Below are 66,139 nucleotides of genomic sequence, written 5' to 3'. Positions count from 1 at the left end.
CTCGGTGAAGGGGTTGCTGTCCCGCCGCGGCGCCAGCGGGCTGGGCTGCCGGTGCCGCCCGGCCGCGGGGCCCGGCGAGGGGCCGCCCGGCGGCTCGCTCAGGTTCAGCTGGCTGCCCGGGCGGGAGGCGGGCGGCGCGCCGGGCGAGGCGTGCAGCAGGGCCCCGGCCCCGGCCCGCGGGGGCTCCTCGGGGGCCCCCGGCGGCGGCGGCGCCTCCATGCTGCGGGGGGGCGGGGGGGCCGCCTCAGCGCGCGCCCCGCGGCGGCCCGTGCCCGGCGGCCTCCCTCCCGCGCGCGGGCATGTGCGGGGCGGCGGCGGGGGCGCGGGGCGGCTGGGCGCCTTCGCCGGGGCTGCGCTGCGGGCGCCTTGTGCTCGCCGGCCCCGCCCACGCGCCGGGCCCCGCCCCCCGGCGGCGCAGCCTATTGGCCGCCCCGCCCCGCCCCGCCCCGCCCCTCCCCTCCCCGGCCGCGGGGCGGTGCCGCGCCTGCGCGGAGCCGGCTGGGAAAGGGGGGCACGACGGGAGTTGTAGTTGGCCGCCTGCCCGGGCGGGGCGGGGCCCGGCCTCGGAGGGGCGGGGCCTAGGGCGGGGCGGGGCTGTTCTGTGGGGCTGTGCTCGTCGGCTGGGGCGCCCCGAAGGGGAAGGGAGGGGCGAGGCGAGGCGAGGGGGTGCATGCTGGGGATGGGGTGGGGGCAGGGTCCATAGGTTGGGTGCATGATGGATCCGGGGCTCCATGGTGGGTGTGGGGGAGTGCAAGGGTGGAAGTTGAGGTCGGGGCAGGGTGCATAGGTTGGGTGCATAATGGATCCAGGGGGGCCCATGGGTGGGTTGGGTGGGGGTGGGGGAGTGCATGGAAGTTGAGGTGGGGGCAGGAGGTGCATGGGGCAGTGAGGGGTGCTCAGTATAGCGGGGACTGAATTCCTTTCCTGAGTGCCCCAGAAGCAGGAATTGGGCAATTCCTGCACAGAGAGTTGTGGAGGGGGGTGACCAGACCCCCCATTTTCTCTTTGTTCTGCCCTTCTCCTCCCACTGTGGGATCTGTTTGAAACTGGCCCTGGGGGTTGGGATGGTGATGGAGGGTGACTCACTAACCTCCCCCACCCAAAATCTACTCAGCCCCTTGCTCCAGTTGCGGCCGCCCCAGGGTGACAGAGAGGCACTAAGTGTGAAGTGGCATGGATGTGACCACACTCACGCCAGTCATTACACAGCAAAGACTCGTTAGTCTGAGGTGAGGCAGCCGTCTGGTCTGTGAGAGCCCTGGGGATGCCCGCCCCCTGAATCCATCTATCTCCCGTCTGATCTGTCAGAGGCCAGCATGACCCCCAGGGACTGTGAAATTGGAACAATGCTCTTAGGACTTAACAGATGCAATTGTTTGATATTTGGAATGAAACTATAGACGGGGATCACGTTGCAGTAGGGCTAGGGGCAGGTCCATCGGCTCAGAGACCCATTAGAACATCCCATCCAGCCCCCTCTCATTTACAAATGCAGATTATAAAGTTATACTGGAAATTTCATCACAGTGGGTCCCTCACTAGTCTTCTATAGGGCATGCCTTTCCCCACGCTTGCAATGCAGTCACTTCTGGGGAGGGGTATGGCAGCAGTTTAACAGCATACAGCAAGGCTACACAGCAGTTGAAAGACATCAGCTGAACCTGCAGGGGGATTTTGATTGACACAGTGGGATTAGCAGAGTTAGAACTTGGCTGGGACAAGAGATTTCACAACCTGCCTTCTGGGGAAAGTGCCATGGGATCCCTGTTCGCGGTAGCTGCACCCTGGATACTGCTTCAGCTGGAAAGAGCACCCCCTACTGAATCACCAGCACCGTTTTCTCCAGCAGTGCAGGCTGGGTGTGAGTTGGCCCTGTGCTGCTCAGTTTGGAGAGATCACAGCCTGAGTCGAAATGGCTGCTGTGCTTCAGAAGTAAGCTTGCTCTGGCTTCATGCTGTTGGTACCAGGAAATCTGCCCCCTGCCTTTCTCACCTGGAGCCAGTCACGTGCAGGTAAGTGAAGCATCCATCATGGTCACTCCAACCAGCAGCAGCGTACTGGATTTGCTTTTGCTCAGTGTAAAGGGCAAGAGGACAGAGCAGCGGGTTGGAGAGAGGACACCGTTAGCAAGGGGGCATTGCCTCAGACACATCTACAGTCCCTTTCTGTATGTGACATGCTTCCTGCTTGCCTTTGCAACGCTCAGACCTCGGTTGCTGGGATCTCATGTGCTCTCCTGTGGCTTCTTCAGTGGCCCTGCTGGACTGTTGGTGTGTTTTCTACATGCGTCTCATGGGCGATACCAGGCATGTTTGGGTTGATCTAGCCGCCACGTGTAACTCTCATCCATCTGCTCAGGTACAATGGGTGCAGATGCCCCAGCCCCTGTCCGTCCACGCAAGGTGCAGAGGAGAGGCAGAGGGCTGCTTTAGTTAAATGCAGCGTTTAACATCCTCGGAGGCCTCCATCCCCTGCTAGTGATTTGGCTTCAGACACGAGCCCACTATAATTACATTTTCCATGGCATTAAATATGAATGGTTCAGGTTCTGCTGTTTCCACTCCAGACCAAGCAGCAGTCCCCAGCCACCGGCATCTTTGTCTCGTTCTTGGAGGAATTTCATTTAAAAAATGGCTTTTAATTGCACCTATTAGTTGGCAGCACCAAGTGAACGGCCGCACCCGTCTCCAGGCTGGCACTGGGATGGCAAACTCATTCCTCACGGGGGGGGGCTCAATAAACAGGGGCTAATTCTGGGTGGGGGCAGCTGGCTTATCCAAAAACCAGGTGGGTACCCTAAGCACCGCCTCTCTCCAGGGCTGACGAACAGGTGGCTCTTCGATGACCATCCAATCAGATAAAAGAAACACGGTTCATCATGAGCAAAGTCTGGCTGGGAGGGAGAGGAGCATCCTAGCAGCAAACACCCGAGCTGCCAACTTCCCAGGTTCTCCAGAGAAGAAAGGATAAGGGATTGATAACATCACAGAGCCCCCCGTTCCTGCGATGAGCCCCTGCGCAGCTCATCACAGGACGGGGCCTTCGTTTCCTGGAGGTTAGTAACAATTCAAGGGAGCTTAAGAATCACATTGTCATGACTAGCTGGTGGCCTGTGTGTGCGCATGCTTGTACAAGCCCTGCCCTTTGCTGGGTAACCTTGTGTCATAGGCACTATACTGTCTCCAGCTGAACGAGAATCTCCTTCAGGCCAAGCAGCAGGTGAGCTGGGATCTAGAGCAGGAGGATCCACGTTCTAACCCCAGTAGCTGCAGCAAGTTGCCTGGGGCCAGCTGTGATGGCCCAGAGAGCCATGGCTTTGTTATGCTCTTTTAAGACCCACACTTCTTTATCTGCAGATTAAACTCCTGATTCAGGCCCCGCTCTTGCAGGCTCTTAGGAACATGCCTGTCTGTCTGCGCTGAGGTCAGCAGAGTGCAGCTCATGTGCTCGTATCTGCAGGATCAAGCCCTCTCTTTACTGCCCGAGTGCTGTTTGGCTCTGGCACTGCATGTGCCATGGGCAGCGAGCCGGGACCCGCTAGCCCATCTCACTCTCGCTTCCAGTCCACCTCTCTCCCTGCCTGCGCTGCACGGCACAACAGGGGGGTCACCGCAAACAGAGAGCCGTTTCCACTGGGGTTCACAAAATCCCACAGCTGCAGCATCACTGGGCCTCTTGTAAAGCCTCCTCTTTATGCCTAAATCAACCCTGCGGCACCCCCTGGAACATGGCAGTCAGGGCCAAGGCCGGGCTCCGAGCGCAAGAGCAGGCCCTGTTGGCACCGAGCGTGGCAACGCTGTGCCCTGTCTGAGGAGCTGGACTCTGCCTTGAGAGGTGCCCCTTACCACACGGAAGCGAAGAACGTAAGGAAGGAGAAGGGGGACAAGATGCTGATGGCTGAGCTCCATGTCCCTCCGTCTGCCTTGCGCACACGTGCAGGGCGTGGAGGGCCAGCTGGGGCCAAGGTGCTGCCCCACAGTGGTGCTACCCTAAAGCTCCAGTTTTAGCGCAGAAGCTGCCCCTATCCGATGGTGGGGGGGGGGGGGTCTCCCCTCAGGGCATCTCACTCCCAAACTATCCGTCCTAGAGGAGCCCTGGTGCTGGCTGCTCTCGGAGACTGGGCTATCTGCACCCTTGGGCTGGCCCACTACCGCAGCTCATAACCACGGTCTGTACCTGCCTGCCTCTGCCCCATGCCCGGGAATGGGCCCCTCCTGGGGCGCTTACTGAGGGGTGTGGCAATCCCTGCAGGCACAGCTGTGCGGAGAGAGACTCCCCGCAAGTGGGGAGCCCTGCCCTCCGCCCTCGCTTTCCCTGCTCTGTGTCCATTGCTTGCCCCAGCTGCCAGGCTAGGCAGCTGCTTGTGTGCAGTGGTTCCCTCTTTGCTCCACCTGCATGGCAGGTGCTGTTCCCAGGGTTCCTGCAGGGATGGGGGTGGAGATTTAGGGGGCTGTGCCAGGCCCCCCACTGCCTGCTGGTGCACCCCGCCATTGCTTTATGGGGTTCTTTGCAGCTCGAGCCCCGTGCCACGCCCCCTCCCCCACCCCAGGCTCCCTCCTGCCCGTGCTGCACCTGGGCAGCTCTGCACGGGGATGCAAAGGCTGTTAGCATCAAGCTCTGCCTCTTTCCGCCGCTGCCAGCACCCGTCCCACTACCTGTCCCCTCCACCCTGCCCTGCTTGAAGCAGCCGCAGATGCTGGGGCTTCCCATTCCCCAGACCGGGGATGCAGGGGGCAGCCTCCCCCTCTGGGATGGGGCACATGCCTCCCCAACAGCACTGTACGGCCTCAGGGTGCTGAATGCGAGCCCCAGCCGATGCTTCCACAAAGGTGAGAGTTAAAGGGTTGCCATGGACACGGCCTCCTGCTGCGCTCGATCGCTGGTGGGGACTCAGCCGTGGTCTGCGGGAGGCTCCACGGGGCTGGCACTGGCAGAAGGGCCGGGCTGAGGACAGAGGGAGCGCATGCCAATGCAGCAATCACTAACAAGCCAATACCCCGCGTCCCCAGCGGGCCGTTAATCTGGTGTCCAGGGAGGGGGTCCCTGCATGGGCAGGGAGGGCTCTGTAGCTTGGCACACACCACGCCAGCACATCGTGTCCCAGCCTAGTGGAGCCTAAGCCTCTGGGAGAGGAAATCGAGCAGGAGGGTTAGCTGCAGGGCGGTTAGCGGCCATCCCCCATCTGCCCCCTGCCAGGCTGTCCCAGCACAGTGTGCAGGGTGTGGGGGGGGGGTTACCCCACCCAGAGATGGGGCCCAAACCTCTCCACAGAGGATGACCCTGCCCCATGAGGTCCCCGCTCAGTGCAAGGGGATGCTGCCCCTTTAAAGAGTCTCCCCTGGCTGCTGCGATTATATAACGTCTCCTCTAATCGCCTTAGATATGACTTTTGACTTGGCTGATAGTAGCAGACAGAGGGTGGGGATTACAGGCAGCAGCTGGAGATAGGAGTTAATGGAGCCCCTCAAGGCCAGCTCGGACCAGGGGGCTTGGTCCCCCAGCGCTCCTGCCTGCCCTGACACAGGTCCCACAACCAAGCTCCATGCTGCTGAACAAAGGTTGGCTCCTAGGGTGGTCTGTGGAGGTAGCACGGCTGCCAGGAGTGGGGCCTGTCTCCATCCTCCCAGGGTGGGGAGCGCTCATGTTTACTGCAAGCAAACAGAAGCCAGATCAAAGTAGCAAACACTTGCTGCAAGGTTGCATTGAATTGACTTGATTTCTTAGTCCCCAGAGTAGTAACACCCAAGAACCCAAAACCAGAGAGAGACAAAGCAGGCTGCTCCCAGGACAGACACACAACTGACCCCACCCTGGCTGGCTGGCTCTGGTCGGCCCAGATCCCACGCTTCCCTGCAGAATGCCATAGGCTGCACGCAGGAACAGGAATCCCCTAAAATGTAAAGCGACAGCTTACAGTGTCCATATGCCACAGGAGCCACCCCACATTGGGGTTCTCTCCCCTCAGGCCGCTACATCACTGGTTGTTTGTGTCGGCCTCAGGGACTCACCCACGAAGCTGGGCGTTGAACCCAACTCTCCCCTGCCCCAGCTCAGCCCTGAGACCCGGCCCAGCCCGTCTTCACCATGTTGAGAGGGGCTGGCAAACGCAGTTGCCTTGCCCAAGTCCCTGCTGCTTTCCCCTCCTGGGCCTCCAGGCTGCCGCGGTGGGCTGCCCCACCCAGGCTGCTGCAGGTGCATGGGTGGGCTGGCCCAGGGGATGTAGCTGAACGTGGCCCCCGCAGCTCCCCCTGCCGTTGGGTGCAGGGACCTTGAGCGACCCCACCACTCTCCAGCCGACTGGCTTGGCTGGACACCCCCAGACCCAGCTGCCTGGTCAGTCCTCCCTCCCCCAGGCTGGGAAGGGGCACGATTGGCCAAGTGGGGTGTGCAGGACCCAAAGCTCAGCCCAGCCCTGCAGTAACCGTACGCCCCTCCGTGGCGCTGAGTGGCGGGTGGGCTGTCCTATGCCACTCAGCACCCCCCAGCCCAGGGCTCCCCAGCAATGCAGCGAGCCTGGGGGCAGCGAGTGACAGCACTTCAGCTCCCACAGAGAGAGGGGCTGCAGGCCCCCCTCCCCAGACCCCCAGCTAGTCCAGCCCGGGGTCTCAGGGCAGCCCTGCTCCTAGACCCTGCAGCGGTGCTGGCCCAGGTCTCCGGGAGCTCCCGCTCTCACAGGGTCCCGCTGCAGCAACTCCCCCCAGCAAGAGCATGCGAGCCACAGCTCCTGCCAGCCCCAGAATGTGACCTGGTGTGAAATGAACTGCGGTGGGGGAAAGAGGTCTGCACAGCCCCGGCACTCACCCCCTCTCCAGGGCAGTATGTAGGTCTAGGCGTAGGGCTGCTGGGGTCCAGCACAGAACCCCCGGTCCCCCTCGGAGCAGCCCACGAGGCAGTGTCCTCCAGCCCCGCCCTGGCCCAGCCAGCTGCTCCACAGGGAAACAGGATTGCAGTTAAGTGATTAGACTGGCTCCTTCTGCTTAGGACATGGCTAATCCACAGGGAATTGGCTGCAGCGAACCTATTAACCGCAGCACCAGGCGCCCAGCTGCCATGCCGGCCCCAGGAGTTAAACCGCTTACTCACGCATGCAGGGCGGGGGGCTCCTGGCGCTCGGAGAGGCGCAGGCTCAGCGGGGGGGTGGGGGAGTTGGGTTGGAGGGGCTGTGGCTCCAGCCTTTGATTTTCCTCCCGACAGATCCAAACAAACCTGCCTCCGAAACCCAAACAGGAGCGCCCGCCCCCCAACCTGCAGCAAGGGCTCAAACTTACTTTAACTTTTGTCTGGGCTGGTACCTCCCTAGATCCAGGATGGCTCCTAGTCTCAGCCCCCTGTTAGCCCAGCCCTGAACCCCCCCCCCTTTGCTAGTGCCCCTCAGTGCCAACCCACAGTCCTCCTTGCCCCTCCACCCCCATTATCCCAGCTCAGGCTTTTCCTTGAGCCAAGTGGGTGAGATGTGGACAAATATTCACCATGGACTAGGGACCAACAGGCTCTGGCCTCGAACTCAGCGCTGGAGACCAAGAGGCTGGTGCAGGACACTCTGACATGCCCTCAGGCTGGGGGGCTGGAGCTCCGGGACCTAGAGTGTCCCCCCTCCTCTTAGACAAATGGGGAACCATCAAGTCCAGTCACGCCCCGAGCCAGTCATTCCCTTCCCCAGGGCTGGCTTGGAGCCTGACCCCCGCAGAGGGGAAAGGCCCCGTGTCCCCTGCCTCACCCCGAGCCAGCCAATCCAGGCCTGGAGCCACATAGGAGCTGGTCCCCCCTAATCTCCCAACTACTGCGCCAAGGCGGCTATTCCTGCTTGGAGAAAGCCGAGGCCCAATGGCTGCACCATTGACATGAGGCCACTAGAGGGAGCTGCAGATTCAGCCAGGACGCACCTGGTCCCAGCACCAGCGCCGGCCTGCAGGTAACTGGGCCAAGGGGCAGGATGGGGCCCAGCAGGGACCGGCACCGCTCCACGAACCCCCCACCCCACCATCTCACTAGGGCTGTCCCCAGTTCCTGCCCAGCAAGGCTCCTTCCTGCCATGCTGTGGGCCCCAGGCCTTCAGCCCACAGGGGAGAGCCCCCCATTGGTGAGCCCCATAAGCACAGGGCTCTCAGCCCAGCTGGGATGGAGCTGGAACAATTCATGGGCTAGTGGAAGGAGACATCCTGGCTGCAGCTGAGAGCCCCGGGGGTTGTAACAGGCCTGGCACTGCCCCGCTTCCCTTCCAACCAGAGGCACCCCACCCTCGCACCTACCTCCGCATTGGGGAGCAGCGCGCCCCCCCCTCCCCCCGGTCAGAGTGCAGCTCACTCACCAGCCTCACAAAATCGTAGGGCTGGAAGGGACCTCGAGAGGTCCCTAGCCCAGCCCCCAGGACTCCTGGCAGGACTATTATCTAGACCATCCCTGACAGGGGTTTGTCCAACCTGCTCTTACAAACCTCCAGTGACGGAGATTCCACCACCTCCCTGGGCAATTTATTCCAGTGCTTAACCGCCCTGAGAGTCAGGAAGTTTTTCCTAACGTCCAACCTAAACCGCCCTTGCTGCAATTTAAGCCCATTGCTTCTTGTCCTGTACTGAGAGGACAAAAGAACCATTTACCTCCTGCGCCAGAGAGCCAGCCGCCGGACGTCCTGGGGCCGGGCCAGGGAACAGGCTGCTCGCCTCACCCCCCAAGCTGCCTCTGGGGAGGGGGTGTGAATGGCTGAGCTCCATCACCCAGGCAGCCCCTCCCCCACAACCCGGCACCAGAGGGGCTGGGATTTCACCCCATTTCCACGCGGTAAATAACAGGCGCACACGGGTCGGCGTTTCTCACCTGCCAGCTTTATTCCAGGTGCAGCGACACCCCATCGCTCTGGCTCCCTTGTGGGAGAGGGCTCAGGCGAGCAGCAGAGACACAGCCCTAGGATGCCAGCCCGGCACCGGTGCTGCACGACCCGGCTTGGCCCAGGCAAAGCGCTCAGCAATACCTTCTGTGGTAGCTCTGACCCTCAGGGCCAAGCGGCTGGGTGAAGCGACAGGGCCTGTCCCCGGCAGGGCCGCACGCAGCCAGGTACGTGGCCGCAGGGCCACGAGCTCCGCTTGTATCGACATCTGTCCCTGGAGCTGTGGGCAGCGATCAGCGTGCCCAGCCGGGCAGCCAATGGCGAGGAGCTACGTTCCCAGCAGGCAAGATGGGTCCCCGTGACCCAGAAAGCAGTGCAGGGTGGAGCAGGCTGGTATATGGGCACCCATTACAGCCTCCCACCCCGCCCGTCAGCAAGGCACAGATAACCGCCGCCACGTGGGGCGCGATGGTGCAGGGAGGCTGGCAGCTAAGCAAGGGGCAGCGGTGCTGGGCATTCATGGCACAGGCGATGGCAGCCCCAGGCCATGCTGCCAACGAGCCGGGATGCAAAGGGACCCGGTGAGCCGGGACAGAGCGGCCTGGGCCGAAGCCAGGGGTTCTCAACCTGGGGGTCGCGAGGGGTCAGCCCCGCACACAGGGTCACCACTACAAAGCGTTTGAGAACCCCTGGCCTGAGCGGTGGGGCAGGCAGGGCAGCTACAGCTCGTTATACAGCCCCATGAGGGAAGCCGCCATTCCTGCCGCCGCAAGGACCTGTCCTCCACCCCAGAGGTGCGGAAACCCTGCTCTGGGTCCCAGCCAGGGGAGAGGGATCGCCCTGGAGGCTCAGGACAGGGCAAGGGGCCAGGGACCTGCTCTGGGGCCCCGTTTGGTCTCAGTGCAGGGGGGTCCCGCAGGGCGAGAGGCTGAATGGCACCTGCAGCAGGGCATTGTGCAACCCCCTGGAACGGGCTCTGAAAAGAACCCTGGAATTGGCCTTCTGCCCCCATGGAACGGAGGCTGGGCGCAGCCCCACTCAGCGGGCCTGGCCCTCCACCTGCAGCGCCTCCCACAGCGGGGTCCCAGCCCGGACGGGGCTTGCTGGACCCCGCCCCTGTCTTTGGTCTGAGCCCTGGGCTGCGCCCGGCCTCTCCGCCCGCTGCAGGACGCTATAATTTGCTGTAGATGAAGTGCAGCAGCTTCTCCAGCTGGCCGTCCAGGGACAGCTCGTCCCCGTCGTTGGTGATGACCCAGTCGAAGGTCACGCCCTGGTCCAGGCCACACTCGGACTCCGCATTGTCCACCCCTGGGGAGGAGCAAACCCAGAGATGTGAGCTCCATGCAGATCGACTGGGGCAATGGACAGCCACTGTCCCCCCGCTGGCCCCAGCACTCCCGATCCTGGCTGGATGGCCACGTGCTGCAGCCACACGGGCGAGGTCCCAAAGCCCTGGAAAATGGCCCTCCCCTAGCGCTCCTCCTCCAGCCTTGCCTGCTCCACCCAGCTTAGCTGGAGGGAGGAACCAGGGGGCAGCGGCAGCTGGGGGTGCAATATGGCCAACCCCAGGAGTCTGGGAGAATCTCCACTCTCCCTTAGTGCCCCAACCTCACGGTGTGCAGGGCAACGGGACCCGGGTGTGACTGAAAGCTCAGAAGCGGCAAAGCAAAGACCCGAACCCCCTGCACCTCAGCATTTGCTGAGGCCTGGCTTGTGATGGCTGAACACGGGGCAGAACCTGGCCGTTCTCAGCCATTGTCATTACCCCAAGCCAGTGCCACTCACCCACTATGAACACCCAGTTCCTCCTCTTCCTCGTCTCCTCCGTCGCCACCACCCGCACCAGCTGCACCGTGGACCCGTACACGTCCTGGAACCACTCCACGTCCGACAGGCGCCGGGTGTCACTCACCACCTGCGCGGGGAAGGAGCTGTCACGGGGGAGCTGCGGCAAGGGGGGTGGCTCCTGGTTGCCCCTCCCCCCGGCTGGCCCCCTTCTTACCCAGACGGGCTGCGTTACGCCCTCCACCACGATCCTGCAGAAGAAGCCCGGGTCTGTGTTGCGTTTCTCCTCCCCCCAGCGGATCATGTCCTGCCGGTAGGTCTCTTTGTAATTGCTGGCGTCCAGCAGCCGCTGGAAATCCAGCCCATGCTCCTGCAGAGAGAGAAGAGGTGGCCCTGAGCACACACTCAACCACTCCTGGCGCCACCTGGGCCGCAGGGGGGGGTAGCAGGGCAGTACCTTGGCATACTGCTCCTTGAGGGGTCCCGACAGCTGGAGGATGGCGCAGACATCCGGCCCCAACCTGCCAGAGGGAGGCACAAGTGGTTGGAGGGTGACGGGCAGCGGCCCCGATTCCTGCCAGGCCCACGGGAAGAGAGAGATGCATTTCCCCCCACCCCAGCGGGTCTCAGACCCCTTACCCACGCCTGAGTGCCACCCCCCTTAGACATTTAAAGCACTATTATAAATGCTGGAGGCAACGTGGGGTTTGGGGTGGAGGCTGACAGCTCATGACCCCCCATGTAATAACCTTGCGACCCCCCGAGGGGTCACGACCCCCAGTTTGAGAACCCCTGACCTACCCGCACCCTGGTGGTGGGGCAGCTGCCAAGTCGGAGCCCTACCCTGGTCCAGGGGGTGCCCCGCCCCTGGGGGCTTCCCTTGCTGCAGTTGGGGAGGGGCCCAACCCAATCCCCCCGGCCCTTCCCCAGGCCTTAGGCCGCTCCCCCCACTACCACACCCATGGGGGTCCCCATACAGGCACCTTGGCTTGGGGCCCCGCCCCGCACTGCCCCATATCCCCGCCCCGGGCTCCTCCCTCCTCTCCTGAACTGCGTCACGCCACCAAGGCCTCCCCTGGCCTGGATCGCCGCGAACTGAGCCACCCCCGGCTCCCCCCCTAGTCTTGTCTCGGTTCTGAATGCCCGGACCCGGCTCCCCCGTCCGGTCCCGCTTCTGGAGCCCCCGGTCCGGTCCGGTCCGTATTCTCCCCAGCCCGGACCCGGCTCCCCCGTCCGGTCCCGCTTCTGGAGCCCCCGGTCCGGTCCGGTCCGTATTCTCCCCAGCCCAGACCCGGCTCCCCCGTCCGGTCCCGCTTCTGGAGCCCCAGCCCCAGATCCCCCCAGGCCCTGCTCCCCCGGTCCGGTCCCTGCTCCCCCCGGTCCGGTCCCTGTTCCCAGCTGGTCCGGTCCCTGCTCCCCCCGGTCCGGTACCGGTTCTGTATTTCCTCCGCCACGAAGTCCTTGCCCGACTTCCTCTTGCCGCTCAACAGCAGCACCAGCCGCGGTAGCCCGGCCATGGGACTACTGACACCCCCGCACGCCCAGCGCACGTGGGCCCGCCCGGGACAGACCATCCGGGCCGGGGGGGTCCGAAGACCTGGCTCCCCTGCGCGGATTCGAGCAGCCGGAAGGCCCGCCCCCTCGGGCCCGACATGGTACAGTCCGTATTCACTTTGCCGCCCACGTGGTGAAACCCGCTTCCCCCCCTCTGCTTGACATGGGCCGGCCCATCCTAGGCGCTGCTGCCCACAGAGGGAGCGCTACCACTGCACGCAAGAGGGGGGGACAGTGGTGCATCCCGGAAAGGGGCGGAGTCAAGCGTGATGAGGGAGGAGCCTCCATAGCTTCCCCCCACCGGTATGAGGCGCCCCCCACTGAGCCCCGTCCGCAGCAGCACAGCGCCCCCTCCTGAGCCCCGTCCCCTGCAGCACAGCGCCCCCCACTGAGCCCCGCCCCCTGCAGCACAGCGCCCCCTCCTGAGCCCCGCCCCCTGCAGCACAGCGCCCCCTCCTGAGCCCCGCCCCCAGCAGCACAGCGCCCCCTCCTGAGCCCCGTCCCCAGCAGCACAGCGCCCCCTCCTGAGCCCCGCCCCCAGCAGCACAGCGCCCCCTCCTGAGCCCCGCCCCCAGCAGCACAGCGCCCCCTCCTGAGCCCCGCCCCCAGCAGCACAGCGCCCCCTCCTGAGCCCCGTCCCCAGCAGCACAGCGCCCCCTCCTGAGCCCCGCCCCCAGCAGCACAGCGCCCCCTCCTGAGCCCCGCCCCCAGCACAGCGCCCCACACTGAGCCCCGCCCCCAGCAGCACAGCGCCCCACACTGAGCCCCGCCCCCAGCAGCACAGCGCGCCCTCCTGAGCCCCGTCCCCTGCAGCACAGCGCCCCCCACTGAGCCCCGCCCCCTGCAGCACAGCGCCCCCCACTGAGCCCCGCCCCCTGCAGCACAGCGCCCCCTCCTGAGCCCCGCCCCCAGCAGCACAGCGCCCCCCACTGAGCCCCGCCCCCCAGCACAGGCCCCCGGCACCCGTGTGACATTGGGCCAGCACTGACTGCCCGGGGAGAGCGGGCCCCGCTGAGCCCCCCCCGCTGTGCCCCTCACAAGGGGCTCCAGATTCTCAGCCAGTTGAGCCCCCCGTTCCCGTCTCTGATGGTGCCTGATCTCCGTAAGGCAGCCAGGCGTCCCATCCCCATCACCCCCGCCCCGGCGGCCAGCACGTGGGGCAGACCCATCTGCCCTGTTACCCCAGGCCAGGCATCGCTCCCCGCGGCTTGGCTGGGGGCTGAACTCAGAGTCCTCCTGGCTCCTCGCACTAACTGGTCAGCGTTTCTGACAGTGGCATTTGGCTAGTTTGCGAGAGCCAGGGCTTGAGGGCGACAGGACAGCACCCCGGGAGACAGAGCGAGGCGTTGTGGGGCTCAGTGCAGGCAGAAAACCCCACTCCTCTGAGCCTGCCGGGCAGGTGCCCCCTCCCAGCACAGGTTGCAGGAGTCTGGTCCACCCCTGTGCAAACCTGCAGGACTACCATCCCCGACGTTCAGGAGTCAGGCTCCCCAACAAGCCTGCCATGGTGTACAAAGAAGAGCTTTGGAGTTCCTGTGCCTGGCCTAGTTGTGAGCCGTTAGGGTGCACGGGGGTCACAGCTGGAAGCTTTCTCCACAGCCACGAGGGCTAGAAACTTACTTTTTCTTTACGACGGAAGGCTGAAGCCGTGGGTCTTTCACGGCAGTGCAGCCAGATGCTAAGGGCCCCTGCCAGGGCTGGGCCATGATGCTCTGGTCCTCCTGTGCCGGGGGCACCGGAGTGGCTGCAGCTCCCTCCCCGTCTCAGTCCCAGCCTGGCCTAGCTCCAGCTCCGAGGGCCCTACCCCCTGCCGAGGCAGCGGAGCCATGGGGCAGCTTTTGTCAAGGTGAGATCTGGCCCTTGAGCCCTTTAAAACCAGCCACAGCTGTGGAGTGTCCAGCTGCAGCCCAGGGCAACCAGCCCGACCCCCACGGCTCCAGCCAGGTGCCAAAAGCAGCCCCCACGTACAGCCCGGAGAGCAGGGGCAGGCGCTGGGGCCACAGGCTGGGAGCTGATCGAGGGCAGCAGAGACGAGGTTTCCCCACGCTAAGGGCCCCTGGTGGTGAGAAGCTTGACCCCGGGGCGTGTCCAGGGAACCCCCAACCCCAGGGAGCTGGGAGGAGCCAGCTGTCCCTACACCCCAGAGGAGAACAGGGCTGGGGAGCTGGAGCAAAGGGCCCAGTTTACAGGGAGAGGGGGGCCAGGCTGGACGCAGGAATCCCTGGCTGGGTTCTCTGGCCTGGGCTGGATGGTGGGGGGCGGGATGGAAGACCACAATGGGCTCTGCTGGGCTGACGTGGGGCGGGCTGGCCTGGGGGCCCCAGGAGGGGAGGGGCTGGGAATGGCAAAGGAGGCATCTCACCGGGCGTTGCCTGAGCCAGGACTCTGGCATCATTTGCTGGGCTCCATCCCCAGTCCCCCAACGAAACGGGCACCACGGCAGCGCTTCCCAGGGAGCCGGGCAGGCAGGGGGCACGGTGCTGCCGACCCTGGGAAGCTGTGTCCCCCCCCCAGCGCCGCACGGAGCCCCGCCCCACTCAACAGTGGCCGACCTCAGGAGCTTCCCAACAGCGAGTTTATTTGTTTCTAGCAAAGTGCAACATCACACGCGGGGCAGTTAGTGCCGAGGGAGCCTGGGTGGGGAGCAGAGAGGGGGCCCCACGTGGCCCTCCAGAGGGCGTGGGGGGGATCCGGCATGACTCGGTGCTGGGGATGGCAGTGGAGTGGGCACGAAGCCAGGCCGCAGCAGGGGGACACCGTTACCAACCAGCGGGTGGGTGCACGTGGGAGCCCTGGCCCCATGCCAGGGAAATCAGGCCCCTTGGCACCTGGAAGGGACAGAGCAGGTGGCAGGGTGGAGGGTGCCATGGGGAGGAACTGCAGGCTGTGGGCAAAGCATTCAGGGCCCCTGCTGTCCCAAGGAAACCCACCAATGCCCCCCATCCCTTTGTCACGGCTCAGCCCCCCACTCAGCCATGGGAAGGGGCCTCTGCCTGACGACAGGTGCATTGGCATCTCTCTGGGGTGTGCCGCGTGCAGGGCTGGCGTGCTGGGCAGGGGCGGACGGCTGTGGGCTCGGATCGAACTCTGGCCATACGGATTTAGAGGGGGCATCACCTTCCCCCAGGGGTCGCTCCCTCCCAGCCCCCCTAGCCTGGGACACGGCCCATCAGAACAAGCATTGCGTCCCTATGGGGCACTGGCCGCTGTCCCCTACAAACTACAGGGCTGGGTGGGGCCCGGCTGGGCTGGCACCGCCTCCCCGGCTCTAGCCTTTGTCTGGCGGGCTGTTCTCCTTCCCACGGTGGCCGTCCCTGTCCCGCAGGGGCCCGTGCCCACGGAGCTCCTTGCTCTGCTGCTTTGCACGGCGCCGCTCTCTCTCCTTCTTGGTGAAGCTGCAAGTCCAAACGCACGGGGCGGGTTACGTGGGGAGCAGAAAGGGCAACGCACCCCCAGCCCCCCCCCACACGCTGGGCAGCCCCGACTCCCCTTCCCTGCACGCACAGAGCCACCTCCGCTGCCCCTGCTGCCTGGCCTGACCCCGCTGCAGGCCCCCACATCAAGACCCCCACCCGCGGACACGGCACCCACGCTCTGCTGTGCCTCGGGGGAAGGGGGCGGGCTCACCCCTCCTGTCATAGGGCCCGGGGGGGGAAGGGGGCGGGCTCACCCGTCCCCGCCATAGTGCTGCAGCACATATTCCTCGAAGTCATCAGCCGCCTCCTCGTCGCCCTGCTCCTGCTCCGCCAGCTCCTCCAGCAGCTCCTCCACGTCCTCCACGAAGTGGCGGAAGCGCAGGCGGTCATGGGCGAAGGCGCCGTCGCTGGCGAAGGCGCCGTCCAGCCGGGCCGCCAGCCCCGCGTAGTGCTGCCCCCAGCCCAGCCCGGCCATGTAGCCCTGCAGCAGCTGCAGAAACTGTCCCTTCTGCACGGGCGCCAGCTCGGCCCCAAACAGCTCCAGCCCCTCCTGGCGGGCGCAGTCGGCCACGCCCACGCAGCCCTGGGGCGCCCGGTACCGCTGCAGCCGGGGCGGCTCCCAGAAGACGTTGTGCTCATGGGGCCCGCGGAGCACCCCCTTCCCGATGCCCGCCCGACGCTGCCCATTCTGGTCCTTGGCCGGCTTGGTGTCCCGCGGCCCCTGGCGGCTGTGGGGCTCGGGCTGCTCCCGGCGCTTCGGGCGCTTGGCCCCATCCTGTTCCCTGTCCCCCAGGTCCCCGTGCCGGCGCCTACGCTCCTCTCTGGCCTCCGGCCTCTTGTGCCACCCCCCCTCCTTCTTGTCAGCTTTGGGTGGTTCCTGCCGGGGGGGGCGGGACGGCTCCGTGGCCCCTTGGCCTTGCCCACCGCGCCCCTCACTGTAGTTGTGTTCCCAACTCTCCACCCGCTGCAGCTCCTGTGCCAGCCGCTGCTCCACGTCGGCCAGCTCCACCCGCAGCTGCTCCATCCCACCGGAGCCCCGGGCTCGCTGCAGGGCCCCCTCCAGCTCCCGCCGCATGGAGCCCAGCAGCCCACGCTGCTTGGCCAGCTCCTGGTGCAGCAGCTGCTCCTCGTGGGGCCGCTCTGCAGCCAGCCCCTCCCTCGGCCGCGGGGTCTCGGCCGCGCCCTCCCGCTCCAGGCCCCGCAGCTGCTCCCGCAGCACCTGCAGCTCGGCCTGGGCGGAGCGGTGAGCCTCAGCCGCATGCTGCAGCGCCTGGTGGAGCCGCGCGTTCTCCCCTGCCAGGCTCTGCTGCTGGGAGCCGGCCGACGCCTTCTCCCCCTCGCTCTTCTGCAGCAGGGCCTGGAGCTCGTCCTTCTGCGCCTGCGGACACCGGGGGGGGCAGGGTCAGGACAGACGGGTCCAAGCCTGGGGGAGGCAAACAGCCCCCTGGCCGACCCAGGGCACCGGGAAGGGCCAAGTCCCTGCTTGGCCGGGGCAGGCAGAGCGGGCTGGGCCACTTCCCCCAAGGAGGGAGGGGAGTAAACCCCCCCTCCGGTGCCCCCTGCCCATATCTGCGCTGCCTATTCACTAGGGCTCCTCCCACCCAGATACAGCAAAGGGCCCAAGCTGTGTCCACACGTCCCCCAGCGCAGGCTGGAATTGCCCCGGGAGCTCCGTGGAGCTCAGCCGGGGGCAGCGGGTGCTGGCCGGGGGCCGGCCCAGCGCACCGAGCGGGCGAGCCGGTCACAGACACGGCAAGGGGCGACGTGTCCACAGGGCAATACACAGGGCCGGCTCCCGGACCCCACGCAGACCTGCTGCGGCTCACCCTGGGGCAGCTGAGCGCCCTGGCCATGCTACGAGCTGGCTCTGCCCTTGGCCGAGAGCCACAGCAGACAGGATACGATGCCGCCAGTGCCCCCCGTGGGCCTCCCCAAGCACCCACCTGCAGCTCCGCCTGCATGAGCCGGATGTCCTGGTTCTCCTTGGCCAGTTTGTCCAGAAGCAGGCTCATGGAGTGCAGGCTCTGGGAGTCCCCGGCTGGGTCCAGCGGGGGCTGCTGCAGCCAGTCCTGCGAGCGAGGGTAAAAGCTCGGCTCCGTGACTGTACAGGGCATGTGAGAGCCAGGATGCCGGGTTTCCCCTCCCAGCTCTGCCCCAGCCCACCCTGCCTCCCTCTGTGCCTCAGTTTCCCCAGCAGGGTGGGGCCAGCGGGTGGCAGACCGCATTGTGTGGTGCTGGCGGGATCTCACAGCGGTATTGCACAGGCCTGTGTGCCTGGGAAACAAAGGCAGGGATGCCTGGGGCTGCATTTCCAGGGCCCCTGCTCCCCCCAAAGCCAATGCCGGGGACACCCCGCTTGTTCAGCAGTGGGGCGCCGAGCTAGTCTCAGGCCTGGAGACCTTCCCCCCCACCACGTACCTTCACGCCAGCAGCCAGTGGCTGCTGCTGCCCATCTGGGATGTCCCCGGGATCCATGCTCTCCGTGGGGCCTGGTAGGAAGGGAGGAGAGGAGATTTGAACAGCCGGCTGAGCTGCGTCTCAGCAGCTCCACACAGGACGTCGTGGAGGGGTGTCAATGACACTGCCCCCCCCCCCCAGCAGGGAGTCTGGGGGTCGGAGACAGGCGGAGGCCCGGCGAGCGGCATGGCTGGTTAGTGAGGAGGAGGCCGCCCCGGTACTTACCATCCCCAGGGTCGTAGATGGCACCTGGGGAGAGAAACAGACGGTGAAGGAGACGCCGGCGTCAGCCCCATCCGCACCCCAGCAGCCGCAGGGCATCACTCACCGGAGAAGGCCAGGAGCCCGACGCCCAGCAGCGCCAGCACACCCAGCAGGCACGAATTCACACTGAGCCCACTCTCCCCGTCACCGGCTGCCTCGGCCCCACGGCGCTCGGCAGGGCCACACGGGGCCCGGTTTGAGTCCCGCAGCTGCCGCCGGCGCAGACCCTCGGCATCATCCTCGCTGCTGCTCACCTCCTCCAGCGGCTCCCCTGCGGAGCGTGAGGGGAGCCCACTGGGAGCGCCTCATGGAGCCAGGCCCCGCCCCCAGACACTCAGCCCCACTCCTGCTGACCCAGGCCCTGCCCCCAGACACTCAGACCAGCCCCCACTGACCTAGGCCCTTCCCCCAGACACTCAGCCCCATCCCCAGACACTCAGACCAGCCCCCATGGAGCCAGGCACTGCCCCCATGCACATTCAGACCAGCCCCCACTGACCTAGGCCCTTCCCCCAGACACTCAGACCAGCCCCCATGGAGCCAGGCACCGCCCCCATGCACATTCAGACCAGCCCCCTGCTAAGTCAGGCAGTCCCCACCATTGAGCCATGGTTCCCTCCCGCACCCCCCTTCCCCCGAGACAAGCAACTACTGAGCTGGGCACCCCCAGCACTCAGACAGGCTCCTCACTGAGCTCTCTGCAGAGGGGTGGGGGCTGTGCACCTGTGTCTGGGGGTGAGTCCTGCACAACACCCCTGCGGCCCAACCCTGGAGCTGCCCAGTGACTTGGGACCCACCTGCTCTGCCAGTGGGCGCGGAGCCCGGGGTGTTGGTGTCAGAGCCCAGCTCGGCGTCCTCGGAGCCTGGCCCTTCCTGTGCCTGGATCTCTGGCACCTCGCGGCCCGGTGCACCAGGCCTGGGGGAGGCTGCTGGGCTCAGGGTCTCCTGGGGACACTCCTCAGAGTCCTGGGAACAGAGTGACGCTGTCAGGATCCATGCTCCGCCCACCCCCACGTGCTCCCCCTCCCGGGACGCAGGCAGGGCACCCTGAGCCCAGCGGGCAGGAGCTCTGCAGAGGAGACCCGGGGGGGGGGGGGCGGCTGTGTGCCCTGGCTGGGCTGGCTCCTTCCCCCACCACGACCGGGCAGCTTGGGAGCCCAGTTCTAGACTCCGACCCCCCACATCAGGGATTAGTGAATGACCTGTACTGGCCTCGCTACCTAGGCTGCCAAAGCTAACGCCCCCCTTGCTGGGGGACGGATCTGAGCATCTAACGGCTCCCTACAAACCCCAGCTGCAGGTCTATAATTCCACCTGCGTCTGCCGTCGCCCAGTCTTGGTTGGGTGCAGGGATCAGGGGAGCGAGCCTGGGTCCCTGCGTGCAGCTGAGGTCCATGTTCCAAGCACTAGTAGCTCATGCATCAGAAGCACCAACTGGGACTGACGTCCTATCTCCTTGTGACTCTCTCCTGTGGGTGCTGGGTCCTTACAGGCCCAGGCAGCAGCGGAGACGCATGCAGTTGGGCTGGTTGGTCAGTTGTACTGATTGAGCTCTGAGTCTGTCTAGCTGAACAGAGAGTCGGTTCAGGGGTGACTTGATCCCAGTCTGAGGATCTATCTGGGAACAAATATTTAATCGGGCTCGTCCGTCTAGCAGAGGAAGGTCTAACCAGAGCCAATGGCTGGGAGTTGAAGCTAGACCAATTCAGATTGGAAATCCGGTGTAAATATTTAACTGAGGGGAATTAACCGTTGGAACAACTGACCCAGGGGTGTGCTGGGTTCTCCATCACTGTCAACTTTTAAATGGCGAGTGGCTGGTTTTCGAACACCTCTGCTCTAGGGATCACTTGGGGGCAGGTCTCTGGCGTGGGAATCTGTGACCCGCCCCCAGCAAACATACCTTGAACTCAGCCTCCTCGGGGCCAGGGGACATGTTCAGCTGGGAGCCTTCGCTCTTCCTGCCTGGGGAGGCGCTGGCTGGGGAGAGACGGCCTCGTTAGCGTCCAGAGGGCAGCAAGCAGGGAGGTCAGTGCCGGAGGAGGGGGATGGGAGCTAGGGCCCCTCTTGCCCGATGCAGAAGCCCTGATGGGCACCTGAGGAAGCCCCCCCCCTTCCGCCCCCAGCCAAAAAAGGCCCAGGTATCCTCCCCCTCAGCCCAAAGGGGAAGAGAGAGCTGGGAACCCAGCCAGGCGGCCAGAGCAACCCATGGGGCCAGGGATGCACCTGTGTCAGGCAGCAAGCGTGGGCGGGGGGGGGCAGGGAGATGGAGAGCAAGAGGGGCTGGGCAGGGGCAAGCCGGGGGCAAACAGCCTGGGGGGATGGATGGGGGAAGCCGGGGGAAAGCCAGGGGCAGACAGCCCGGGGGCTGGGGGTGGGCTGGATGGGGGAAGCCGGGGGCAGACAGCCCAGGGGGCTGGGGAGGCTGGGCAGAATGGGGGGGGGCGGGGGGAAGCCAGGGACAGACAGCCCAGGGGGCTAGGGGGGCTCATCCCATATCTGCTCCGTTCACGTGCCCGTGTGCACATCCTCGGTGCTGTGCCCCTTGGGGAGGGCGTGTCCTGCTGGTTCCTCGTCCACTGGAGTCTGGGTGACTGTGCCCAGCTCTGGGCCCACGGTTTCCATGGGCAAACCCTGGAGACACAGAGGGCGGGTTACACCAGTCACTACCCGCCCTCCCCGCGCTGCCCGGGCACAGCCCACTCCTCCCCCGCCCTGCCAGGGACAAGGGGCAGCAGAGAAGATCCTCAGAGGCTGAAATGAGCTCTCCTGAGTGTCAGGCCCCCACCCCCGCTGCCCCCCGGGACGTGTTTGGGGCCCAGACCCCATCTCACCAGCAAACCCGAAGGGGGGGGACAGTACGACACCCCTCACCCAAGGTCAGGTGGCTCGGAGTCACCCAAGAACCCTGAACAGGAGGCAGCAGAGGTGGCAAAGGGGGTCGCAGCAGAGGCCAGGGAAAGCCAATTCCCCCACCCCCGAGGAGCTCTGCACCCTGGGCCAGCGGGAGAAGGAGCAAGAACCGAAGAGACCGGCTTGGCCAGGGTCCCCCCTTGGTACATCCCCACCCTGCAGCCCAGGGCCTCGTGCCGCACCTCGGAGCCTGCAATCACCCAGCTGTTATCCGAGTCCCGCGAGTCCGAGTTCTCGGCCATTCCTGCTCCGGTCCCAGGACAGCCCAGATCCCACCTGCAGGGGACCGAGGGGTCAGTCCTGGGGCAGCCGGCAGCGACCTGGGGCCAGGGGAGAGACGCTGCCCAGAGCACAAGGAATGCCTGACGCCCGGGACAAGGACTTTGCACAGCTCCGTGTGCCCAGGCTGAGGCACTGCCCTGGGTGATTTGACTTGCAAAGGGAAATTTGCAAATGAAAACAAAGAGACCTTCAGGCCCCGTTTCCGCGCCGCTTGGCCTCCCAATGGGAGCGGGAACGACGTGTTCCCACCACGGCGCCAGATGGGACGGAAGCCAGGGAGAGACCCCACCCCGCTCTACCGAGCTGGGAATAGAGCCAGGAGCCGGAGCTGCCAACCCCACCTGTCCCCTCTCCCTTGCAGGGGCAGTGGGAGGGGCCCTGGTTTGGCACCGTTGATAACACAGATCCCTGGTCCCCCAGCCAGGCGCGATGTGGGGAGGGCAGGCTCATTCCCCGGGCAGGTTCTGAGGGCTGGAGATCCGGGGACAGGGGAAGGGGGCAGGGAGGAGCCAGCTGCCTCCCGGGATTCAGCGCATTCCCTGCATGGCTGCCGAGGAGCCTGGCCCACCCGGGGGTGGGCGGGCATTCCCAGCTGGCACAGGACCTGGCGTATGAGGCCCCAGGCCTCGAATGGCAGCTGGCTGCCCAGAGAAGGGGAGGGTGTCCAGGTGCCAGGCTGGGACTGGAGCTCCAGGTGCTTGCAGAGAGAGGGGTCACTCCCCATTGCCTGTCTCTGAGCTTCCTGCCCCGGGGGGCTCTTGGGATTTCACCCGGGAGCTTCCTTCCCACCCGGAGCAGACCTCACTCCAACGGCCCCTGCAGTGATGTCACAAAGCCAACTCCATTACATCACAATGTTTCCATGACAATAAGATGAAGTCACACAGTTTTGGTTCACATCAAAGGAAGAACTGGACTGGGAGGGTGCCATTATTGGCTCCCCCTTGGCAAGCAGGGCAGTGGGGGCTGGTAGCCAGGACTCCTGGGTTCTATTCCTGGCTTTGCTGCCACAGACTCACGGTGTGACCTTGCGGGAGTCCCTTCCCCACCATGTGCCTCGGTTTCCCCATTAGTACAATGGGGATAAAGATCCTGCCCCTATCCTGGGACGGCTGTGAGGTCTGGGCTCTCCCACTCCAGCACCAGCCCAGGGGAGCACAGGTCCTCTCCAGCACTCGCTCTCTCAGGGCAGGTCACCAAGCTCTGAGAGAAGCAGGAAGTGCCCCAATGTGAGGAAAGGCAGGAAAGGCTGCAGCGAGGTGAGACGCAGCTGGGCCCTGCAGAACGGGGGCGCTGCCCAAGGGGGCCCACGGCCCAGCCCCCTGGGGTGACACTGAAGAGGGTCTACAGCAGTGGCTCTCAACCAGGGGTCCGAGGCCCCTGGGGAGCTGCAAGCAGGTTTCAGGGGGTCCTCCAAGCATGGGCAGTGTGGGGCCCAGGACAGAGAGCCAAAGCCCCACCGCATGAGCCCTGCCACCCAGGACTGACGCCGAAGCTGACCAATGTAGCTTCGTGGGGGCCCCTGTGGCAAGGGACCCCAGGCAATTGCCCTGCCCTAATGCCAGCCCTGGCTTTTATATGCAGAAAACCAGTGACTGGGGCACAGGTGGAATTTTGATAGCATGTGGTGGGGGCCTCCGAAAGAGAACGGTTGAGAACCCCAGGTCTACAGGCATGAGCCAACCTTCCTGGAGTGCTGCCCGGGGCGCCCGTCTCCCCCCACCTCTGAGCCCCACCGTCCTGTTCCCTGCGCAGCCCCCACCCTGCATTCGCCTCGGCCCAGCCCCTGCCTCCCCTCCCCCTCCCGATCCCCATGCCAATGACACCAGTTGCAACATGGGAAAGCCACACTGGGGAGCTATTTTTAGCTGCTTTTAATGCAGTTTAGCAGGTGGAAGCAGAGGCGGTGACGCTCCGTCTGCCCAGCTCCAGCTCGGCACGGCTTGGGGGGGTGCCATTCTGTCCTCTCCTCCCCGGGGAAGCCATGGCACCGGGAGCCGGTGGCACCGGGAGAGCGATATGGGGCGGCGGGCACAGCCCCGGGCTGGGCACGGACACGGCAGGGAGGAGAGCGGAAGAGCCTGACCCTGCTGTAATGTGAACGGCCCGGCCCGGCCTGGCGAAGGGAGCCCACAGCCGCACCCGTGCCAAGGGCACCGTCGGGCACCTTGGCCCAACGCCTGCCGCAGGGCACTTCCAGGGGCCTCCCTGAGCTAGTGAATCGAGGGGGCCCCAGCTCGACCCTACCCAGACCAGGCGCCCGCTCCCAGCCAGCCAGGGTCCAGCCAGCCCCTCACCCCGCTGGGCAGCATGGGAACAGGACCCCTGGACATCAGGTCGTGGTCCCCAGGCTGAAAGCACCGGGCCTGCAGGCTCAGGTCCCCCAGGCTCACCCCGCTGGGCTGCGTGCCAGGGACCCGGTGCCTCAGGGCAGGCCCCCCCCCCCCAGCCCCTCTCAAGACCACCCTGCAGCTGCCGGTGAAGGCGCCCAACCCCCCTGGGTCCCCAGGAAGCCACCCCCCCGCAGGGCGGGGGCCGGCCCTGGGACCGGCGACACCCCAACATCAGCTCCCCGGGATGGAGGCGCGCCCCGGGCGGGGACTGCAGCCGGGCAAGGGTCTCCGGTCCCCGCGGGCTCACTGACCTGCTCCGGGCTGACGGGGGCGCTGGGCCGGGGGCACCTGGCTCTGTCTCCCGGGGGGGTCCCGGTCCCGGCGCGTCGCAGCAACTTTGTATCAAACTCCGCCAGCAGCTCGCTACATTCCGGACGGGCGGGAGGGCGCACGTGACCCGCGGAGCCAATCGCAGACACCCCCTGCTCCCAGCTGTCGGGCGGGGCTCGGGGGGGGGGGGGAGGCGGATACAGGGAACCCCCAACCCCCCCCCCCCGGGCAGGAGGTGGCATCAGAGCCCGGCCCTGGCAATGCTTGGCCTGGACCCACCCCCTCAGCAGCTCCAGCCTGGCCCCCGTGAGCCACCGCAGACCCAGGGCCTGGAGCCCGGCCCCACAGCGCCCCACACGAAGCTTCGCGGCAGCCAAACAGCACATAGGTCACTTCCCTCCCGCAGCAGGGAGCGGCCCCCCCCCCCCAGGGCTGGGGGAGGAAAGCCCGTCACCCCCCTGACCTCGGGGAGCATCTGCCTCTCGCCTCTGCTTCGCCTGCGCCAGCCTCCGTGCCCGGAGGCAGTTTCGTCTCGCAAAGCCCCCCGGGCAAGGGCCTCAGCCCCGCACACACTGGGCCGAGTCAGCCACAGACACCTGGGCCCCTGCCCCTCCAGTTCCTTTGCATCAACAAAGGGTCCGGGGAAGCCCGGGCCTTGGACTCCTGGGAGCAGGTAGATCAGGGATCGCCAACCTTGGGCACGCGGCTCGCCAGGGTAAGCCCCTGGGGGGCCGGGCCGGTTTGTTTACCTGCCGCATCCAGAGGTTTGGCCGCTCACGGCTCCCACTGGCCGCGGTTCGCCGTCCCAGGCCAATGGGGGCGGCAGGAAGCGGTAGCCAGTACATCCCTCCGCCCGCGCTGCTTCCCGCAGCCCCCATTGGCCTGAGCCGCAATCGGCCGAACCTGCAGACGCGGCAGGTAAACAAACTGGCCCGGCCCGGCAGGGGGCTTTCCCTGGTGAGCCGCGTGCCAAAGGTTGCCGATCCCTGGGCTAGATGCTACCCAGGGTGTGCAGATAACCATCTCGAGTGCCAGCTAATATACCAGGCCAGGGGGTGGGGGGCACTGCTGGCACCCTCATGGGAGAGGCTAACAGAGCAGAATTTCTCAGCAAAACCAACCCAATGCAACGGTGGGTCTCAGACAGACGGACAGACAGGAGTCTGATTTCAAATAGCTTTATAGCTGGACAATACAAAAAGTTTTCCTTTAATGCTCAGACTGTTAAAACGGGGCAAGACCGTGCCCCCTGGTCCTGCAGAAAGCTCTGGGAGGTTAAAAACGATTACAAACCACACCAGCAACCACTTTACAAAAAGGAACAAGTCATCAAAACAGCAAGAAATTAACAAAACCAGGAGATTCCCCCAACCCACCCGAGAGCAGCAGGGCCCAGCACACAGGCCAGCTGCAGTCCAGTCCAGGGTGCCCAGCGAGGGTTGGGATGGCCCATGGCTACTAAACACGAGCAGCTGTTAGCCAGCTAGCAGACCTGCCTCCGGGCGATGTGTGTGCGCAGCAGGGCAAAGTGTGTGCCTACCAATCAGCCCCTGTGCCATGCACCAAGCTGCTCCCAGTGCTGTTCTCAGCTCAGAAACCCCCCCCCCCCGCCCATTCCCCACCCACAGCTCATGTCAGGCCCCTGCCACCAGCCTGCCCACCCCCCTCAGCCATTGGAGCAGGAAGAGACCCAGCCCATCTACCAGGCCAGGCCTCCGGGTTCACACCTCCCCCCATGAGTCTCACTCTCTGCTTAACTGGGTCCAGACAGTCCCCCCACCCCAGCTCGCTAATCTAGGTCTGCGCCACTGGTGGAAAGCAAGCTGCCCCCTGCCCCGCATGCACCGGCTAAGGGGCGCCCCAGCCCCGGGGGCTCCACAGCTCTTGCCGACACCAGAAGCAGGCGCAGGGCCCTGGATCTGGGCATCTGTTCCAGAATCCCCACTTTGCTTTAAAAGTGTGGCAGCTAAGAGACCCTCACAAACATGACCCGAGTGTAGCCGCTGCCTGGAATGACAGCCCCGAGCGGCGTGAACAAACTGCCAGGCAGCCGAGGGAACCCGATGGGCTGGTGAGCCGAGCTGCCCATGGAGCAGCACAGCAGGCTGGGAGCCAGGCCCTGCAGCAGGCTACGTCCCTGGTACAGAGGGAAGGGAGGCAGCTCTGTGCTGGGCTGCTGGCAACCCCAGGAAAACACCTTCACACCCACTGCTGCTTATTGCCTGCTCCGAACCCTAGTCCTGTGCGTGGGGGGCGGGGACAGGAGGGACGCCCGTTCAGAAGCTGCTTCCACGGGCCTGGGTCCTGCTTTGCCAGAGCGTGTGGCCTGGTCACAACATTGGCATTTCCAACCTGTGCGCCCCCCATGCTCCAGGCACAGCGGGACCCTCCACGCCTCCCCGGCCTTGTGCCTGTAGCTGGCCGTGTGACGTAGCTCACGTTGGAAAGGGGCACGTGCAGCTTCTGCTCAGCTGTGTAACTGCCCACTGGCTTTCATGGGCACCCAGGAGGCAACAGGCACCATCCAACCAATGACGAATGGAGCAGCCACGCTCCCCCTAGCACAGACAGGCCCAGCAGTGCAGGGTGTGTCTGGCTCTCCCACCCAGCATGGCATGATGGGGCTTGGAGGCTCCATGGGCCCCAGGCATTCAAAAATCATGAGTCACATCCCAAAGTGCGAGGACGTCTAACGATGGCTGTGGAGCCTCTTGGGCCATGTCTCCCAGCTGCCCTCAGCAGCCCCCAGGGCTGGGGGGTGACTTGTAACGAAATCTGGGTCTCACCTAATCCAGACCCAAGGCTGGAGCTTTACGGAAACCCAGCGTGCAGCATGACCTAGCAGAGCAGCTCCTCCCAGGGGGCAGGGTGCCGAGAGCGCAGCGGCTGGGGGGCTCTCGCCACAGACACTATTTGTGAGTGATCAGGAGAATCCACCTCACACCTGCAGCAGGCCCAGCTCAGCTCCGAGGGGGCTGCGCTCCAGATACTCAGCCGGGATTCCACACACGTCCCGAGCACCGGCTGCGGTCTGGGGAAAGGGAGAGAAAGCCGCCTTCCCTGCTGCTCAGACGCACGCTGGCAGCACCACCCCCCGCCATCATGGTGCAGACCCACTGCCCTCCCCTCCAGCAACAGCACAGAGCAGAGTGCTGCTTGGGAAGTGGCGGCTCAGGGGTGGGACAGACACACACACACCCGTCAAGTGCAAAGGGCTCAGCGTGCTGGTTCCACTACAGGCCCCTGCCAGGAGACTGAGCCCTGGCTGTTCCCAGCCCTGGCTGCGGCCGGGGGTGGGGGAGAAGATCTGTAACGCTGCTCTGGGCTCAACTCCCAGCTCTAGGGGTCACACCACAGCTCCCCCATCACCAGGACACAGCCCTCGCCAGCTCTGTCCCACTTCTATCCAGTAGAGACTGCTCCGAGCATCCGCATTTGCAGGACGCCCCCGGCCCCAGGGCTCTCTGTGAGACAGTCACTTACTCTGCCCCCAGACAGAGATTCTGCTACCACTGGCTGCTCAGCTCGGCCAGTAACAGAGACCTCAGAACCCCGATCCGGACTTCACACTCTGGGCTGGCAGGCGCGGGGGTATCTGGGGGCAGGAACTGGTCTCTCCTCGCCCTCCCATGGACACTCCGAGTATTTTAAAAGGGCATGAGCTGCACCAGGCCCAGCCACACAGATGAGCAAGAACAGAGAGGAAACGTTACCGAAGCCAGACGCCAGCACTCGACATCGTCTCTTGCACGCAGGGAGAGGGGTGGCTACAAAATAAGGGGGGGGATTGGCCCGAAAACCAAGCAGGGATCTGTACGAGGGGAGGGCAGCACGGCCCCTCCCTAGCCGGGCCCAGCGCCCGCTCAGCCGTCATTGGCCGCCACCAGCTGCCCCATGCCCTCCCGGATGTACACCGACTGGATCTCCTTGGTCTTCAGGCAGTAGTCGCAGGCCCAGACGGCCGAGGCCTCGGTGGTGAGCAGCCCGTAGGCATTCTCTGTCATGCCCGTGCACTCCCGGTGGAACCACTTCTGGCAGGAGGCCTCGCACAGGATGGCGTCCTGGTCGTCGTTCACCTCGCTGCGGCAGGCCCCGCAAGGGTACACCAGGCCCGGCGGTGGCTGGTGCCCAGAGTTGCCAGACGCCTTGCTGGAGGGCGGGAGGCTGTTAGCTTCGGGGGTGCTGCTGCTCCGGCTGGCGCTGCTGGGGGCGAAGCTCGGCTGGGCCCCGTTCACCGCGGCCGGTGAGCCTGAGTGCGGCTCCTGGCTGAAGGTGCTGGGAGGGGGGTTGAGGTTCTTCCCCCCGTCATCTCCCCCAGCCGGGAAGCCGGGGTCAGCCCCAGGGAAGGGGCTGGTGTTTGGGGGCAGGTTCTGGCTGGGCCGCTGCATTGAAGACTGTCCAAAGAGACTGGCGGGCTGGCTGAACCTCTGGGCCATGGGGGGGCCGGCAGGGGGATTCAGGGCAGGCCCCGGTGCCATGTCTCCCCGGGGAGGCTGCCCCATGGTGGGGGAGATCATGGGCCCAAAGCCCCCAACTGGCCCCTGCATGAGCTGCCCTGCGGGGGGGCTGAAGTTCTGTCCGAGAGGCTGGTTGAAGGGCTGGCTGGGGAAGCTCATGGCACCAGGCTGCACGTAGTTGGGGTTCTGGGGGGGCATGCTGAAGGCTGGGCCCATCTGGCTCGGGGCGAAGGGCGGGGGCTGCCTCCGCATGGCCTGGGGGCCCCCCCCGTAGCCCGGTGGCACCTGGGATGTCATGCCCCCCTGCATGCGGAAGTTCCCAAAGGGCACCGGGTTGCCGAGGAACGGAGCCGACGAGGCCCCCACTTTAGGCGCCCCAAAGTCATCTTCAAAGGGGTTGGAGGCCACCAAGTGGTCGACCATTGGAGTCGGGGGCGGGGCGAACTCCGAGAGATGGGAATAGGCAGGGCCCTGTGGGGAGAAGGCACAGGAGTTAGTGTGGGGCTCACCCACGCAACAAGCAGACGTGTGGGGCCCAGGTCTACCAGGAGCACAGGGCCCTCAGCTCCCGCTGGTGCCAGGCAGGGCCTGGGCGGAGACACACAGCACTGGCAGGGCTGAGCCCCCTAGTTCCTCTGCATAGCCTGGCAACGGACGGCATTCGGAGCAGCAGGAAGCCGCCCCTCCAGGAGCCTCCTGCTACTGGGAGGGGGGGAAGACGAGCCCTGTCTGGAGCAGGGACCCTGGGCTCCTAGCGCCATCCATGTCAAAGGCACCGGGGACACTGGGATAGTCCCCAGGCCATGGGAACAGCCACCACTGGCTGCTTTCGAGGATGGGCACCGCTGCCCGTACAGCCCCCACTGGCTGCGCGCTGCTCCATGGGGGTGTGGCATGTCTGGCCGGTGGCCCTGATGCAGGACACTCCGAGCAGCCCCAGGGTTTGGCTCCAACCTGCTGTGGGTGGGGCTGTCTGTGCCCACAGGTGCCGTGCATGTGCTCGTGTCATGGTGCTGGTCTGACAGTCTGGCCCCCACACTCCTATCACAGAGTCTGAACGCACAGGGTCCCAGCCGTGCCCCTACCTGAGTGTTGGATTTGCGCCGTTTCTTTTCAGGGCTCTTCATTTGCAGACCTGTGAGGGGAAGCACGGGTGAAGTCAGTGAGCACCGTCAACCCTGGCAGAGCCTGAAGACAGACCATCCCCCCGTCCCCCCTACGCACGGAGGGAAAATAAAGACCAGACACCCCCCAAACTCTCTTCTCCCACAAAGCCTCCCTGTTCTCACACCTGACCTGCTCCCCCAGGGCAGGGCCAGGGCAGACTCCCAGACACAGGCAGCGTTTCCACGCCATTGATGAAGGGACAGAAGAACTTTATGGCCTGATAAGGTCACCGAGAAGTCTGATCCAGGGAGAACAGGAGCCGGCTACGGCCCCAGGACTGAGCCGCACCATGGCCCTGCTCGTGCATCCCCGGTTCTCTGCTGCGTGCAGGGTGGCTGGCGTCCCGGTCCGGCTCCCACAAAGCTCCGTTCCCAGGTGAACGTGTTCCCTTCCCCAGAAAGGGCCAGGCTCCAGTTGTGTTCAGCGCAACTGCTGCCCACGCAAGCTCAACCTGTGCGCAGGAAGGGCCAGCGGGGACGGCTGCTACAGCCCGCCAGGCCTCAGCTCGGCCTCTGCGCTCCGGCCCTTCCTGCGCTGAACAAACGCCTGCCAGGCACGACTCCGCCCTGGGGCAGCTCCAGGTCACCCCGGCCTGCAGTCAGGCGGCTTGTGCTGGCAGAGCCAAGGAACAGCCATACCCCTTGGAAGCGCCATGGGGCAGGGACCCATGGCCCAGGCTCTCCGTGCAGAGCGCCAGGCATGCGGCCCCCATGGCCCTGCCCCCTGCAAGCCCTGTCCAGGGGAGGGGGGTGCCGTGCAGACCCCACCGCCCCTGGCCCCGGGCTACAGCCCAGCACGTACCAGTCACGCAAGAGCCAGGACAGCCCTGCCAGTGTCACTGCCCCAGAGGGATGTGGGGCGCTAAGCCCCCCCCCCGCCACCAACCCCACCACCCCCTGGCCCCTCCGCAACCCTGCCAATCCGCCTCGCCCTCCCCATCCCCCCCAGCACAATTCCCTCATCCCCCCAGCCCCCATCGCCCCCCGAACCCCCAACCACCCCCTGCCCCAGGGCCGCCCCCCGGTTCCCCTCCACGTGCCCCCTCGCCCAGCCCCACGGCCGCCCCCCAGCTACATCCCCACGCCGGCTACACCCCCCACGTGCCCCCCCGCTCTCACCTGCCTTCCCCTGCTTCCTGCCGGGCCCGCCGGGGGGGCCGCTGCCCGGCGGGTTGGGGGGCCCCGGGGGGGGCGGCGGGGCCGGGACTCCTCCCTCCAGCTTCTCGGGGTGCGGAGCCGCCATGGGGGGCCCGGGGCTCAGAGCCGGGGGGGCCCGGGCTGCGCCATGGCTCCGCGCTGCGGCTCCGGCCCGCACTCAGGGCGGCCGCGCCGGAACCGGAAACTGGCCGGGGCCTACCACCGCGGGAGGGGGGGTGAACCATTCCTCACGGGGCGGACCCCACCACTCCGTATGCGGTGGGCGGGGGACCGGGTGGGACAAACCATTCCAAATGGGAAGGGGGGGCGAGCCCTACCACTCCCAGGATTAGACTATTCTACACTGTGGGCGGGGGGTGCTGGAACAGACCACTGCAGGCTTCTGGGTTCCGCTCCCCGCAGCTGGGCCCTCGCCAAGGGGGCTCCAGGGTTGGAGCCCGGCCCCTGAGCCCCCCACCCTGGGAGCTGATCCCCTCGCTGGGGCCCCTGCCTATGGGGCACCCCCAAGTCAGGCCCTGCCCAGGGGGGCACGAGGAAACCAGGAGCTGAGCTCCCCGTTCTGCCCCCACACTCCTTCCCCTGGGAGCCAGGGCAGGGCTGGGCCGGGCACTCCCGGCCCCAGCTCTCTGGGGCTGTCCAGCCCCTCCAGTCCGGCCTGGCGCGAGCCGCCCTTGTCAGTGGTGGCTGAGCCCTGGCCCAGATCTGAACGGCCATGGCCGGGGGGCAGCTGGGGCGGGCGCCGCTCTGCTGGAGAGCTCGGGCAGGGGAGGCTGAGCAGGGGCCGTTACTGGCCATGTAAAGCTGAGGGTCTAAGAGCCTAGTGTAGAACTGATGAATGAAAGTGTTTTTAATTGTTCACTTTATTAATGTAACTTCATAAGTAAAGTTTTATGAATGAAACAATATTCATTCATAAAACCAGTTACCCCAATAACTGGCTAATTAACAGTTAAGAAGCTTGTTAAGAGCCATAGCTGTTCAGTCAGCTGCCTTTGTAAGTTTCACTGTCAATCCAATTCCTGCTTAAATCACTGAGACTTGCACTGTTTCAGTATTGTAACTTCTGTTCACCATTTATTACACTTGCCTACAGTGTAACTTCTGTTCACTGTTTGCCATCCATTATACTTGTCTATATTGTAACTTCTGTTCACTGTTTGCCATATTGTAATTCAAACCCCATTTTACAACGCTTACTCCATTTTGTAAGGGCTTGCTACAACCTTCATTTTTGCAAACCCTGCTGTAAACTTATTAGTTTAATTTAGATGTGTGAAGGAGATATGTATGGATGATGGAATCAACCTCCAGCCCCAGCCTGTCCTGATTAAATAGAGTTCAAACACCAAGGGCTGAAGATGCAGACAAGAGCCCTAACAAAGTAAGAAGAATCCACCCTAAAAAGAAAAGGTACAATAGAAGGAAGATCAAAGCCCGGTCCAAGGCTGAAAGTCATGTCTGCAATTGACGGGTGATCAATCACCAAATCTGGAGGCAGCGTGACACAGCAAGACTTATAGACTCTGGATTCAAACTAAAGCCTACAGAAAGGATGGGTGAGATGGAAAACTTTGGAGGAGGGTAACATTCTGCTGCCAACATGGAAGGGCATCAGTGCATGCCCAACAGAGACCCAGCTCGTCCTTGTGCCCGGCTCTCCTGGCCAGTTAGCCACCACAAGCTACGAACCCAAGCTGCAAACTCAAGCCACAGACTCAAGCAGGACTGGTAACTATGCAGCAGCTGCAGAACATCTGATGGATGTGTGTGTGTGTATAGGTATTAGGTATAATGTGTGTATATAAGGATTAAGATATTAGTTATTGGTCATAAATCAAATTGTTATTATAATAAATGTGGCATCTTTATCTTGTCCCCTTTAATAAGACCCTGCTAGTTTTTATTGGTATAACACTAGGAGAGGGGCCGCTGGGGCCCAAGGGACAAAGCATCAGCCCACTGTCTCAGAGACCCCTCAGCCAAGCACACGCCCCGTGTACCCTGGATAAGGAGCAGCTGCTGGACACAGATGCAGCATGTACCTTCCTGCACGGACCCCTCCCCTCATGTCAGACGAGGAGCCACTCACAGCCATGCATTAAAGAAATACTAACTTTAATAATAACCATCCGATTCCTTTGGTATAATCAAGACCTGGTAACAAATCAAACCCATATAAAGGAGAAAGAGAGAAGGGGGAGGGGAGAAAGCAAAACCCTCCCCCCTCTGAGCCCAGGCTGACTCCTCTGGGGGGAGCAGGAGGTGTGAGGGGGAGGGTTACACTTTGGCTTCAGAGTAGAACAATGTGCATGCAACACTGGGATCCCCACACTCCGTGCAGACCCAGGGGCGGGCAGGCTTCATGCCCTGCAGGGAGAGGGCTCACCTGCCTCTGCAGCAGAGCCTGGGAAGCCCAGGACGCTGCTCCCGGCGGACACTGCTTAGCGCTGGCTGGGGAGAAGCAGCAGAGCTCAGGCCACTTGTCCCCTGATGTGGGGAGTTCTGGTTCCCCCCTTCCGGCTGCAATCTTGTTGGGTGCTACGTGCTTCCTTTGGCTGCGTGGTTGGCCCAGACCGAGCTGGGGTACAGGGAACTGGCTGTGACATACCCTGCCCAAGGGGCAGAAGGGCGTAGTGTACAGCACTGCTCCCCTCCAAGGGCAGGGGGGGCCAAGGGGCTCTTGCCTGCCTATGGAGAACCCCATTTACCCCATCTCATTTCCATCCATGCCCCTCCCTGGACACAGGCTGGGAGTTGCCTTCCAGGATGAGGAGCGGGACTGTGAGCAGCCTGCTGCAGAAGGGGCCACCTGAGCTCTGCTTCCAGCCAGCAGGACGCTGGGGCGGGACCCGGCCTGGCTGTGGCTTCTGGGAGCCTTGCGTGAGGACAGGGGCTGTGCTCCCAGGGTGGGCTGACTGCTCTCCCTAGCCCGCCCCAGGGCCAACTGCTTTGCATAAGTATCTGGGACCTGTGGAGGGTCAAGGCACAGAGTTAATACGTAAAGTGATCGGGTACATTCGGTGTGCGGCCGGCCCAGCCTTGTGCTTCGCAGAGCAGAGGGCCGGGTTCACCTGGGGAGGGCAGGGGGCCCTCCACTCCCGCCCTCTGGGGAAAATCGCCCTTGTTCTCGCTCTGGGCAGCAGGAGCCATGGCGCTGCTCTGTGGTGCGGGTGGCTCTCCCAAAGGGGTCACGCAGGTGGTGCCACCCATGGGTGCTGGCCCCTAGGGATTGCAGGGGAATGGCAGATGAGAATCCAGCCCTTCCCTGCTGGGGTGAGCTGCCTCTCGGGGAGGGCGGGGGCCAGGAGCGCTCTGCAACCTCCAGACAGGCAGGCCTCTGAGCCAATAGGATTGACCCTCACCTTCCTCACAGAGGCTCAGCAGGCACTCGGCGGTCAGGGCGGGCTCCCTCCCACCCGCCCTGCCCGAGGGGGGAGGGGGGGGGATGAACGCGGGGCGAGGGCGAGCGTCTGTGGTCGCAATTGGCCTTCGGAGCAGTGCACACAGCCGCCCAGGCTGGAGTTTGGTGCTAGCAGAGGTGGAGCTGTGGCTGGTGCAGCTCCCTGGATGCAGAAACAGGCCCCCGCCCCCTGCCCAGTGCCCAGCCCTGGCTCCCCCGGCCACCTCCACCTCTGCTCTGTCTCCGGAGGGGCTGGTGTGAGCCCAGGGAGTCTGAGCTCATGGCGGAGAGACGGGGAGCCCCAGGGCCTCCTGGGGAAGCAGCGGCTGAAACAGTCCAAGAGCCCTGCTGGCAGAGAGGGGATGAGCAGGCCAGGGTGGGCAGGGCCTGGGGGGCTCCGCTGAGGCCCCCCACGCCTCACAGTCTCCTCTCCACGGGCTGCTGTAGGCACAGCTCGCTGCCCGCCGAGATGATGGGCAGGTGATTGTCCATGTGGTAGCTGATCAGGTGACTGACGCTCTCAAAGCGATGATCCTTCGTCCGCACCTGCGGGGGCCAGAAACGGGGCTCAGGGGATGGCCAGGAAGTGGGTGGAACCAGGAGGCACGTGCGCCCTCTTGTGACCAAATGAGACATGGCAGCACAAACCTCGTGGAGAGGAACCAGTGTCCTGTTCCCTTGCAGGACCCGGCTGAGGCATCTCCAGGAGGGAGGGGTGGCCGTACCGACCTCTGGGGGGGGGGGGGGGGGGTGACTAAGGGCCCATGGGGCTGAGCGGGAGCCAAGGCTGGAGCTGGGCAGGGCTCCTGTCAATCGTTCTCACACACAAGGACCCAGGAGCCCATGGGGGGCAGGCCAGCCGGCACCCCAGCTCTTCCCTCGAGCGCCAAGCCTGTAGGACTGGGGAAGGGAGCCCCCCCGCCGTGGCCCCAGGGCCGACTCACCACTCCCTCGGGGTCGACCAGCAGCAGGTGCTTGGGCTGCCCGCCCTGCAGCCCAGTCAGCACGTACTGGCCCGGTGTGGTGGTGCTCTCCCGCACCAGGAAGTCCCCGTTCACCTTCAGCAGCTTCTCCGCCTCCTTGCGGCTCATCTTCCCGTGGTACCAGGGCTCCCGCCGCAGCTGCTCCTCCATGGAGGCCAGGAGCTGGGCCGGCGGCAGCCCCACCGGCACCGTGGGCGGGACACGCAGGGCGTCCTCGAAGGGCTCTGCGGGGGGAGAGGAGCAGGGGTTGGATGGACACAGAGCCCACACCCACGCCACGCAGAGCCAGTCAATGCCAGCCCAGAGCTGGGGCAGATGCCAGCAGGACGGGCCAACCCCCACTCACTCATGTCGAAGAGGTCTCGCTGGGCACTGCCGTTGGCCGTGCCCGGGATGCTGGCGGCAGAGGCCTGGCGCGACCTGTCCAGGTTCTGCACGTTGACGTAGGACGGGTCGTCAAACAGATCGGTGCGGAGGGCTGGGCCGGCGCTGGGGGCGTATTTATCCCTTCCTGCATGGAGGGGGGCTGCAGTTAGCAGGGCTTGCCAGCCCGAGAGCCAGACCTCCCCCGCCACCTCAGCTACAGGGTCCAACACCCCCCTGCTGGGCCTTGGGTTACCCCAGGGACTGCCGGCAGAGACCCCAGCTGGGGGCAGCCCCGCACTCTGCTGGGATCCCTTGATTTGCTCCATGTGATCCTGGCAAGCCCAAAGATGATGCAGAACCGGCCCCAGGGACATGAAAGCCCTGGGGCATTCGGCTCCCGGCCTTGGCACACACAGGGGATGCTCAGAGATTAGCCTGTCCCACTGCGGAGGGCAGCGGGGAGGCAATGCTAGAGCTGGCACTGCCGCGCGGGGCAGTGAGGTGTCCGAGCCGCGCCGTGCCAGGCGGCCCCCCAGCAGGTGGGCGAGGGACCCTGTGGCACAGCTGTGTGTGGTCCGGTACCTTGGGCAGGAGGGTGCTGCTTCCGGGTGTCGTGCTCTGCGCTGGACATCTGGCCCACAGGCTGCAGGAGGAAGAGACAGGCGGTGAGTAGCCAAGGCTCAGACTGCTCCCTTCTCCTCCCCGTGCCCGCAGCGCCCAGCTCCATGGCCTCCAGCCTGACCATCTGCCACCCATCCTGCTCCGACTGCTGACTGGCAACAGGCAGTGCCCCCTGTGCATGGACGTACCCTGCCAGGTCTCACCCTGGGTTCTGACCAAGCAAGGGGGACTCATTGGTCAGGTGGACCCAGGCCCGCAGCTCAGCCCTGAGTTGCTTCCCCTCTTTCCGGCCGCACCCTGGGGATGGCAGCTCCCCCCCGAGCTGGCACCAAGGGACCCGCCTGGCACGGCCCTGGGAAGGGGTGCAGTGGGACGAGCTGGTGGGAGCGACACCCTCGCCCCCCACGAGCAGTGCTTACCAGCGTTGCCCCCAGGTGATTGGGCGTCTGTGCCACGCTGGCGCCGTCACGCAGCCGCATGTCCACCACGCCCCCGAGGGGCGGCTCTTTGCCGGGGAAGTCGTTGTAGTACTGGTGGTCCGATGGCTCTTCCTCCTCCTCGTCCCAGGCCGAGCCGTCGAACCCAGCCATCCTAGGGGGTAGGGAGCACTAGGTGAGCGGCAACGCGCCCCAGCTCTGCCGCACTCCCCCCGCCGGCTCACCAAGGGCACTGGTGTTCCTTGTCTCAGGCCCGGCAGCCCCTGGACTGGACCCAGGCAGCCAGTGCATCCTGCCCAGAGCCCCGCCGGCCGGCCAGGGAGCTCCAGGTGCTCCCCCACCCTGCAGCACCCTTCTGAGGCACTGCCGCCCCCCCATACCTGTCATGGGGAGTTACGAGCTTTGGGGGGTTTTTCAAGTACTGCTTGAAGCGCAGCTCGAAGGCCTGCCCAATGGTGCTGATCACGTCCTGCGCCAGGCCCTCGGGGCACTCCAGGATATGGCAGGCTGGAGGGGGAACAAAGGCAGGGCTCAGAGCGACGGACCGCGCACACGCGCACACGTACACACACACACACGCACAGGGCACTGCCAGGCTCTCGTTACACCCACCCCTGGCAGCAGGGCCCCAGCAAAGCAACTGCTGCTGCAGGCCCAGAGCCAGTCAGGGCGTCTCTGCGAGCGCAGCCTGGGGAGTGCAGGGGGGCGGCCAACCCAGCTCTCGTGGCCCCGGCTGGCTGGGGGACAGCGTGGGGCCGAGGCAGGCATCCAGCAGCGGTGGGGTTAACGGCTGCGCCAGCCGGCCAGGAGATGGCACGAGTCACTCACCTCTCTGATTGACGGGGTCTTTGGCAACGTAGGCAACGTACTCTGCAGTGTCCTGTGGGGGAGATGCAGCGGGAGAGGTGGTGGCAGCACAGGTGCTGGGGGGAGGGGGGCGCACCACCCCTACCCGTCGCCCACAACCTAGTGCTCAGCACACCGATGGCAGTCCCAGTGTGAGGATGAGAGGCCAGGGGGATGTCCCAGGGCACCAGCCCGGCCCTGCTTTGCTAGCCAGCCCTGTTGGCGCGGCTCACCCCTGCTGGGGCAGTAAGGGGGGTGCCGGCCAGATGCAGGGGCTTGGGTCAGAACGGCACCACGAGTGGGCCAGCCGTGGGGGAGAGCCCCCCTCCCCCCTGACGGAGCCCTGGGTGGAGGTGGGATGGGGCCCAGCCATCAGGGGAACCTGGACACGGAGCAAAGGCCCCCAGCTGCTTACTCACCGGGTCCCCCCCTGAGGCGAAGGAGATGGACTGCATGTGATGGTTGGCGATGATCTGTGGGGAAGGGAGAGCCGTTGGTTAGACACAGCACCCGGCTGCACTGCCCAGCCAGGGATGCCTGTGGGGGGGAGACACCCCCAGTGACGTGGGGTCTCCACTTGGCCTTTGGACGCCCCCCCGGAGCTGGCAGCCATGGACCTGGGTCGAACCAGTGACCTTCTGCAGGGGGCCCAGCACACGGGGTGCGAGGGGCAGGCCTGGCCTGTGTCCCCCAGGTAGACAGGGAGCGGACCTGCGGACTGGGTAGGCAGGGGCGGGAGCCCCACTCTGGTTGCTCCCCAGCCAGAGCAGGTGGGGAGGGTGCTCTGGGCCCCGGCGAGTCTCACCTGTTTGCAGTCGGATGCCATGAGGTTGAGGCTGCTGGTGGAGATTGTGAGGGTGATGGGCATGCCGGCAAACTTGAGGTTGCTCTTGCCCAGGATGGAGTTCAGTGAGCGGCCGCAGGGCTGCGGAAGCAAAGGACCGTCCGCTAGGGGGCTGGGGCCGAGACCCCCCCTCACTGCCCAGGTGGGCCCCCGAGCGCCCAGGGCTCAGCACTTCGCATCTACCACCCCCAGGCAGCCCCAGGCCTGGCACGGAGCGACCTGGGAGCCTCTCCACAGCAGAGTGCGCCAAGGCCGTGGGCTCAGTCACACCACCTCCCTCGCAGCCCGGCCCCTGTGCAGGCCCCACCACCCCAGAAAGGCAGCAGCCCAGCCCCTCCGGCCTGGCTTAGTACTCGATCTCCCCCCACCTCACATCCATTAACCAGCAGCAGGGCGCCCTGTGCACTGAGCGGGGGAGGCCTCGCTCCTCCATTAGCGCCAGACAGGGCCGCTATCGATCAGCCCCCCGCAGCGGGGGGCCTATCCCAGCCCAGCCGCGGCTGCCATCCCACTGCCAGGGGCAGCCACAGGGGCTGGAGGCTCCTGCTCCAATAGATGAGGGGGGGAGCAGGGAGATGCACGGGCACCCTCCCTTCCCCCTCTGCAAACACTAGGGCTTCTCAGCCCCCAGTGTCCCCCCCGAAGCCTCCTGCCAGACACCAGCACTGCCTGATTCCTAGAACCCGGGGTCAAATCCCAGCTCTGACCCAGCTGAGCGGGGGCTGGTCCTTCCTGCCTCCCTGGGGGCGAGTGGGTAAGAGCATAAGTGTGTGCGAGGCGAAGGAGCCGAGTCCTGGCCCTTTGCCTCTGCACCCCCACTCCTGGCCCCAGGGAGTCAGCGTCAGGACTGCCCAGACTCTGGGCTCCTGCTCCAACCGCCAGAGTGCACTGCCTTTCGGCCTGGCCTTACCTTCCTCCTCCGGATGGCTCCTTTGGCACCGGGCACTGCCTCGCACACCAGGCTGATCGCCTCCCTGCGGGGACCACAGGGCAAAGTCAGGGCAGCCCCAGGGAGCGGCCAGGCCCCAGCCACTTCCCCCGATGAGCCCCCCGCAGTATCCCTTCCCCCAGGGCCCGGTGACACACAGACCCGAGTGCTGGGAGGGCAGGCACAGATGGGGTGAGCGAAGCTACAAGGAGACGGGCCCCTAGCCCAAGGCCTGGAAGCGGCTCTGCAAGGGGGATCGGCCCTGCCCCCCAAAGAGGGTGCAGTCGTTCATACACACGAGCCTTGCGCAAAGGGGCCAAGGGTCGTGGGCTGGGTGCAGAAAGGGGGGAGGGGCTGGGAAGGGACTCCCATCCTGAGGGTCCCCAAACCATCCTCTCCAGGCAGGCCCAGCGGGGCCCAGCCGGGGGGAGGGATGCAGGCAGGGCCCAGCCCGGGGGGGGGGGGGGGGGGAGGAGGGATGCGGGCGGGGCCTCCTTTGTCTGGCAGAGGCTGGAGCGAGCATCTGGTTTCACTTGGAAGCACCGGTCTCCCTGGCACCTCCTCTGCAGCTGCCGTTCAGACCCCAGCACGCTCCTTGGCAGCTGCCACCCAGCAGCACCGGTGGGGGGCAGGGGCACCATGGGACGTGCTCTGGGCCCAGAGTGGCTCCCGCCCTGCTCCCCCGAGCTCAGCTCAGCCGCAGGGCACTGGGTCAGAACCCACCCTCCGGGCCTGTAGGCATCAGCGCAGGGGGTACGTGCGGGTGCACCTCCCAGCGTGAGGCCTCTCTGCCCACAGCCAGCGTCCGAGCGCCTACGGCTCACCTGGTGACCTGAGTCCTGGTGTTGAAATCCAGCGCCCGCATGGACTGGAGAACTTCCACGCAGCCCATGTACTGAGAGAGAGAGAGCGCATCAGACGGCAGGATAGGTCAGCCCAATGGCACAGCCCAGCCCCTCCTGCCAGCCCCAGTGCTGCAATGTGGCAGGCCCCTGCACCAGCTCAGCACTCAGGGCCCCCCCCAGCCCCACAGCTCCGTAGGGTGAGCTGCAGGGGTGGAACAGGGGCACTGGCTGGCCTCATCGAGGGCCATGCACGGCTCCCCACGACCCCCCGTGGGCTCACACGGGGAGGTGGGGAGCAGAAATACTACAGCGCTAAAGAACCCTCCTCCCTCCTCAAACACTGCACACACCCAGCCCCCGGCCCCAGGGCAGCTCAGCCACTGCACACGCCCAGCTCCCAGCCCCAGGGCAGCTCAGCCACTGCACACGCCCAGCCCCCGGCCCCAGGGCAGCTCAGCCACTGCACACGCCCAGCCCCCGGCCCCAGGGCAGCTCAGCCACTGCACACGCCCAGCCCCCGGCCCCAGGGCAGCTCAGCCACTGCACACGCTCAGCCCCCGGCCCCAGGGCAGCTCAGCCACTGCACACGCCCAGCCCCCGGCCCCAGGGCAGCTCAGCCACTGCACACGCCCAGCCCCCGGCCCCAGGGCAGCTCAGCCACTGCACACGCCCAGCTCCCGGACAGCTCAGCCACTGCACACGCCCAGCTACCAGCCCCAGGGCAGCTCAGCCACTGCACACGCCCAGCCCCTGGCCCCAGGGCAGCTCAGCCACTGCACACGCCCAGCTCCCAGCCCCAGGGCAGCTCAGCCACTGCACACGCCTAGCTCCCGGCCCCAGGGCAGCTCAGCCACTGCACACACCCCTGGCCCCAGGGCAGCTCAGCCACTGCACACGCTCAGCCCCCGGCCCCAGGGCAGCTCAGCCACTGCACACACCCCTGGCCCCAGGGCAGCTCAGCCACTGCACACGCCCCTGGCCCCAGGGCAGCTCAGCCACTGCACACGCCCCCGGCCCCAGGGCAGCTCAGCCACTGCACACGCCCAGCTCCCAGCCCCAGGGCAGCTCAGCCACTGCACACGCCCAGCTCCCGGACAGCTCAGTCACTGCACACACCCCTGGCCCCAGGGCAGCTCAGCCACTGCACACGCCCCCGGCCCCAGGGCAGCTCAGCCACTGCACACGCCCCCGGCCCCAGGGCAGCTCAGCCACTGCACACGCCCCCGGCCCCAGGGCAGCTCAGCCACTGCACACGCCCCCGGCCCCAGGGCAGCTCAGCCACTGCACATGCCCCTGGCCCCAGGGCAGCTCAGCCACTGCACATGCCCCTGGCCCCAGGGCAGCTCAGCCACTGCACACGCCCAGCTCCCGGCCCCAGGGCAGCTCAGCCACTGCACACGCCCCCGGCCCCAGGGCAGCTCAGCCACTGCACACGCCCAGCCCCCGGCCCAGGCATCGCAGGGAGTTAGTAGGAGGAACCCAGCATCCCTTGCAGGGGTCAGTAACCCACCCTCTCTGCTCCCACGACCCAGCCCCTCTGGACTCCCAGGGCTGGAGGAGCCAGGACACCCAGGGGCTCGGGGGATTGGGAAGGTGTGTGGGGGGAGATGCTAGATGATTAAAAGGGCACAATTCCAAAGCCCCATTCCCAGGATGGTTTCGGGAGCCCGCTGGTGCCCCTTGGCTTGGTAGAGCCCTGAGCCCTGCCTCTCTTGGCTGATGCCAGCTGGGTAAGCACTGGCCCTGTGGGCGTTTGCTCCCTGCCCCTGGCTGGGCTAGGCACTCATGCCAGACACAGTAACTCTCACGTCTGCTTACCAAGAACAAAGCTTCTCCATTCAGTGCCCCCCGTTTGTGGCCTTGATGCTGGGGGGGACGGGGGCTTCTCAGAAGAGTTAAATCCAGCCTTCCCTGTCTCTTCCTATGCTGCGGGGATGGGGGCGCAGGGCTCTGAGGGGAGGACCCCAGCAAGGGACTCTGAGCAGGGCCCCCTGCGAGCCTCTGCAGGCTGGAAACGGGGCTGTTTAATCCTGGCTCAGGTCACAAGTGAAACGAGTTGGCTGGTCTCAGCCTGGTGCTCCGTGTGCATGTCCTGCCCCAAATGCATTGCACACACTCTAGACAGACACACCCAGGCTGTGAGCTGCGTCAGCAGAGCTTGGGGGGAGCAGGGGGCTGCCCGGCAGAGCTGGGTGTGGGAAGCTGAGCCCCCTTCCCCGGTCCTGCCCCAGCCCCCGAGGCAGCACTCAGTAGCAGGCACCAGGGTGGCCAGCCAAGCTGAAAAGCATGAGGCAAACAGGAAAAGGCCAGCCCAGCTGGTACGCAGGGGGAAGTGCCCCACCACGCCCGTGGCTCTGCAGGCTGGCCAGGAGCACCCCAGCACCACGGCTGAGGGCGTCTCTCGGAGCAGAGAGCTGGGGTACTGTGCTCTAGGCACATGCGAGTCTGGCTCGGTGCTGCCCTCTGCCGCATGGCACCAGTGCTGCGGTGCCAGTGTGGGAGGCTGACCAGCATGTCCTGGGGGCTGTCCCTAGGGCCCCGTGCAGGGTTTATGCAGCGCCCATGGATTGGGTCCAGGTATGACCCCTCCTCATCAGTCATTGGGAGTGGACCACATCCACCCTGACTGAATTGGCCTTGCCAAAGTCTCTTCAGGTGCCAGTATATTTATGCCTGGATCTGTAATTTTCACTCCATGCATCTGAAGAATTGGGTTTTTACCCACGAAAGCTTCTGCCCAAATAAATCTGTTAGTCTTTAAGGTGCCACCGGACTCCTCCTTGTGTGGGTATGGCTGGGCATGCCCCGTTCAAGGCACGTGGGGGTAAAGGGTGGTCCAGCAGATGGCGCAGCCCAGAGACTTTGATCCCAGCATGCAGTGCTCCACCTCCGCGCGAGTGGCCAGGCAGCAAAGCATGCTGGGAGCTGAAGTCTCCACAGGCAGCTCCGACGAAGCCCCCCATTGCCAAACCAAACGTCCGTGGCACGGAGGGCAGGGGTGCCTGCATGGAGTGACCGGGGGTGCCGGGCACCACGGGAGGGACCCCCGGCTGGGAGCGGGTCTGACGGGCTGCGCTGGGTCACAGGCATCTGCTCGGCAAGTCCTCCGTGCCCGACAGGCTCCTGGCCCAGCGCACGAGGCTGCCTCGGGACACGGGCACCAGGGCTACTCAAGAGGCCGGTGCCAATGCAAGCGAGGGAGCCTGGCAACACTTCTCCATGGAGCAGCTGTGTGCTGGAGAGCTGCCTTGGGCTGACTGCCTCCTACAGCGCCCGTCTGCGGGCATCTGCCTGGCAGACTCGGAAGGCACGCTGATCCCAGCTGCCCCCACCCCGCCTGCCACACCACTCCACTCACAGCAGCCGCCGGCCCAGGGCCTTAGAGACAACAGTGTGCCCCCGGGTGCCACCTGCGGCCCTCCAGAGGGGCAGCCAGCTGTGGCTGAGGTGCACGAAAGGCGAAGAAAACCCCACTGGGCACACAAAGGAAGCAGCTGTTTCCAGAGCAGCTCCCCTCCCGGCCCGCAGAGGAGGGCCCCCCGGCAAGCAGGGGTTTGGAAATCTCAGGTAAAGGGCTGAGGCCCTGGACTCCCCGAGCAGCGGCACTGCAGAGCCACGCAGGGCCAGGCACTTGCGGGCCGCCCCCTCCATGCAGGCAATGACAGTGCCCCAGGGTTCAGAGACATGCCCTAACTGGCCCTCCCGTTGCCTCCCCCAAGCCCCATCCTGCTCCCTGGCCGCCCGGCATGGGCCCCCCAAGATCCGATCCTGGAGGGCAGTGCACAAAGGGGAAAGTGCCATCTGTGCTGGATCGGCAGGGCGAGCTCCCCACACACTGCCCTGCCCAGGGGCCTCTCTGCTGGGGCGGCTCAGGCAGCTGGGCCCCTCCCCGTCCGCGCCCTGCTCCCGGCCCCTCCCCCACCCTGCCAGGGCGCCCCGCTGCACTCACCCTGACGAGGTAGGAGACGCCGGGGCCCATGACCTTGTCGTCGGGGTGCAGCCAGCCGCGGGTGGGCTTATTGACGAAGCTGCCGTGGCGGGTCCATTCGTCGCCCCCCAGCTGGCCGCCTTCCACCCGCGTCTTCTTCCCGCAGCTCAGCTTGTTCATATCCTGGGGACAGACAGCGACAGGCCCCGCTGAATCGGGGCCGGGGGCACCCAGCTCCCCGAGGCTCCCCGCCTCCTTCATGCCGACGGCCGAGAAGCCCCGCAGGCTGAGCAGGTTGGTGGGGTAGGAGAGCTTCAGGTTGGCCATTTTGGGGAAGAAGGAGCACAGGGTGGTGGGGCTGTCCTCGGACTCCGACGAGAGCTCCCCGATGGGCAGCATGGGGCTGAGGGAGGAGGACGACAGGGAGCCGGGCAGGGACTGCATGGCGACGAGGGACTCCACTGGGGACCCTGGGGACCCCACGCCGGCCACTGCCTCCTCCAGGGAGGAGACTGACTCGTTCCGGAGGTGGCTGTATTTACTCTTCTGCAGCAGATCCATGCTGGAGGGGCTCGGGCGAGCCAATCCGGCTCCGGAGCAGGAAGCGAGGTGGCAGCCCCCTGGAGAGGCGAGGAGCCTAGGGCAGCCAGCACCCTGCAGAGCAGGAACTGCAGAAACATGGGGCTAGGCCAGCCCCCCTCCAGCGCAGCATGACCGCTGGGAGAGCCAGCCCCAGCAATCCCGGCACCAAGCCCCCAGCCAAAGGGACTCCGGGCGAGCGTCACCGGGAGCAGGCAGGAGGGAGCAGCAGCGTCTGTTCACAGTCAAAGCTCATCTCCCCGCGACACACAGCCCCGTGTGCACCGGCGCTCTCCGGGGCCGAGGAGCCAGCAGGCTCCCACTCGTTACAGCCAGTCAATAACAAGCAGCGTGGCGAGGACAGGACAGGGAGGGACACGCCGGGGCAGCCAGCTGGAGAGCAACCCCTGGCCCCTGCCCGATTCCAGCTCAGCTGCCGAGAGGAAGCAGGCGAGGCCGCTGGCTGCACCCAAGGGGGCCGTGTGCTCAGCAGCCCGGTGGGCGAGGCAGCCGGCGCCACAAGCTGAGCTGCTCCTCCACCTGTCAGGAGATCCTCAAGCCGTGCTGCCCAGAGACCACTGTCCAGTCCAGCGCCCCGCACTCTGCCACGCCGCCTGCTAGCACTCCCGGGCCTGCTGCACCAGCCCCTGCCCCCAGCCCAGCTCCCGCCGTCACCAGCTAGCAGGAAATCAAAGGCATGAATATTTAAAGTCTGGAGACAAGGCAGCCACAGAGTGTGTCCCAGCCCAGCCCGGCTGCACTCCGGGCACCAGCCTGGAGCCGCCGAGGCCCCCTCTGTGGGATTGGCGGGGGTCCCGTGGGCAAGGAGAGATGCGGCTGGCGCACGTGTCCAGCCAGGGCCTGGGGCCCCAGAGCCACAGAGAGGAGCAGGGAGCTGGGTGCTCCGGATCCGGCCGGGCAGGGCACAGGAAGCTGGTGCGTTCAGCCGGCCTCGGCCAGAGGTTCCCCAGCTGCCGGGAGCCGGGGAGGGAGCTGCTGCAGCCGCTGCTAATTGCTGCTGCTTCCTGCGCGGAGCTGGCTCTAAGTGACTGCGGCTCCCGGGAGAGGAGAGGGGGCTGCTGCCAATCGGAAGGGCAGTGCTGACTCACAGCCTCTGCCCACAGCCTGTCGTGGGGGGGGGCCCTCGCTCGCTGGCTCCCTCCCGAAGGGGTGGGGTCGCAGGGAGTATCTAGAGCAGAAAATCAAGGTCATGGGCGTGGGGCGGAGCCAGAGCAGGGGGCTCTGCCTGCTGAGCACATGGGGGCAGCACAGACCGGGAGTGCCCTCTCTCTGCAGGGACCCGTGGGCCTGTGTGCCGGGCGGGGGCACCACAGCTCCCCGCGCTCAGCCCTTTCCCCCATCCGGCCCAACGCCCCCCTGGGCACCAGCAGGGCCCCGCAGCACAGAGCAAAGGGCTCCCCCAGCACCCCACTCCAAACTCCCCTTTCCGTGCTGTGCCCCAGATGCTCCGCCCCCCGCTGTGGGTGGAGAGAGCCTTCTCCTCTGCAGCGCCTGCCACCCGCAGCAGCCGTTTGCAGACCCCACCGAACGTGCCCTTGCCAAACCTGCCAGTCTCTCTGAGCACCGAGCAAGCACCGAGCTTGTTCCAGCACTGCGGGTGCTGGGGGGCAGCACGCCGGGGCACGTTCTCCCGCCCTTTGCGTGTCACTTTCACCCAGGCCCAAGCCCCAGGGAGCGGCAGCCCCCCCTCCCCACTGCGTGCTGCTGCAGCCAGCCCTGGACATGGCAGCACTGGGCTGAGGCCAGAGGCCTCCGGGGCAGACTCGGGTCGGAGTTTGTACTAACTGAGGCGCGAGAGGGATACAATCAGCAACTTGCAAATTGGCAGCTCCCCACTAGGCCACAGACCCGTGTCTGGAGAACACGGCGCTCTCTAGCCCAGCGTACCCAGGCGAGGTGGCCAGTCCTCACTAGTGTTCAGAGTTAACGCCCAATTTAGGCCACACCACTCAGAGCTATTGTTTCAGGCTCCCTGCAGACTCAGGACAACAGCTCTGCCTCAGGTCCATGTGAAACCCGTTGGCTGCTCTGTAGCCAGAAGGGCTGGAAACACAAGGGTTGGACTCCGTAGCAAACTGTGCTGGGCACCCAAGACCCTGGCTCCAGCACTGGACCCAACGCCCCTTCCGACCGCTCTGGCTCTGAATGGAGGCTGAGAGGCCAGAGCTGAGCCCCGCAGGGCAGGACGGGTATTCCTGGGTGCTGCCGCCCCTCAAAGGAGAAGCATGAGTAAAACACTCCCAGAGCCAGACACATCGCAGGGGAGCTCCAGCTCTGAGCCACGGAGCAGCATCACCTCGCCATGGCCACCCCCCCACCCCAGGTGTCAGCGCTTCCCAGTCGCTGTGCGAGCCCTGGCAGGCAGCCACGAGCAGTGAGGGAAATGGAAGTCTGGCCAAGGCTGGAAATAGCCTCCCGGGCGGAGCGCGAAGCATCGCAAAGGGGCTGCTGCTAACAGCTGGCCTCCAGGAGCCACCAGCACCACAGGGGAGAGTCCCCAGTGTGCACCCCCCAGGGAGATCCCTGTGCGTGCCCCCATCCCCACCCCAGGGAGATCCCTGTGCACCCTGCACCCCCACCCCAGGGAGAACCCTGTGCACACACACCTCCCAGCAGGATTCACCAGTGCTCACCACAGCCTCTCGCACCAGGGAATGACCATTCCAGGGGTCCCTGCACAGTCCCCGGGATAGAGCAGAGCTCACCCTGGCCTGGGGCCCAGCAGCTCTGCACAGCCACTTGAAAGAAATGCAGGAAGCCTGGGGCCAGGAAGCAGCGACTCACCTACCCGGCCTTTCCCTGAGCCGAGCCCTGCGCGTTCCACCCCACGGCCTAGCCAGGCTGCATGCCCTTGGCAGGCAATGGAGGGGGCTTGCACTGCCCTCTGCTGGAAGGGCAGAACAGCCAGCCCATGGAAATGCAGTCAAAGGTCACCGAGCATTTTCCAGGAGAGTCCAGGCGTCCCAGGCAAACTTCAACGCCTCCTCCCCCAGCGAGCGCCCGGCCTCTCGGCTCCAGCCCTGCACCAAAGCACTGTGCCCTACCTGCCTATCACGCCTTGGGATGGGGGGCTGGAGCCGTGCCCTGCCACTCTGCCAGCGGCACCAGGACCAGCCCCAGCAGCAGCGGGAGGGGGGCAGAGCTCTCCAGTGCCTGAACCCCCCCGCTCTGCGCCTTTTCCATTCCCCCTTGAGCCAAGGGTCTGTTCCTGCCCGCCCCACCTCCCTGGAGCAGCTCCCTACAGCGCAGGGGCCAGGATCACAGCCGGCTGGAGTAGCACACAGGAAGCAGCTGCCCTTGGGAGCAGGGAGTGAGGGGCAAAGGGAGCAGCTCAGGGCTTGGCCTTAACTCCTTCACTCCCAGACCGGGCCCAGCCCCGGAGCACAGGGGTGGGGGAGCAGGCACGGGCAGTGAGGGCTTGGTGTGGGGCTCTACCAACCGATCCCAAACAAGACCTGATCCTCTAACTCACTCCTGATCTGCAGGTTCCCCTGCTAGCCCAGCCAGACTCCCCCCTCACTCCCGACCCGCAGCCCCTGCTAGCCCAGCCCTGGGCTCCCCCGCACAGCTCTGCTGGTGCCCCTCAATCCCGACCCGCAGCCCCCTGCTAGCCCAGCCCTGGGCTCCCCCCAGCTCTGCCGGTGCCCCTCAATCCTGACCCGCAGCCCCTGCTAGCCCAGCCCTGGGCTCCCCGGCACAGCTCTGCTGGTGCCCCTCAATCCCGACCCGCAGCCCCCTGCTAGCCCAGCCCTGGGCTCCCCCTCACAGCTCTGCTGCCCCATGTTTCCCCTGCTAGAACAGTCCTTGGTTTCCCAGACATGGAGCACAGGTTACATGGACCTGAGCCAAACTGCAGAGATTTAGCAAGAAGAACAAAGTGGGACTAGGATGGGACTGGACAACTCACGTCACATGTGTCTTGGGCCAGGCGGAGCCACCCCCGGCGGGCACGGACGCTCCTTGGTCCCCAGAGTCCCGTTTGCACAAGTCAGCCCCTCGGCAGAGACAAGCAGTCAAGCTGGGGCTCCACCAGGATCTGCCCCAACACTCCCCGGCTCCCCCCAGCACAACCCCCGACGGACAGCTGGGTAAACCACTCCCAGTCACCCGCTGCCCACTCAGGCAACAGCGGGGAAACCGGATTAAAACACACCCCTGGCTGCGTCTGGACTGGCGGCCCCAGGAGCACTGTCCCAGTCACGTGCCCCACCGCCCCGTGGGGCCGCCCGCCAAGCAGGACAGGCCAGGCTCTCCCATCTCTGCAACCCGGGATGGGGCATTGTTAGGTTTAAAGTTGCTGCAGGTGTAGCTCCCCAGGACTTCAACGGATCACATAACGGATGCAGCATCCACCTCCCCAGGGCCAGCTGGTGGCTCTGCGCCCCCCAATGGGGCACCCCACCCCTCTGGTGTAGTCCCCCTGGGATGGAGAGCACATGACGGGGGACTCCACTGGCTAAACCTACGGCACTGCCTGTATGCGGGCCAGCAAGGCCCCCGTGCCTGGGAGTGACAGGGAAGTAGCCCGGGCTAGCCCATGCCAGAAGGGGAGCCTGCAGCCCGTGTGTGGCAGAGCCATTCGCGAGGTTTAACTGCAGCACAGCAGCGGGTGGGGGAGCTGAAGAGGGCAGGGAGCCCATGGCTAAGAGGGGTTAAGTCTGGATCCACGGGAGCCCTGGATGCTGCAGGGAGCCGGAGGAGGCAGAGCTGCTCTCCCAGCCCTGGGATGGTGCAGGGACAAGGCCTGGGGGATGGGGAGCCAGGGCCCTTGGAGAGCCAGACCCAGATCCCTTGAGACTGGGAAAGCAGGTGGGCCAGGAGCCTGGGCTAGAGACACATGGTCTGATCCGTGGCCACGCGAGGCCTAACTCTTCTTCAGCCGCCTGTGCACAGGGAGACCCTCCCGGCCAGGCCCAGCCTTCCCAGGGAGCCATGGCCTGTGCAGGCGGCAGCATGGGGCCAGGAGAGGAGAAGCCAGCCCAAGGCCTGTGCTTTCCAGCCACCCTGCTGCGCTCCTGGCAAAGGCCAGACAGCAGGGCCCATGCAGCGCTGCCCCAGCCAGGCATCGTGGGGCAGGGACCCAGAAGGGGGAAGAGGGCAGCCCAGCTGCTGGGCACGGTATGTGCTCTCTGGCTGTCGGACTCCAGCAGAATCCAGCCCTGCAGGATCCCATTTCCGGAGAGCTGGTGGGGAAACCAAACCCTGCAGACAGCCCTCCCCCACAGCCAGTGGGCAGCCCGAGAGACATCGGGAGACTCCTCCAGCCCTGCCAGATGCTCTGAGGAGCAGAGCTCACAGGGCCAGGGGCCCTCGGGGCCGTGCTGGAAGCCTCCCAACTCCTTCTCTGGGGCGGCCGCACACAGCGGCTCTGCCTGAGCTTCCACTGCAGGGTCCAGCACCCGACGCCCTCCCAGGAAACACGAACCCGGGAGCTGAGACAGCTTGGGAGCCGGACAGAGACAGTCTGTGTGAGTTCAGGAGACGCTGAATCAAGTCACACCTCCTGGGCCCTTCCTGTGACAAAGTGGGGGATTTTCTTGTTTGTTTTCTTGTTTTCGGTGGGATTTCAATGATTTGCATGCGGAGGGGGTGGGACTCGGTTTCCCTGGGTGTTACTGGTTTAACGAGGTGAGGGGAGAGGGAGTTTGTTGTTACAGAGGACCAGAGAGGGAACGTGGGACCCCAGCCAATGGCCTGGAGGATGGATACCCCAGCGACCTGACCCGGAGACCCAGCTCAGGAATCGCAGCCGGTTCTGGCCAGTGGGAGGACAATGGACTGCAGAGTGAGGACCCAGTGACCTAACCATCTGGTTCCAGCCAGAGGACAGAAGCGAGGAGAGGAGGCCCCAGTTTACAACCCTGTTTACCTGGAGAGAAGACAATGGACAGAGGTGGGGCTTGGGGCCGGGGAGCTCAGATGCCCAGCTGGGAAGCAGGGGGGCTCTGGGCTGGAGAGGGGGAGCAGGCAGAGCCCACCTGGATGCAGAGAGACTGGGATGTGCTGGGCTGAGGGAGGCCAGGCCTGAGGCCCTGAGAGTTTCCTGTGCTGGGTTCAACTCTCAATAAATCCTCCTGTTTTATGCTGGCTGAGAGTCACTCTGGTCTAGAGAACAGGGTGGCATCAACCCCTTCGGGGGTGGAGGCCCCGGGGGTCCAGAGCGAGTGGACTCCCTGAGGGGGCCCACGGCAGAGACAGACGTGCTAAGGCTCAGATAGGTGCGGCTCCAGGAGGTGGAGGGGCCTGACCCCGAGAGAGAGTGGACCCCCGAGAAGGGCTGTCGCACTGAAAGGGGCACCCCCCACGGACCGCACGGGGCCAAGAGTGGGCACGATCTGTGAGTCCGTGACACCACCCCGCCCTCGCTGACAGGCCCAGAGACACGGCTACTGGTGGGGAAGCCGTTTGTTCTTGCCCAGAGCTGACACACGGTCTCTTGGACAGGCCAGGACCCCCGGCTCAAGGGCAGGGGCGCCCTGCAGACCCTGCGTTCCTCCCACTGCCCTCTTTGGGCCAAACGAGCGTGCCACGACGTGCTCAGCTCCAGGATCGTGTGGCGGGGGGCAGGGATTTCGTTCCACGCACTGGGAACGGCGCTTACGCCGCCCTCCCAAAGGCCCGGCCTGGTGCTCTGGAGATCCCCCGACAGGCTGCGGACATGCGGCTCAGGAAATGCACCAGAGAAGGGAGACGGGCAGATGTTCGGCGAGGTTCGGCCAGTGGCAGGTCCTTTCCCAAGCGGCACAGCAGAGGCACCGGTGACACCGCTACCAGATCCCATGGGGTGAAAGCATCTGTGTCCCAGATCCCACGCGCACGCCAGCCCTCTCTCCCTCTTGCGCACGCAGGCTCCCTGCAACTCTCTGCGACAGCAGGAGCCGTGCGTCCAATGGCTCTTCACCACCAAGGGGGACAGAAAATTGTGGGACCCCCAGGAGTCACATTCATGGCCCCCTTTGGGGTCATGACCCCGCGGTGGCTACAGCCGCTCAGTGAGAAACATACCAGAGCCCAGAGAGAAGGCGCAGGAGAGGCCAGCGGGGACCAGCAGGTCCGAGCGAGAGAAGGAAAGTCTGGTCCACCACCAAAGCCGCCTACCCACCACCACAGGCCCCCGAGAGCCGCTGGCCTTACCACGTACTCCATCTGCGCCGCACACGGGGAGCAGAGCTGCAGAGCCCTTCTGCGTGGAGTCCAACCTGCGGTTCAGCGACAAACAGGGAGTTAGCCGGCCTGGCCCAGCCCTCGAGGAGGCTGCCGTGCACTCAGCACGGACGGGACGAAGCGAACCACTCGCCGTGGCTCTTGAAGACACCCCACCATCGGAGCAGCCTCTTCCCCCGCTGACTCACTGCCGGCTCCGTCCAAGCTAGGCCTGCCCCAGGAGGTCACTACGAGCCGGGGAGGAGACGGCATCTGGCTGCTGGGGATCGTACAGGGGAGCCCCTGGCACTGGCTCCTCGTTTGGATCCCTGCTTGCCTGACACACCGGGCTTGGGAGGCCGCCTGGCACCCGCTTCCCCTGAGGAGGCCTAGCAGACAAGTGCGGGAAGTTTGGGGTCTCAGCCAAGGTGAGCCTGGCTCGATCTGCCAAGAGATGCCGGGGCCTGGAGCAGCCGGGGTGCAGTGGGGAGGTGAAGGGACACCTGGGAACGCTGCTTGCCACACACACATCCAGCTAGCCCACGGGAATCTCCCTTAGAGGAGCAGCAAACCCAGTGAGCCCATATCCTTGTGCAGCAGCCCAAGGGGCACCAGACCAGAGCAAACCAGCCCAGGGGCCTGCCCGCCTCCAGACAGAACCTTCTGTGACACCGCAGCCAGTGGGCCAGACTGACGTGCCCTGCAAAGAGCCAGGGAAGCCAAAGGCCTACGCCAGCACCTCCAGCCAGGAAGGGAGCAAAGCGGAGGGGGCCCGTGGCCGGGTCCCAGTAAACACCCAGGGCTGCCCACGCACCATGGGGTCTCCCCAAGTGTCAAGGGGAGTGAGCCGCCCAGGCTGCTGTTGGGACTGCCCAAGACACTGTGCAGCTTTGCCGGGTTAGTGCCCCCCCCCAGGGGGGGCCCACAGCACCATACAGAGCCCGTGGGTGGGGACGGTGCACTCACCTTCCGAGGATACCGCCCCTGCGGGCCCAGCCACTCCTCCGCCTGGGGAAGCAGCATTCGCAGCCCAGCCGCTGCCGGACTCCTGCCCAGAGCAGCACCCAGCACAGGGCAGGGGGGGTAGGAGGGAGGCCAGGGAAGGGGAGGAGGTTCCAGGCCCAGGGAGAGCATGGCAAGGGCAGTGGGCACAGAAACGCCCTACTCAGCTCCCAGGCCCTCCCCTCCTCCCTTTGGCCCAGGAAACCGCCCTCCAAACACAGCAGGGAAACAAACCCAATTTACTTCCTGGTAGCTACTGGGCCCTTCTCTGGGGCCTGCAATCCCAGCGCCACCGGCACTAACCTGATCAGCCCAGGCGGCAGGGAGATAAGGGGGATGTTGGCCAGAATGGGCAGGGCACGGCAGCATGCCCAGGCCGGTTACTGACGGCCAAGGGAACTACCAACCAAGTCATGCAGTGCAAAGGCCCAGATGGGGGAGGGTGGGCTGGGAGCAGGCAGCAGGTACACGGGGGGGTGCTCCCTCCATGCTGGGCTAAACACACACACGCTTGCTGGGGTGAGATGGATGGAGGGAGGGCGGCGCATGCTTAGCTGGCAGGCTGGGCCTGGCTTGCCCCGGCCAGAGGCTCTATCCCAGTCCCTAGTGACGCCTGCTTAATGCAGCTGGCACCCGGAGGCATCGAGACAACAGGTTTAGTGGGAAACAAGATGCAGCTTCACTGGTATTGACGTTATGGCCCTTCAGACGGGCTGTCAGAGCCTCCTGGGACCGGGCGCGGCCAGAGACACACACCTCCCGGGCACGGCCAGAGACACACACACGGGGTTGGGCACGGCCAGACACACACACACACACACACACACACACACACACACACACACACACACACGGGGCCGGGCGCGGCCAGAGACACCCCCCCTGGGGCCGGGCGCGGCCAGAGACACACACCTCCCCGGCACGGCCAGAGACACACACACACACACGGGGTTGGGCACGGCCAGACACACACACACACACACACACACACGGGGCCGGGCGCGGCCAGAGACACCCCCCCTGGGGCCGGGCGCGGCCAGAGACACACACACACCCCAGGGCCGGATGCGGCCAGACACACACACACCCCAGGGCCGGGCGCGGCCAGAGACACCCCCCTCCCTGGGGCCGGACGCAGCCAGAAACAACCCTCCTCCCCCCGCCCCCCCCGGGGCCCGGCGCGGCCAGAAACACACACACACACACACACCCCCGGGGCCGGGCGCGACCAGACACACACACACACGGGGCCGGGCACGACCAGAGACAGGGCCGAGGAGGGAAGGGGACTCTCCTGCTGCACAGGCAGCGACGGATGACAGATGCAGGGACCGGCCCAGGCACACACGGGCAGACAGGGGCCATACTGGGGACTGAACCCAGGTCTCCTGAGTCGTAGGCCAGGGCCTGACCCCCGAGCCCAGCTGGCCCGTAGCTTTCCAGGGCCCTGTGGCAGGGGCCAGCACACCCAGCCTGTCCCGTCACCCGGAGACATACAGCTGACGGACAGCACGGCCCTTGGGCTGGTGCCTGGGCCCAACAGAGAGCAGCCACAACTATCTATTTGGGTCCTTCCCAGGGGACCGTCTGCAGCGGAGACGGCCCCATGGTCTCTGGAGATGGGCCAGAGAAGGGACACCCCTCCAGCTCCTCAGCGCAGACCCCCGGGGGGCATCATAGAGCCACGGACAGGCCAGCTGGGAGTAGATGTCACTTGCCCTTTGACCCCGTGTCCAGGGGCTCTCCGACCAGACCAGCCAAAGGCCCCTTCACATAGGAAACGCCCCCACTTCCTTCCCCAGGGATACAAGAGCTACAGGCAGCTGAGGGTAAACCCCAATCAATCAGAGCTGGCAGCATAAAGTCAGGGACCGCTGGTGCCACCACCCCTCCCCCAAACACCATGTCTGGCTCCCCGCCCCCAGCTGCTCCCCCGGAGCTGGGCTGAGCCCAATCCCAGATACGGGGCATGCAGGGCGGGCGCCAGGCAGCAGTTTGGCCAGAGGCTGGTGTGGTCTCTCCTCTCAGCCTTCTAGACAGGAAGCTCTTTGGGTCTCCTGAGCATCCACCACAGTGTGGGCGCTGGGGCAACCCCCAGCATGCAGCCCTGGGCACACACAATGCCAGGCCATTTTGGGCACCTGGAGAGCCAAGCGCCTCCTACGAGGCAGGAGAAATCCGCTTTCAAAGCCTGCCTCCTCAAGGTTATTTCAGTCCCTTTCTTCTGCTCACAATGGCAGAGACAGCGAACGAGTTTTTCCCATCCGGGGCTGGATCCAGGCTACCCCTTCCCACTCACGTCCTCCCTGCGAGCCAGAGGATTAGCACACTGGACATGGAGCCTGAGGCTCACATCCCTTTTACCAAGCTATGAGCCCCAGCTGGGCCCACCCGGTTCCACCAGAGCGTTCAGCCTGCTGGGACCATGAAGATTCACAGCACAGGAGCTTCTCTGCACCCTACATCTCAGTTCCTATCAGCTGTTCCCTGGGTGGGAGCGGGGGCTGCCTTGGTCTGAGCACGCAGGTTGGCTGGGCAGCTGCCATGCAGTGTGGCGAGGGCAGCGGAGTCATGCCAGCAGCAGGCTCAGCTAGTGGCTGTTTCCCAGGACCCACACTCAGGTAGGGCCCTGTGACTAGAGAGGCCCAGATTATATCCCTCGCCCGCAGGGGAAGAGTTCAGACATAAATAAATAAGCAGCCATTAAGGCCGAGGCAGCCAGCGATAAGTCACGTGGCAGAGCCGCCAGGCACAACACGGGCAAGGCAGCGAAACCTCAGCAGCTTTGCCAGCCCGGTGCCATTAAAGTGACGCTCACCCCATGTCACTGCAGGGAACACTCCAAGCTACCCACACAGCAGCAACCAGGGGGATCCCAAGCCGGGACAGAGCACGCCCGGGCTCAGGTTGGAGGCTGCAGTGCCCTGGTCGGGGAGCAGAGATGGGCAGAGAAGCAGGAGGGAGCGTTGGGCTTTTGGAGTATTCCTGCTCACTGCAGCTTCGGATGCCAAGACCTCGGGGAGGTTCTTAAAATACATCCGGGGAGAGGCTCTGCGAGGCTGGGACACAAAGGCAGCAATGTAGGTGTTAATCCAAGGCCCTAGCAACAGAACCAGTGACTACTCCTACCCGCCCGCACGCCCGCCGCACACTGTAATTTACCAACAGCAGCTACAAAACCCAAAGTTCAAACAACTCACATTCTGACAGCAAACCACAAGAGGCAGGAAATTCACAGGCGGGTGAGAACCCAGGCTGCGTTTATGCAACACGGCTGGGCTCGGTGGTGAGAGACTGCTGCACTTGCATCCTGAACTTGGCATTTCTGCGCTGGTTCAGTTGCCTCTGGGAGGGGAGAGTCCAGCCTGTGAAACATACACCCCGCAAGCGACAGCCCAGCACAGTCTGCGCCCTTTGTTCACAGTCGCGTCTATCACAGCAGGAGGAGTCCATCATTCTCTTTTGGTGCATAAGGACCTAGTGCCCAAAGGGCCCTGGGCAACAGATGAGCCAGACCGTGCCAAAGGCGACGGCAGGCCAGACGTGACTCCCAAACCCTCCGCCCTACACAGGAGACAAACATTCCATTCCACACAGCTGCCCCGCCCACGGGGTCAGCAGCTGCAAGCCCCCCATGGTCAAATCCCCCCTACCCTGCCCTGTCATGGCGTTAGAACGCACAGCCACTGCTTGGGCAACCCCTTGGAGCCCCTTTGGGATCACGGGCTCTGAAGCATGCTTCATTTGCTCATATAACACTGGCCAACTCTGCACAAGGAGCGGTTTCAAGCTAGCGCTGCACAGGGACCAGTGTGATCCGCCTGGCGTAGCTACCTGCAGTGCTCGGCTTTACAAAGCACCAGTGCCCAGTCCCCAGGGCCACGAACCTGCCCAAGCCACTGCTGAGACCTTCCCAAACAGCTCCCAAACTCCATCAAAGCTCTGCAGCTGAGTGCAACCTGTCTGCTCCTCCCAGGGCCAGGTGTTGAGCCGAGGGATTTACCGCCGGGACAGGTTACCAATCCCTAAGAGCAAACTAGAGCTACTCGGTCTGCCAGCCCAAGCAGGGAGACACAGCCTCACAGGCTGGGACGAGGAGAGGCTGCCCGGAAACAACAGGAAATGAAGAAACACCAGGAATGTTTCCAAGGGGGGTGGGGGGAAGGTGAAATCACAGCTGGACAAAGGTTACCAGGGATGTAAACACCAAGCATGGCCCTCAGCCCCCACTTCCTGTGGGAAGGGGGCGTCTCGTGGGGGGCAGCCAAAGGAAGCCACACTGGAGGCACAGTCACAGCTTCCCGTGCTTTGGCTCCACTGCACCCAGGCTGGGACTAGAAAGCAATCCCGCCCTGCGACCCACATGGGGAAAGGAGCTACTTGCCCCCACACCCCGTCCCAAGTGGAACCCGGTTACTACTGACAGGAGCATTGACATCATGCTCCTCACTCACTCGAGAGCAGCCAGTGCCAGCCTGTACCCACACCTCCTGTTCACGGAGCCAGCCGGGCTGCCCTGGCAATCACCCCACAGGGATGGAGGCTAAAAGCGAGGTGTCCTGCTGGGGCCCAACCAGCCCTGGTCTGAGGCACTGGGAACCTGGCCACATCCCATCCTGCCAGTGGCCCTCGCTTACTCACCATCTATTCTGCGACACACAGGTGAAAGTACAAGCACCCAGAGGCTCCCTGCCACTGGCAGGTAACCACTCAGCTCAGGGTGCCCCACAGGGACGTCTCATGGCCCCCCTAGACATTAACTGTCGAGCAAGGAGCAAAAGGCCCCCGGGGACCCAGTGCAGGTGCAGCGATAGTAACTGGCCCACGGCTGGCACCATCTACACCCATGAATGCAGCCGCACCCCGGCCGCAGGGGTGATGGAGAACAGGCAGAGAGGGGCACTGGGGTGGGCAAAGAGCGAGCAAGGGGCTGCCAAGGGGGGGAAGGGGAGCCTGGGGGCCAGGCCATGAGAGGAGGGGCGCGAGTGGGGGAGATGCAGGCAGGATTCTGGGGGGCACCAGAGCCAGGGGGTTTGTCGCACTTGGGGAGTCTGAACCACCAGGGACCAGTGGGCAAAGGGGGAGTCGTGGGGAGGCGGTCGGGAGCAGGCCTGGTGCAGGATGGGGGGGATCGGGCCCGGGCAGGACCGGGCGGGGCCCCCCAGGCCTCGGGGGGGCATGATCGGGCCGGGGGGGGACCAGGCCTGAGGGGGGGATCGGGCCCGGGGCAGGACCGGGCCGGGGGGGACCAGGCCTGGTGGTGGGGGGAAATCGGGCCCGGGGCAGGATCAGGGGGGCGGGGGAGGATCAGGACTGCGGGGGGACCAGCCCGGGGGTTGGGGGGACCGGAGCAGGATCGGGCCGGGGGGGGACCAGGCCGGGGGTTGGGGGGACTGGAGCAGGATCGGGCCGGGGGGGGGGGCAGCCCGGGGGTTGGGGGGATCGGGACCGGGGCAGGACCGGGGGAATCGGACAGGAGGGGGACGGGGGGGACCAGGCCGGGGGTTGGGGGGACCGGAGCAGGATCGGGCCGGGGGGGGACCAGGCCGGGGGTTGGGGGGATCGGGACCGGGGCAGGACCGGGCCGGGGGAATCGGACAGGAGGGGGACGGGGGAATCGGACAGGAGGGGGACGGGGGGGACCAGGCCGGGGGTTGGGGGGACCGGAGCAGGATCGGGCCGGGGGGGGGGCAGCCCGGGGGTTGGGGGGATCGGGACCGGGGCAGGACCGGGGGAATCGGACAGGAGGGGGACGGGGGGGACCAGGCCGGGGGTTGGGGGGACCGGAGCAGGATCGGGCCGGGGGGGGACCAGGCCGGGGGTTGGGGGGACCGGAGCAGGATCGGGCCGGGGGGGGGCAGCCCAGGGGTTGGGGGGATCGGGACCGGGGCAGGACCGGGGGAATCGGACAGGAGGGGGACGGGGGGGACCAGGCCGGGGGTTGGGGGGATCGGGACCGGGGCAGGACCGGGCCGGGGGAATCGGACAGGAGGGGGACGGGGGAATCGGACAGGAGGGGGACGGGGGGGACCAGGCCGGGGGTTGGGGGGACCGGAGCAGGATCGGGCCGGGGGGGGGGCAGCCCGGGGGTTGGGGGGATCGGGACCGGGGCAGGACCGGGCCGGGGGAATCGGACAGGAGGGGGACGGGGGGGACCAGGCCGGGGGTTGGGGGGACCGGAGCAGGATCGGGCCGGGGGGGGACCAGGCCGGGGGTTGGGGGGACCGGAGCAGGATCGGGCCGGGGGGGGACCAGGCCGGGGGTTGGGGGGATCGGGACCGGGGCAGGACCGGGCCGGGGGAATCGGACAGGAGGGGGACGGGGGGGACCAGGCCGGGGGTTGGGGGGACCGGAGCAGGATCGGGCCGGGGGGGGCCAGCCCGGGGGTTGGGGGGATCGGGACCGGGGCAGGACCGGGCCGGGGGAATCGGACAGGAGGGGGACGGGGGAATCGGACAGGAGGGGGACGGGGGGGACCAGGCCGGGGGTTGGGGGGACCGGAGCAGGATCGGGCCGGGGGGGGGGGCAGCCCGGGGGTTGGGGGGATCGGGACCGGGGCAGGACCGGGGGAATCGGACAGGAGGGGGACGGGGGGGACCAGGCCGGGGGTTGGGGGGACCGGAGCAGGATCGGGCCGGGGGGGGACCAGGCCGGGGGTTGGGGGGACCGGAGCAGGATCGGGCCGGGGGGGGGGCAGCCCGGGGGTTGGGGGGATCGGGACCGGGGCAGGACCGGGGGAATCGGACAGGAGGGGGACGGGGGGGACCAGGCCGGGGGTTGGGGGGATCGGGACCGGGGCAGGACCGGGCCGGGGGAATCGGACAGGAGGGGGACGGGGGGGACCAGGCCGGGGGTTGGGGGGACCGGAGCAGGATCGGGCCGGGGGGGGGGCAGCCCGGGGGTTGGGGGGATCGGGACCGGGGCAGGACCGGGCCGGGGGAATCGGACAGGAGGGGGACGGGGGGGACCAGGCCGGGGGTTGGGGGGACCGGAGCAGGATCGGGCCGGGGGGGGACCAGGCCGGGGGTTGGGGGGACCGGAGCAGGATCGGGCCGGGGGGGGACCAGGCCGGGGGTTGGGGGGATCGGGACCGGGGCAGGACCGGGCCGGGGGAATCGGACAGGAGGGGGACGGGGGGGACCAGGCCGGGGGTTGGGGGGACCGGAGCAGGATCGGGCCGGGGGGGGCCAGCCCGGGGGTTGGGGGGATCGGGACCGGGGCAGGACCGGGCCGGGGGAATCGGACAGGATCGGGCCGGGGGGGGGGGACCAGGCCGGGGGTTGGGGGGACCGGAGCAGGATCGGGCCGGGGGGGGGACCAGCCCGGGGGTTGGGGGGATCGGGACCGGGGCAGGACCGGGCCGGGGGAATCGGACAGGAGGGGGACGGGGGGGACCAGGCCGGGGGTTGGGGGCGGGGGGGATCGGGTCCGGGGTCCGCGAGCGGCTCTCACCGGGGCACCATGGATCCTCCGGGCTCGCTCGGCTGCCGGCGGCCGCGGCTCCAGCACAAAGTTCTGCCCGGACCCTCCCTCAGCCACTCACTTCCGGCCCCCCGCCCCCAGCTCGGCCTCATCGGGCCCCGTCACGTGACGGGGGAGCGCTACGTTCCAGACAAACGCCGGCGGCCGGAGACGAGCCAATAGGAACGCACGCGCCCCTTCTCCTGGCTTGGCCAATGAGAGCGCAAGGGGAGCCGGGCGGGGACACGCCCCCTGTTGGACTTAGTCAATCGCGTCCCGGGTGATCACGTGAGAGGAGTTCGCCCCGCCTCCTCCGGCTGGACCAATGGGCGCGGGGGGCGGCGGCGTTTGAAAGCGGCGGTTGAGGTCGGTGGGGGAGGGAGGGGGGCTGCTGGCGGGCGGAGGGCAGCGCGAGACCTACCAAGGCGTCGCGACGGCCCGGGAGCGCGCAGAGGCCGCCGGGAAGGGGGCGGACCGCGGGAGCATGGCGCACAAACAGATCTATTACTCGGACAAGTACGACGACGAGGAGTTCGAGTACCGGTGAGAGGGGGCGGGGCCGGCGCGCGGCCGGGGGAGGGGAGGGGCGGGGCCGGCGCGCGGCCGGGGGCTCCTGGCGGGCTCTGCCCCTCCCCCCCCCCCCCCCCGGGCCCGTGTCCGGCGGCTCCGGCCCGGGGGCCAGGCCCCGAACCCGGCCTGGCAGCGAGACGCGAGGCCGGGGCTGTGGCCGCAGGCAGGGGCGCCCCCTGGAGCTGCACGGCCCGCCGGGAGTCTCTAACCCCGGACTGACCCGTTGCCGTGTGGAAAGGAAACAAGGGCTGAACACGTCCCAGACGCTTCATTCCCCGTTACAAGGCCGAGCCCCCCGGGCCACTGGAAATCCGCCCCCCGGCCGCAGGTTGCCTACCCCGGGCTGAACGATGCCAATCCTCCGTCCGGCCTGGAGCCTGTGACCCTGGGGGAAGGGGGGAGCGTGTGGCTCCTGGGAGAGCAGGTCACTGAAGGGCTGTTGGGTAAATGGTGACCGTATCTGTCCTGTTGAATTCTTCCTCCTGCCTGCAGGCACGTGATGTTACCGAAAGATATAGCCAAACTGGTCCCTAAAACACACCTGATGTCCGAATCCGAATGGAGGAACTTAGGAGTTCAACAGAGCCAAGGCTGGGTCCATTACATGATCCATGAACCAGGTTAGTTGGCCATGATTCACGTCACTAAGCCTATGGGCTACTTTACTAGTCTGGGATCTTGATTAAAGTTATATTCATTCTAGTTAGAACAAAAACGGAGACTTCGTGATGCTAGATTTGATGGGGTTTGGCACACTTGGCAATGGCTGGGAGCCAAAAACATATTGGGTACCGGATATGGGGCAGGTTTTGTGCTGCGTTCACATGTATAATCCTAATGACTTCAGTGGGAGTTAAATATAAGTAAGGAGAGTGGAATTTGGCCCCCAGCTGGCTTACTGACTCAACAGCAGGAACATCCCAATTTCCTGCAATGCTAAAAGTCTGCAGCAGGCCGAGCCTTCTGTTACTAATGGTGATGAGCTTTGCAGAAAGAGACAGTGCCCACTTCAAAATCAGAATTTAGAGACTCCTGCTATTGCAGTTCCTTCCTAGGAGAATCCCTGCCCCCCTTTAATGGGATAGAAACCCTGCTGCATGCTCGTGGGGCTGCTGTTTACGGTAGAGCTGTCACCCAACTGGCCTGGGGAAAGAACTGAAGCTGAGTGTTCAGCCTGCCAAGTGAGGCACTGAGGGACAGGGTATTGTAGAAGTGATCTTTGTAGCAATAGGGGATGTTGTCCTGTTGTCATCAACCAACTGGGATTCCCTTTGTCTGCAAGCTTGAGCACATTTGACCTCTGGGGCTGTTGGCCATCTCATGGGGGAGACGTAATCTATAACGTGACTATATAATGACACACCTGGCTAAAGGGGCTTCTGGCAAACTAGATCAGACTGTCGGTATCAATTTACAGGGCTCCGGGTCTGTTGTTTTATTCCCTCTCTAAACATTGCAGACTAGGGAATAAGTGAACAGAACGCTTGTGCATTTTAACCTGCAGATTGTCCTAATGCTCTGCTCTCCATCTCCTCTCAGAGCCTCACATACTGCTGTTCCGACGGCCACTGCCAAAGAAGCCAGAAAAATGAACCTGTTACGTCTGACCTGTGTATAGAACCTCCCCTCTCTGTCTTCTCTTAGATACATGCACCTTTGGGGGTTTTGTCTCCTGTTTTAAAATATCTGACAAATGTTTCAATACATTAAAACTCCTGGCGATTTAACTTCAAGCAAATCCAATCATCATGACAATAGTGGCTGGTAGAAAATGACTTGACTCAAAACTAGAGTCTGGCTTTTACATATGAAATATCCTGTTGTATAGAACCCAATGATTCTTACCTACTGAGTGTGTCAATGCTCTCCTGAGTACTACTTGAGCAGAGAGATTTTAACTGCAAAATCTAGACTTCAGCAGTTGAACCATAAATATTTTAACATTGTTTGGCACGTGATAGTTGCTGCTTGTACCTTTTACTCCAGGGGGTATGTTGGACTTTATTCCAGGTGGACATTATATCCACTTGCTTGGCATCTGCTTTAACACTGTTTGATATGTATTTTTGAATCTGTATTTTTGAATAATTTTTAAAGTTCTAGAAAGCCTGTTCAAAATCTGTGGTTGAAGTCCTTCAATAAAGAGGAAGTTTTTTTTAAATACATGGGTTTCCTCTCATTCATCTGAAACAATCCTCTCTGCCACCTTTTGTTGTCTAAACACTGGATATTGTTCCCCCCCCCCCCCCGGAGTGGGTGGTGCTAACACATGCCTTTGTTTTGTTTCGTTTCATTAGTTTCAAGTGTTAATCCTCCACAGATGTGTAGAGAGAAATAACTTTGCAGGATTCTGGTAATGTGCCTTAATCTCATTTGCTCTCAGAAAATCTTTCCTAAAAGAGATGAGACTATTTAACTCTTTAAAAGGCTTATTACCTCACTACTACGTACCCAAGGTTTCTCTAAAACTGTCTAAGACACGCCCCCCACCCTTTGTCTACAAAATTAGCCTTGATGCCCTAACATGAACTTTCGGTCCATCAAGGCAATAATCGTAGTAAGAGTTTAAGTATGGTTAGGTCTGCAGCATTCAAGGTTTAGAACAGGGGTTCTCAATCTGGGGGTTGGGACCCCTTAGGGGTCACAAGGTTATTACATGGGGGTCGTGAGCTGTCAGCCTCCACCCCAAACCCCGCTTTGCCTCCAGCATTTCTAATGGTGTTAAATATATAAAATAGTGTTTTTTAATTTATAAGGGGGGGTCGCACTCAGAGGCTTGCTATGTAAAAGGGGGCGCCAGTACAAACGTTTGAGACCCACTGGTTTAGAAGACCTCCCACTGTCTAACTAGATGGCTAAAGCAGGTTTTCCTAGGGGGGAGATTACCTATGTCCTTTTTGGAGTCTGTATCCGCAATTGATGTACAGCTCCTCTGCTTAGCTCATAGAGAAACAGGTCAAGCACTTGACTCGGGGTAGCTGCAGGCCTCTGACTTCTTGAACCCTAGTCAGCCCCCTTACTGGCAGCTTTTTTAGTGGGTCATGACTGAGCAGTGAAGCAAGGAGCTAGTTCAGTGTAAAGTGGTATGGGCAGGAACCATGCCCCTAGCGCTAACTGCCAACAGCTAATAATACCTGAAATAGTCTGCCAGAGCCAGCTCCAGCCTGGTGTCCATAGGCAGGGCCCCATGGTGTAGGGAGGGAAGGGTAGCAAGCCCGATTCCTGCACTGTGCCACAATCCCAGTACCATGAAACTCGCAGGGAAAGGTGCATGCCTAGCACCCCATGGGCTGGGCAGCGAGCCCAATACCTACAGCATGCCAGGATCCCAGCACCGGGGGGAAGGGTGCTGAGGTAGGGCCTCATGGGGTGGGCAGCGAGCCCGGATCCAGGACTGGGGCGGAGAGGGGGGGCAGGGAAGGGTGCTCAGGTGGGTAGCGAGCCCAATACCTGCAGCATGCCACGATCCCAGCACTGGGGGGGGCCACGGACACGCAGGTCTGTGCACCCCCAACGCTCGGACTGTGGCCACGCCCTGTGCATCAGCGCCCCCTGCCGGAGAAACGTGGAGGAACCTCAGCGCCCCGCCCACGGGGAAGATGCAGGCCAATCGGCTGCTAGGACGTTCCATTGCTGGGAGGAACCCTCCACGGGCTGCAATGGTTCACCCCCTGCCCCGAGAAGAGCAGGAGTCTTCCGGCTCCGAAGTACGTCACTTTCTCTCGGGTCAAGACTGGCCAATCAGTGCATTCAGAGTTTTCCTGTCTACTGACTGGCATCCCGACTATCCAATGAAAGGAGAGAGGGCCGGCGGAGGCGGGGCTTCACTCGCTGTGGGCTGGGGAGGCGGGTCCGGGACTGGAGGCGCTGGGCTGCCAGCGGGTGGGGTTGGCCGGACTCCTGGGTTCTCTCCCCGGCTCTGGGAGGGAGTGGGGGCTGGTGGTTAGAGCGGGGGGGGGGCTGGGGGCCAGGACTCCTGGGTTCTCTCCCCGGCTCTGGGAGGGGAGTGGGGGCTGGTGGTTAGAGCGGGGGGGCTGGGGGCCAGGACTCCTGGGTTCTCTCCCTGGCTCTGGGACGGGAGTGGGGGCTGGTGGGTTAGAGCGGGGGGGCTGGGGGCCAGGACTCCTGGGTTCTCTCCGCGGCTCTGGGAGGGGAGTGGGGGCTGGTGGGTTAGAGCGGGGGGGGCTGGGGGCCAGGACTCCTGGGTTCTCTCCCCGGCTCTGGGACGGGAGTGGGGGCTGGTGGGTTAGAGCGGGGGGGCTGGGGGCCAGGACTCCTGGGTTCTCTCCCTGGCTCTGGGACGGGAGTGGGGGCTGGTGGTTAGAGCAGGGGGTCTGGGGGCCAGGACTCCTGGGTTCTCTCCCTGGCTCTGGGACGGGAGTGGGGGCTGGTGGTTAGAGCAGGGGGGCTGGGGGCCAGGACTCCTGGGTTCTCTCCCCAGCTCTGGGAGGGGAGTGGGGGCTGGTGGGTTAGAGCGGGGGGGCTGGGGGCCAGGACTCCTGGGTTCTCTCCCCGGCTCTGGGACGGGAGTGGGGGCTGGTGGTTAGAGCAGGGGGGCTGGGGGCCAGGACTCCTGGGTTCTCTTCCTGGCTCTGGGAGGGGAGTGGGGGCTGGTGGGTTAGAGCGGGGGGGCTGGGGGCCAGGACTCCTGGGTTCTCTCCCTGGCTCTGGGACGGGAGTGGGGGCTGGTGGTTAGAGCAGGGGGGCTGGGGGCCAGGACTCCTGGGTTCTCTCCCCGGCTCTGGGAGGGGAGTGGGGGCTGGTGGGTTAGAGCGGGGGGGCTGGGGGCCAGGACTCCTGGGTTCTCTCCCCGGCTCTGGGACGGGAGTGGGGGCTGGTGGGTTAGAGCGGGGGGGCTGGGGGCCAGGACTCCTGGGTTCTCTCCCCGGCTCTGGGAGGGGAGTAGGGGCTGGTGGGTTAGAGCAGGGGGGCTGGGAGCCAGGACTCCTGGATTCTCTCCCCGTCATTTGGAGGATAGTGGGGTTTAGTGGTTGGGGGCTGAGAACCAGGACTCCTGGGTTCTTTTCCCAGCTATGCCCCCACTCACTGTCTGACCCTTTGTTTCTGGCTCCCATACCCAGTCTCTCTCCTTTGGGCCATTTCTCTGCTCTCTCAGGCGTTCATATTTATGCTGCCTTAGCATCCTTGTGAGCACTCTGATGTTTGGTTGCAGGTGCTGGGGGGACCTGACTGCAGGTGCCCATGCACTGGGCCCTCAGGATCTGC

The 66,139-nt window shown here is 65.0% G+C and overlaps 6 protein-coding genes across 10 annotated transcripts in view; 2 read left to right on the top strand and 4 right to left on the bottom strand.

Moving 5' to 3' along the window:
• Positions 1–8,800: 8,800 nt before the first annotated feature.
• Positions 8,801–12,263, bottom strand: PMVK (phosphomevalonate kinase). Its single transcript, XM_065420144.1, is given in 6 exon segments — positions 8,801–10,132; positions 10,610–10,739; positions 10,827–10,979; positions 11,067–11,130; positions 12,041–12,197; positions 12,200–12,263. Coding segments are annotated over 6 exon segments (705 nt in total). The 3' UTR covers positions 8,801–9,995.
• A 3,168-nt stretch (positions 12,264–15,431) lies between these two features.
• Positions 15,432–21,455, bottom strand: PBXIP1 (PBX homeobox interacting protein 1). Its single transcript, XM_065420539.1, has 10 exons — positions 21,396–21,455; positions 20,817–20,934; positions 20,204–20,280; positions 19,098–19,266; positions 18,365–18,571; positions 18,262–18,285; positions 17,998–18,068; positions 17,523–17,648; positions 15,834–16,957; positions 15,432–15,558 (listed from the first exon to the last, which is right to left on the bottom strand). The coding sequence occupies exons 1-10, from the start codon at positions 21,453–21,455 to the stop codon at positions 15,432–15,434; spliced, it is 2,103 nt and encodes a 700-aa protein (XP_065276611.1).
• A 5,094-nt stretch (positions 21,456–26,549) lies between these two features.
• PYGO2 (pygopus family PHD finger 2) lies at positions 26,550–31,024 on the bottom strand. The gene is made up of 3 exons (XM_065420205.1): positions 30,901–31,024; positions 29,701–29,750; positions 26,550–29,086 (listed from the first exon to the last, which is right to left on the bottom strand). Exons 1-3 carry the CDS (start codon positions 31,022–31,024, stop codon positions 28,022–28,024), a joined length of 1,239 nt encoding a protein of 412 aa, XP_065276277.1. The 3' UTR covers positions 26,550–28,021.
• A 3,732-nt stretch (positions 31,025–34,756) lies between these two features.
• SHC1 (SHC adaptor protein 1) lies at positions 34,757–51,883 on the bottom strand. Of its 5 annotated transcripts, XM_065420011.1 has the most exons (13): positions 51,872–51,883; positions 44,159–44,320; positions 40,189–40,259; positions 39,347–39,410; positions 38,398–38,517; positions 38,012–38,065; positions 37,575–37,626; positions 37,127–37,253; positions 36,729–36,900; positions 36,271–36,331; positions 35,669–35,833; positions 35,284–35,546; positions 34,757–34,885 (listed from the first exon to the last, which is right to left on the bottom strand). In XM_065420011.1, exons 1-13 carry the CDS (start codon positions 51,881–51,883, stop codon positions 34,757–34,759), a joined length of 1,452 nt encoding a protein of 483 aa, XP_065276083.1. The 5 variants fall into 5 exon arrangements, with proteins under 5 accessions (XP_065276083.1, XP_065276079.1, XP_065276080.1 ...); XM_065420007.1 differs by lacking the exon at positions 51,872–51,883 and having other exon boundaries at positions 35,669–35,848; positions 44,159–44,698; XM_065420008.1 differs by lacking the exon at positions 51,872–51,883 and having other exon boundaries at positions 44,159–44,698.
• Positions 51,884–60,797: 8,914 nt separating this feature from the next.
• Positions 60,798–63,076, top strand: CKS1B (CDC28 protein kinase regulatory subunit 1B). Its single transcript, XM_065420274.1, has 3 exons — positions 60,798–60,886; positions 61,406–61,533; positions 62,453–63,076. The coding sequence occupies exons 1-3, from the start codon at positions 60,828–60,830 to the stop codon at positions 62,503–62,505; spliced, it is 240 nt and encodes a 79-aa protein (XP_065276346.1). The 5' UTR covers positions 60,798–60,827; the 3' UTR covers positions 62,506–63,076.
• A 3,039-nt stretch (positions 63,077–66,115) lies between these two features.
• Positions 66,116–66,139, top strand: part of FLAD1 (flavin adenine dinucleotide synthetase 1) — a 9,682-nt gene continuing 9,658 nt past the window's right edge. Inside the window, exon 1 of the mRNA XM_065420470.1 lies at positions 66,116–66,139. This exon is cut by the window's right edge and continues 135 nt beyond it. Coding sequence (XP_065276542.1) covers positions 66,116–66,139 — 24 coding nt within the window.

Source organism: Emys orbicularis, chromosome 20, assembly GCF_028017835.1.
Source record: "Emys orbicularis isolate rEmyOrb1 chromosome 20, rEmyOrb1.hap1, whole genome shotgun sequence".
NCBI lineage: Eukaryota > Metazoa > Chordata > Testudines > Emydidae > Emys > Emys orbicularis.
Note: the sequence above shows the minus strand (reverse complement) of the source record. Positions and strands in the feature narration are given on the sequence as shown.

What these genes read in the sequence shown, in the direction of transcription:
- CKS1B (XM_065420274.1), top strand. Translation starts at nt 60,828, where the DNA reads ATGGCGCACAAACAGATCTATTACTCGGACAAGTACGACGACGAGGAG. An exon ending in GACGAGGAGTTCGAGTACCG is followed by an intron (nt 60,887 to 61,405) that starts GTGAGAGGGGGC and finishes TCCTGCCTGCAG; the next exon opens with GCACGTGATGTTACCGAAAG. An exon ending in TTACATGATCCATGAACCAG is followed by an intron (nt 61,534 to 62,452) that starts GTTAGTTGGCCA and finishes ATCTCCTCTCAG; the next exon opens with AGCCTCACATACTGCTGTTC.
- SHC1 (XM_065420007.1), bottom strand. Translation starts at nt 44,698, where the DNA reads ATGGATCTGCTGCAGAAGAGTAAATACAGCCACCTCCGGAACGAGTCA. An exon ending in ATCACCTGGGGGCAACGCTG is followed by an intron (nt 36,332 to 36,728) that starts GTAAGCACTGCT and finishes TTCCTCCTGCAG; the next exon opens with CCTGTGGGCCAGATGTCCAG. An exon ending in TGGTCGACCCCGAGGGAGTG is followed by an intron (nt 34,886 to 35,283) that starts GTGAGTCGGCCC and finishes TGGCCCCCGCAG; the next exon opens with GTGCGGACGAAGGATCATCG.
- PYGO2 (XM_065420205.1), bottom strand. Translation starts at nt 31,024, where the DNA reads ATGGCGGCTCCGCACCCCGAGAAGCTGGAGGGAGGAGTCCCGGCCCCG. An exon ending in CAGGAAGCAGGGGAAGGCAG is followed by an intron (nt 29,751 to 30,900) that starts GTGAGAGCGGGG and finishes TTCCCCTCACAG; the next exon opens with GTCTGCAAATGAAGAGCCCT. An exon ending in GGCGCAAATCCAACACTCAG is followed by an intron (nt 29,087 to 29,700) that starts GTAGGGGCACGG and finishes TTCTCCCCACAG; the next exon opens with GGCCCTGCCTATTCCCATCT.
- PBXIP1 (XM_065420539.1), bottom strand. Translation starts at nt 21,455, where the DNA reads ATGGCCGAGAACTCGGACTCGCGGGACTCGGATAACAGCTGGGTGATT. An exon ending in TCATGCAGGCGGAGCTGCAG is followed by an intron (nt 16,958 to 17,522) that starts GTGGGTGCTTGG and finishes CGGTGTCCGCAG; the next exon opens with GCGCAGAAGGACGAGCTCCA. An exon ending in CAGCACTATGGCGGGGACGG is followed by an intron (nt 15,559 to 15,833) that starts GTGAGCCCGCCC and finishes TTGGACTTGCAG; the next exon opens with CTTCACCAAGAAGGAGAGAG.